Here is a 70240-nt window from a genome sequence, read left to right as displayed (position 1 = left end):
TGGTCCAGGTCAGATCAGTGTGTTATATAGTAGTTGGTCCAGGTCAGATCAGTGTGTTATATAGTAGTTGGTCCAGGTCAGATCAGTGTGTTATATAGTAGTTGGTCCAGGTCAGATCAGTGTGTTATATAGTAGTTGGTCCAGGTCAGATCAGTGTGTTATATAGTAGTTGGTCCAGGTCAGTGTGTTATATAGCAAGTTGTCCAGGTCAGTGTGTTATATAGTAGTTGTTCCAGGTCAGATCAGTCTGTTATATAGTAGTTGGTCCAGGTCAGGTAAGTGTGTTATATAGTAGTTGGTCCAGGTCAGTGTGTTATATAGTAGTTGGTCCAGGTCAGATCAGTGTGTTATATAGTAGTTGGTCCAGGTCAGTGTGTTATATAGTAGTTGGTCCAGGTCAGATCAGTGTGTTATATAGTAGTTGGTCCAGGTCAGATCAGTGTGTTATATAGTAGTTTGTTCAGGTCAGTGTGTTATATAGTAGTTGTTCCAGGTCAGGTCAGTGTGTTATATAGTAGTTGGTCCAGGTCAGTGTGTTATATAGTAGTTGGTCCAGGTCAGTGTGTTATATAGTAGTTGGTCCATGTCAGGTCAGTGTGTTATATAGTAGTTGGTCCAGGTCAGGTCAGTGTGTTATATAGTAGTTGGTCCAGGTCAGTGTGTTATATAGTAGTTGGTCCAGATCAGTGTGTTATATAGTAGTTGGTCCAGGTAAGGTCAGTGTGTTATATAGTAGTTGGTCCAGGTCAGTGTGTTATATAGTATTTGGTCCAGGTCATATCAGTGTGTTATATAGTAGTTGGTCCAGGTCAGGTCAGTGTGTTATATAGTAGTTGGTCCAGGTCAGTGTGTTATATAGTAGTTGGTCCAGGTCAGATCAGTGTGTTATATAGTAGTTGGTCCAGGTCAGATCAGTGTGTTATATAGTAGTTGGTCCAGGTCAGATCAGTGTGTTATATAGTAGTTGGTCCAGGTCAGTGTGTTATATAGCAAGTTGTCCAGGTCAGTGTGTTATATAGTAGTTGTTCCAGGTCAGATCAGTCTGTTATATAGTAGTTGGTCCAGGTCAGGTAAGTGTGTTATATAGTAGTTGGTCCAGGTCAGTGTGTTATATAGTAGTTGGTCCAGGTCAGATCAGTGTGTTATATAGTAGTTGGTCCAGGTCAGGTCAGTGTGTTATATAGTAGTTGGTCCAGGTCAGATCAGTGTGTTATATAGTAGTTGGTCCAGGTCAGATCAGTGTGTTATATAGTAGTTGGTCCAGGTCAGTGTGTTATATAGTAGTTGGTCAAGATCAGTGTGTTATATAGTAGTTGGTCCAGGTCAGATCAGTGTGTTATATAGTAGTTGGTCCAGGTCAGGTCAGTGTGTTATATAGTAGTTGGTCCAGATCAGTGTGTTATATAGTAGTTGGTCCAGGTCAGGTCAGTGTGTTATATAGTAGTTTGTCCAGGTCAGATCAGGGTGTCATATAGTAGTTGGTCCAGGTCAGTGTGTTATATAGTAGTTGGTCCAGGTCAGTGTGTTATATAGTAGTTGGTCCAGGTCAGATCAGTGTGTTATATAGTAGTTGGTCCAGGTCAGATCAGTGTGTTATATAGTAGTTGGTCCAGGTCAGATCAGTGTGTTATATAGTAGTTGGTTCAGGTCAGATCAGTATGTTATATAGTAGTTGGTCCAGGTCAGGTCAGTGTGTTATATAGTAGTTGGACCAGATCAGTGTGTTGTATAGTAGTTGGTCCAGGTCAGATCAGTGTGTTATATAGTAGTTGGTCCAGATCAGATCAGTGTGTTATATAGTAGTTGGTCCAGGTCAGTGTGTTATATAGTACTTGGTCCAGATCAGTGTGTTATATAGTAGTTGGTCCAGGTCAGATCAGTGTGTTATATAGTAGTTGGTCCAGGTCAGATCAGTGTGTTATATAGTAGTTGGTCCAGGTCAGATCAGTGTGTTATATAGTAGTTGGTCCAGGTCAGATCAGTGTGTTATATAGTAGTTGGTCCAGGTCAGATCAGTGTGTTATATAGTAGTTGGTCCAGGTCAGATCAGTGTGTTATATAGTAGTTGGTCCAGGTCAGTGTGTTATATAGCAAGTTGTCCAGGTCAGTGTGTTATATAGTAGTTGTTCCAGGTCAGATCAGTCTGTTATATAGTAGTTGGTCCAGGTCAGGTAAGTGTGTTATATAGTAGTTGGTCCAGGTCAGTGTGTTATATAGTAGTTGGTCCAGGTCAGATCAGTGTGTTATATAGTAGTTGGTCCAGGTCAGGTCAGTGTGTTATATAGTAGTTGGTCCAGGTCAGATCAGTGTGTTATATAGTAGTTGGTCCAGGTCAGGTCAGTGTGTTATATAGTAGTTGTTCCAGGTCAGATCAGTCTGTTATATAGTAGTTGGTCCAGGTCAGGTAAGTGTGTTATATAGTAGTTGGTCCAGGTCAGTGTGTTATATAGTAGTTGGTCCAGGTCAGATCAGTGTGTTATATAGTAGTTGGTCCAGGTCAGGTCAGTGTGTTATATAGTAGTTGGTCCAGGTCAGATCAGTGTGTTATATAGTAGTTGGTCCAGGTCAGATCAGTGTGTTATATAGTAGTTGGTCCAGGTCAGGTCAGTGTGTTATATAGTAGTTGGTCCAGATCAGTGTGTTATATAGTAGTTGGTCCAGGTCAGGTCAGTGTGTTATATAGTAGTTTGTCCAGGTCAGATCAGGGTGTCATATAGTAGTTGGTCCAGGTCAGTGTGTTATATAGTAGTTGGTCCAGGTCAGTGTGTTATATAGTAGTTGGTCCAGGTCAGATCAGTGTGTTATATAGTAGTTGGTCCAGGTCAGATCAGTGTGTTATATAGTAGTTGGTCCAGGTCAGATCAGTGTGTTATATAGTAGTTGGTTCAGGTCAGATCAGTATGTTATATAGTAGTTGGTCCAGGTCAGGTCAGTGTGTTATATAGTAGTTGGACCAGATCAGTGTGTTGTATAGTAGTTGGTCCATGTCAGATCAGTGTGTTATATAGTAGTTGGTCCAGATCAGATCAGTGTGTTATATAGTAGTTGGTCCAGGTCAGTGTGTTATATAGTACTTGGTCCAGATCAGTGTGTTATATAGTAGTTGGTCCAGGTCAGATCAGTGTGTTATATAGTAGTTGGTCCAGGTCAGATCAGTGTGTTATATAGTAGTTGGTCCAGGTCAGATCAGTGTGTTATATAGTAGTTGGTCCAGGTCAGTGTGTTATATAGTAGTTGGTCCAGGTCAGGTCAGTGTGTTATATAGTAGTTGGTCCAGGTCAGTGTGTTATATAGTAGTTGGTCCAGGTCAGATCAGGGTGTCATATAGTAGTTGGTCCAGGTCAGTGTGTTATATAGTAGTTGGTCCAGGTCAGTGTGTTATATAGTAGTTGGTCCAGGTCAGATCAGTGTGTTATATAGTAGTTGGTCCAGGTCAGATCAGTGTGTTATATAGTAGTTGGTCCAGGTCAGATCAGTGTGTTATATAGTAGTTGGTTCAGGTCAGATCAGTATGTTATATAGTAGTTGGTCCAGGTCAGGTCAGTGTGTTATATAGTAGTTGGACCAGATCAGTGTGTTGTATAGTAGTTGGTCCAGGTCAGATCAGTGTGTTATATAGTAGTTGGTCCAGATCAGATCAGTGTGTTATATAGTAGTTGGTCCAGGTCAGTGTGTTATATAGTACTTGGTCCAGATCAGTGTGTTATATAGTAGTTGGTCCAGTTCAGATCAGTGTGTTATATAGTAGTTGGTCCAGGTCAGATCAGTGTGTTATATAGTAGTTGGTCCAGGTCAGATCAGTGTGTTATATAGTAGTTGGTCCAGGTCAGTGTGTTATATAGTAGTTGGTCCAGGTCAGGTCAGTGTGTTATATAGTAGTTGGTCCAGGTCAGTGTGTTATATAGTAGTTGGTCCAGGTCAGATCAGTGTGTTATATAGTAGTTGGTCCAGGTCAGTGTGTTATATAGTAGTTGGTCCAGGTCAGTGTGTTATATAGTAGTTGGTCCAGGTCAGGTCAGTGTGTTATATAGTAGTGGGTCCAGGTCAGGTCAGTGTGTTATATAGTAGTTGGTCCAGGTCAGATCAGTGTGTTATATAGTAGTTGGTCCAGGTCAGTGTGTTATATAGTAGTTGGTCCAGGTCATGTTATATAGTAGTTGGTCCAGGTCAGATCAGTGTGTTATATAGTAGTTGGTCCAGATCAGTGTGTTATATAGTAGTTGGTCCAGGTCAGGTCAGTGTGTTATATTGTAGTTGGTCCAGGTCAGTGTGTTATATAGTAGTTGGTCCAGGTCAGATCAGTGTGTTATATAGTAGTTGGTCCAGGTCAGGTCAGTGTGTTATATAGTAGTTGGTCCAGGTCAGTGTGTTATGTAGTAGTTGGTCCAGGTCAGATCAGTGTGTTATATAGTAGTTGGTCCAGGTCAGATCAGTGTGTTATATAGTAGTTGGTCCAGGTCAGGTCAGTGTGTTATATAGTAGTTGGTCCAGGTCAGATCAGTGTGTTATATAGTAGTTGGTCCAGGTCAGATCAGTGTGTTATATAGTAGTTGGTCCAGGTCAGTGTGTTATATAGTAGTTGGTCAAGATCAGTGTGTTATATAGTAGTTGGTCCAGGTCAGATCAGTGTGTTATATAGTAGTTGGTCCAGGTCAGGTCAGTGTGTTATATAGTAGTTGGTCCAGATCAGTGTGTTATATAGTAGTTGGTCCAGGTCAGGTCAGTGTGTTATATAGTAGTTTGTCCAGGTCAGATCAGGGTGTCATATAGTAGTTGGTCCAGGTCAGTGTGTTATGTAGTAGTTGGTCCAGGTCAGTGTGTTATATAGTAGTTGGTCCAGGTCAGATCAGTGTGTTATATAGTAGTTGGTCCAGGTCAGATCAGTGTGTTATATAGTAGTTGGTCCAGGTCAGATCAGTGTGTTATATAGTAGTTGGTTCAGGTCAGATCAGTATGTTATATAGTAGTTGGTCCAGGTCAGGTCAGTGTGTTATATAGTAGTTGGACCAGATCAGTGTGTTGTATAGTAGTTGGTCCAGGTCAGATCAGTGTGTTATATAGTAGTTGGTCCAGATCAGATCAGTGTGTTATATAGTAGTTGGTCCAGGTCAGTGTGTTATATAGTACTTGGTCCAGATCAGTGTGTTATATAGTAGTTGGTCCAGGTCAGATCAGTGTGTTATATAGTAGTTGGTCCAGGTCAGATCAGTGTGTTATATAGTAGTTGGTCCAGGTCAGATCAGTGTGTTATATAGTAGTTGGTCCAGGTCAGATCAGTGTGTTATATAGTAGTTGGTCCAGGTCAGATCAGTGTGTTATATAGTAGTTGGTCCAGGTCAGTGTGTTATATAGCAAGTTGTCCAGGTCAGTGTGTTATATAGTAGTTGTTCCAGGTCAGATCAGTCTGTTATATAGTAGTTGGTCCAGGTCAGGTAAGTGTGTTATATAGTAGTTGGTCCAGGTCAGTGTGTTATATAGTAGTTGGTCCAGGTCAGATCAGTGTGTTATATAGTAGTTGGTCCAGGTCAGGTCAGTGTGTTATATAGTAGTTGGTCAAGGTCAGATCAGTGTGTTATATAGTAGTTGGTCCAGGTCAGGTCAGTGTGTTATATAGTAGTTGTTCCAGGTCAGATCAGTCTGTTATATAGTAGTTGGTCCAGGTCAGGTAAGTGTGTTATATAGTAGTTGGTCCAGGTCAGTGTGTTATATAGTAGTTGGTCCAGGTCAGATCAGTGTGTTATATAGTAGTTGGTCCAGGTCAGGTCAGTGTGTTATATAGTAGTTGGTCCAGGTCAGATCAGTGTGTTATATAGTAGTTGGTCCAGGTCAGATCAGTGTGTTATATAGTAGTTGGTCCAGGTCAGGTCAGTGTGTTATATAGTAGTTGGTCCAGATCAGTGTGTTATATAGTAGTTGGTCCAGGTCAGGTCAGTGTGTTATATAGTAGTTTGTCCAGGTCAGATCAGGGTGTCATATAGTAGTTGGTCCAGGTCAGTGTGTTATATAGTAGTTGGTCCAGGTCAGTGTGTTATATAGTAGTTGGTCCAGGTCAGATCAGTGTGTTATATAGTAGTTGGTCCAGGTCAGATCAGTGTGTTATATAGTAGTTGGTCCAGGTCAGATCAGTGTGTTATATAGTAGTTGGTTCAGGTCAGATCAGTATGTTATATAGTAGTTGGTCCAGGTCAGGTCAGTGTGTTATATAGTAGTTGGACCAGATCAGTGTGTTGTATAGTAGTTGGTCCAGGTCAGATCAGTGTGTTATATAGTAGTTGGTCCAGATCAGATCAGTGTGTTATATAGTAGTTGGTCCAGGTCAGTGTGTTATATAGTACTTGGTCCAGATCAGTGTGTTATATAGTAGTTGGTCCAGGTCAGATCAGTGTGTTATATAGTAGTTGGTCCAGGTCAGATCAGTGTGTTATATAGTAGTTGGTCCAGGTCAGATCAGTGTGTTATATAGTAGTTGGTCCAGGTCAGTGTGTTATATAGTAGTTGGTCCAGGTCAGGTCAGTGTGTTATATAGTAGTTGGTCCAGGTCAGTGTGTTATATAGTAGTTGGTCCACGTCAGATCAGTGTGTTATATAGTAGTTGGTCCAGGTCAGTGTGTTATATAGTAGTTGGTCCAGGTCAGTGTGTTATATAGTAGTTGGTCCAGGTCAGGTCAGTGTGTTATATAGTAGTTGGTCCAGGTCAGATCAGTGTGTTATATAGTAGTTGGTCCAGGTCAGATCAGTGTGTTATATAGTAGTTGGTCCAGGTCAGTGTGTTATATAGTAGTTGGTCAAGATCAGTGTGTTATATAGTAGTTGGTCCAGGTCAGATCAGTGTGTTATATAGTAGTTGGTCCAGGTCAGGTCAGTGTGTTATATAGTAGTTGGTCCAGATCAGTGTGTTATATAGTAGTTGGTCCAGGTCAGGTCAGTGTGTTATATAGTAGTTTGTCCAGGTCAGATCAGGGTGTCATATAGTAGTTGGTCCAGGTCAGTGTGTTATATAGTAGTTGGTCCAGGTCAGTGTGTTATATAGTAGTTGGTCCAGGTCAGATCAGTGTGTTATATAGTAGTTGGTCCAGGTCAGATCAGTGTGTTATATAGTAGTTGGTCCAGGTCAGATCAGTGTGTTATATAGTAGTTGGTTCAGGTCAGATCAGTATGTTATATAGTAGTTGGTCCAGGTCAGGTCAGTGTGTTATATAGTAGTTGGACCAGATCAGTGTGTTGTATAGTAGTTGGTCCAGGTCAGATCAGTGTGTTATATAGTAGTTGGTCCAGATCAGATCAGTGTGTTATATAGTAGTTGGTCCAGGTCAGTGTGTTATATAGTACTTGGTCCAGATCAGTGTGTTATATAGTAGTTGGTCCAGGTCAGATCAGTGTGTTATATAGTAGTTGGTCCAGGTCAGATCAGTGTGTTATATAGTAGTTGGTCCAGGTCAGATCAGTGTGTTATATAGTAGTTGGTCCAGGTCAGATCAGTGTGTTATATAGTAGTTGGTCCAGGTCAGATCAGTGTGTTATATAGTAGTTGGTCCAGGTCAGTGTGTTATATAGCAAGTTGTCCAGGTCAGTGTGTTATATAGTAGTTGTTCCAGGTCAGATCAGTCTGTTATATAGTAGTTGGTCCAGGTCAGGTAAGTGTGTTATATAGTAGTTGGTCCAGGTCAGTGTGTTATATAGTAGTTGGTCCAGGTCAGATCAGTGTGTTATATAGTAGTTGGTCCAGGTCAGATCAGTGTGTTATATAGTAGTTGGTCCAGGTCAGATCAGTGTGTTATATAGTAGTTGGTCCAGGTCAGATCAGTGTGTTATATAGTAGTTTGTCCAGGTCAGTGTGTTATATAGTAGTTGTTCCAGGTCAGGTCAGTGTGTTATATAGTAGTTGGTCCAGGTCAGTGTGTTATATAGTAGTTGGTCCAGGTCAGTGTGTTATATAGTAGTTGGTCCATGTCAGGTCAGTGTGTTATATAGTAGTTGGTCCAGGTCAGGTCAGTGTGTTATATAGTAGTTGGTCCAGGTCAGTGTGTTATATAGTAGTTGGTCCAGATCAGTGTGTTATATAGTAGTTGGTCCAGGTAAGGTCAGTGTGTTATATAGTAGTTGGTCCAGGTCAGTGTGTTATATAGTATTTGGTCCAGGTCAGATCAGTGTGTTATATAGTAGTTGGTCCAGGTCAGGTCAGTGTGTTATATAGTAGTTGGTCCAGGTCAGTGTGTTATATAGTAGTTGGTCCAGGTCAGATCAGTGTGTTATATAGTAGTTGGTCCAGGTCAGATCAGTGTGTTATATAGTAGTTGGTCCAGGTCAGATCAGTGTGTTATATAGTAGTTGGTCCAGGTCAGTGTGTTATATAGCAAGTTGTCCAGGTCAGTGTGTTATATAGTAGTTGTTCCAGGTCAGATCAGTCTGTTATATAGTAGTTGGTCCAGGTCAGGTAAGTGTGTTATATAGTAGTTGGTCCAGGTCAGTGTGTTATATAGTAGTTGGTCCAGGTCAGATCAGTGTGTTATATAGTAGTTGGTCCAGGTCAGGTCAGTGTGTTATATAGTAGTTGGTCCAGGTCAGATCAGTGTGTTATATAGTAGTTGGTCCAGGTCAGATCAGTGTGTTATATAGTAGTTGGTCCAGGTCAGTGTGTTATATAGTAGTTGGTCAAGATCAGTGTGTTATATAGTAGTTGGTCCAGGTCAGATCAGTGTGTTATATAGTAGTTGGTCCAGGTCAGGTCAGTGTGTTATATAGTAGTTGGTCCAGATCAGTGTGTTATATAGTAGTTGGTCCAGGTCAGGTCAGTGTGTTATATAGTAGTTTGTCCAGGTCAGATCAGGGTGTCATATAGTAGTTGGTCCAGGTCAGTGTGTTATATAGTAGTTGGTCCAGGTCAGTGTGTTATATAGTAGTTGGTCCAGGTCAGATCAGTGTGTTATATAGTAGTTGGTCCAGGTCAGATCAGTGTGTTATATAGTAGTTGGTCCAGGTCAGATCAGTGTGTTATATAGTAGTTGGTTCAGGTCAGATCAGTATGTTATATAGTAGTTGGTCCAGGTCAGGTCAGTGTGTTATATAGTAGTTGGACCAGATCAGTGTGTTGTATAGTAGTTGGTCCAGGTCAGATCAGTGTGTTATATAGTAGTTGGTCCAGATCAGATCAGTGTGTTATATAGTAGTTGGTCCAGGTCAGTGTGTTATATAGTACTTGGTCCAGATCAGTGTGTTATATAGTAGTTGGTCCAGGTCAGATCAGTGTGTTATATAGTAGTTGGTCCAGGTCAGATCAGTGTGTTATATAGTAGTTGGTCCAGGTCAGATCAGTGTGTTATATAGTAGTTGGTCCAGGTCAGATCAGTGTGTTATATAGTAGTTGGTCCAGGTCAGATCAGTGTGTTATATAGTAGTTGGTCCAGGTCAGATCAGTGTGTTATATAGTAGTTGGTCCAGGTCAGTGTGTTATATAGCAAGTTGTCCAGGTCAGTGTGTTATATAGTAGTTGTTCCAGGTCAGATCAGTCTGTTATATAGTAGTTGGTCCAGGTCAGGTAAGTGTGTTATATAGTAGTTGGTCCAGGTCAGTGTGTTATATAGTAGTTGGTCCAGGTCAGATCAGTGTGTTATATAGTAGTTGGTCCAGGTCAGGTCAGTGTGTTATATAGTAGTTGGTCCAGGTCAGATCAGTGTGTTATATAGTAGTTGGTCCAGGTCAGGTCAGTGTGTTATATAGTAGTTGTTCCAGGTCAGATCAGTCTGTTATATAGTAGTTGGTCCAGGTCAGGTAAGTGTGTTATATAGTAGTTGGTCCAGGTCAGTGTGTTATATAGTAGTTGGTCCAGGTCAGATCAGTGTGTTATATAGTAGTTGGTCCAGGTCAGGTCAGTGTGTTATATAGTAGTTGGTCCAGGTCAGATCAGTGTGTTATATAGTAGTTGGTCCAGGTCAGATCAGTGTGTTATATAGTAGTTGGTCCAGGTCAGGTCAGTGTGTTATATAGTAGTTGGTCCAGATCAGTGTGTTATATAGTAGTTGGTCCAGGTCAGGTCAGTGTGTTATATAGTAGTTTGTCCAGGTCAGATCAGGGTGTCATATAGTAGTTGGTCCAGGTCAGTGTGTTATATAGTAGTTGGTCCAGGTCAGTGTGTTATATAGTAGTTGGTCCAGGTCAGATCAGTGTGTTATATAGTAGTTGGTCCAGGTCAGATCAGTGTGTTATATAGTAGTTGGTCCAGGTCAGATCAGTGTGTTATATAGTAGTTGGTTCAGGTCAGATCAGTATGTTATATAGTAGTTGGTCCAGGTCAGGTCAGTGTGTTATATAGTAGTTGGACCAGATCAGTGTGTTGTATAGTAGTTGGTCCAGGTCAGATCAGTGTGTTATATAGTAGTTGGTCGAGATCAGATCAGTGTGTTATATAGTAGTTGGTCCAGGTCAGTGTGTTATATAGTACTTGGTCCAGATCAGTGTGTTATATAGTAGTTGGTCCAGGTCAGATCAGTGTGTTATATAGTAGTTGGTCCAGGTCAGATCAGTGTGTTATATAGTAGTTGGTCCAGGTCAGATCAGTGTGTTATATAGTAGTTGGTCCAGGTCAGTGTGTTATATAGTAGTTGGTCCAGGTCAGGTCAGTGTGTTATATAGTACTTGGTCCAGGTCAGTGTGTTATATAGTAGTTGGTCCAGGTCAGATCAGTGTGTTATATAGTAGTTGGTCCAGGTCAGTGTGTTATATAGTAGTTGGTCCAGGTCAGTGTGTTATATAGTAGTTGGTCCAGGTCAGGTCAGTGTGTTATATAGTAGTGGGTCCAGGTCAGGTCAGTGTGTTATATAGTAGTTGGTCCAGGTCAGATCAGTGTGTTATATAGTAGTTGGTCCAGATCAGTGTGTTATATAGTAGTTGGTCCAGGTCAGGTCAGTGTGTTATATTGTAGTTGGTCCAGGTCAGTGTGTTATATAGTAGTTGGTCCAGGTCAGATCAGTGTGTTATATAGTAGTTGGTCCAGGTCAGGTCAGTGTGTTATATAGTAGTTGGTCCAGGTCAGTGTGTTATGTAGTAGTTGGTCCAGGTCAGATCAGTGTGTTATATAGTAGTTGGTCCAGGTCAGATCAGTGTGTTATATAGTAGTTGGTCCAGGTCAGGTCAGTGTGTTATATAGTAGTTGGTCCAGGTCAGATCAGTGTGTTATATAGTAGTTGGTCCAGGTCAGATCAGTGTGTTATATAGTAGTTGGTCCAGGTCAGTGTGTTATATAGTAGTTGGTCAAGATCAGTGTGTTATATAGTAGTTGGTCCAGGTCAGATCAGTGTGTTATATAGTAGTTGGTCCAGGTCAGGTCAGTGTGTTATATAGTAGTTGGTCCAGATCAGTGTGTTATATAGTAGTTGGTCCAGGTCAGGTCAGTGTGTTATATAGTAGTTTGTCCAGGTCAGATCAGGGTGTCATATAGTAGTTGGTCCAGGTCAGTGTGTTATATAGTAGTTGGTCCAGGTCAGTGTGTTATATAGTAGTTGGTCCAGGTCAGATCAGTGTGTTATATAGTAGTTGGTCAAGGTCAGATCAGTGTGTTATATAGTAGTTGGTCCAGGTCAGATCAGTGTGTTATATAGTAGTTGGTCCAGGTCAGATCAGTGTGTTATATAGTAGTTGGTTCAGGTCAGATCAGTATGTTATATAGTAGTTGGTCCAGGTCAGGTCAGTGTGTTATATAGTAGTTGGACCAGATCAGTGTGTTGTATAGTAGTTGGTCCAGGTCAGATCAGTGTGTTATATAGTAGTTGGTCCAGATCAGATCAGTGTGTTATATAGTAGTTGGTCCAGGTCAGTGTGTTATATAGTACTTGGTCCAGATCAGTGTGTTATATAGTAGTTGGTCCAGGTCAGATCAGTGTGTTATATAGTAGTTGGTCCAGGTCAGATCAGTGTGTTATATAGTAGTTGGTCCAGGTCAGATCAGTGTGTTATATAGTAGTTGGTCCAGGTCAGATCAGTGTGTTATATAGTAGTTGGTCCAGGTCAGTGTGTTATATAGCAAGTTGTCCAGGTCAGTGTGTTATATAGTAGTTGTTCCAGGTCAGATCAGTCTGTTATATAGTAGTTGGTCCAGGTCAGGTAAGTGTGTTATATAGTAGTTGGTCCAGGTCAGTGTGTTATATAGTAGTTGGTCCAGGTCAGATCAGTGTGTTATATAGTAGTTGGTCCAGGTCAGGTCAGTGTGTTATATAGTAGTTGGTCCAGGTCAGATCAGTGTGTTATATAGTAGTTGGTCCAGGTCAGGTCAGTGTGTTATATAGTAGTTGTTCCAGGTCAGATCAGTCTGTTATATAGTAGTTGGTCCAGGTCAGGTAAGTGTGTTATATAGTAGTTGGTCCAGGTCAGTGTGTTATATAGTAGTTGGTCCAGGTCAGATCAGTGTGTTATATAGTAGTTGGTCCAGGTCAGGTCAGTGTGTTATATAGTAGTTGGTCCAGGTCAGATCAGTGTGTTATATAGTAGTTGGTCCAGGTCAGATCAGTGTGTTATATAGTAGTTGGTCCAGGTCAGGTCAGTGTGTTATATAGTAGTTGGTCCAGATCAGTGTGTTATATAGTAGTTGGTCCAGGTCAGGTCAGTGTGTTATATAGTAGTTTGTCCAGGTCAGATCAGGGTGTCATATAGTAGTTGGTCCAGGTCAGTGTGTTATATAGTAGTTGGTCCAGGTCAGTGTGTTATATAGTAGTTGGTCCAGGTCAGATCAGTGTGTTATATAGTAGTTGGTCCAGGTCAGATCAGTGTGTTATATAGTAGTTGGTCCAGGTCAGATCAGTGTGTTATATAGTAGTTGGTTCAGGTCAGATCAGTATGTTATATAGTAGTTGGTCCAGGTCAGGTCAGTGTGTTATATAGTAGTTGGACCAGATCAGTGTGTTGTATAGTAGTTGGTCCAGGTCAGATCAGTGTGTTATATAGTAGTTGGTCCAGATCAGATCAGTGTGTTATATAGTAGTTGGTCCAGGTCAGTGTGTTATATAGTACTTGGTCCAGATCAGTGTGTTATATAGTAGTTGGTCCAGGTCAGATCAGTGTGTTATATAGTAGTTGGTCCAGGTCAGATCAGTGTGTTATATAGTAGTTGGTCCAGGTCAGATCAGTGTGTTATATAGTAGTTGGTCCAGGTCAGTGTGTTATATAGTAGTTGGTCCAGGTCAGGTCAGTGTGTTATATAGTAGTTGGTCCAGGTCAGTGTGTTATATAGTAGTTGGTCCACGTCAGATCAGTGTGTTATATAGTAGTTGGTCCAGGTCAGTGTGTTATATAGTAGTTGGTCCAGGTCAGTGTGTTATATAGTAGTTGGTCCAGGTCAGGTCAGTGTGTTATATAGTAGTGGGTCCAGGTCAGGTCAGTGTGTTATATAGTAGTTGGTCCAGGTCAGATCAGTGTGTTATATAGTAGTTGGTCCAGGTCAGTGTGTTATATAGTAGTTGGTCCAGGTCATGTTATATAGTAGTTGGTCCAGGTCAGATCAGTGTGTTATATAGTAGTTGGTCCAGATCAGTGTGTTATATAGTAGTTGGTCCAGGTCAGGTCAGTGTGTTATATTGTAGTTGGTCCAGGTCAGATCAGTGTGTTATATAGTAGTTGGTCCAGGTCAGGTCAGTGTGTTATATAGTAGTTGGTCCAGGTCAGATCAGTGTGTTATATAGTAGTTGGTCCAGGTCAGATCAGTGTGTTATATAGTAGTTGGTCCAGGTCAGTGTGTTATATAGTAGTTGGTCAAGATCAGTGTGTTATATAGTAGTTGGTCCAGGTCAGATCAGTGTGTTATATAGTAGTTGGTCCAGGTCAGGTCAGTGTGTTATATAGTAGTTGGTCCAGATCAGTGTGTTATATAGTAGTTGGTCCAGGTCAGGTCAGTGTGTTATATAGTAGTTTGTCCAGGTCAGATCAGGGTGTCATATAGTAGTTGGTCCAGGTCAGTGTGTTATATAGTAGTTGGTCCAGGTCAGTGTGTTATATAGTAGTTGGTCCAGGTCAGATCAGTGTGTTATATAGTAGTTGGTCCAGGTCAGATCAGTGTGTTATATAGTAGTTGGTCCAGGTCAGATCAGTGTGTTATATAGTAGTTGGTTCAGGTCAGATCAGTATGTTATATAGTAGTTGGTCCAGGTCAGGTCAGTGTGTTATATAGTAGTTGGACCAGATCAGTGTGTTGTATAGTAGTTGGTCCAGGTCAGATCAGTGTGTTATATAGTAGTTGGTCCAGATCAGATCAGTGTGTTATATAGTAGTTGGTCCAGGTCAGTGTGTTATATAGTACTTGGTCCAGATCAGTGTGTTATATAGTAGTTGGTCCAGGTCAGATCAGTGTGTTATATAGTAGTTGGTCCAGGTCAGATCAGTGTGTTATATAGTAGTTGGTCCAGGTCAGATCAGTGTGTTATATAGTAGTTGGTCCAGGTCAGATCAGTGTGTTATATAGTAGTTGGTCCAGGTCAGTGTGTTATATAGCAAGTTGTACAGGTCAGTGTGTTATATAGTAGTTGTTCCAGGTCAGATCAGTCTGTTATATAGTAGTTGGTCCAGGTCAGGTAAGTGTGTTATATAGTAGTTGGTCCAGGTCAGTGTGTTATATAGTAGTTGGTCCAGGTCAGATCAGTGTGTTATATAGTAGTTGGTCCAGGTCAGGTCAGTGTGTTATATAGTAGTTGGTCCAGGTCAGATCAGTGTGTTATATAGTAGTTGGTCCAGGTCAGGTCAGTGTGTTATATAGTAGTTGTTCCAGGTCAGATCAGTCTGTTATATAGTAGTTGGTCCAGGTCAGGTAAGTGTGTTATATAGTAGTTGGTCCAGGTCAGTGTGTTATATAGTAGTTGGTCCAGGTCAGATCAGTGTGTTATATAGTAGTTGGTCCAGGTCAGGTCAGTGTGTTATATAGTAGTTGGTCCAGGTCAGATCAGTGTGTTATATAGTAGTTGGTCCAGGTCAGATCAGTGTGTTATATAGTAGTTGGTCCAGGTCAGGTCAGTGTGTTATATAGTAGTTGGTCCAGATCAGTGTGTTATATAGTAGTTGGTCCAGGTCAGGTCAGTGTGTTATATAGTAGTTTGTCCAGGTCAGATCAGGGTGTCATATAGTAGTTGGTCCAGGTCAGTGTGTTATATAGTAGTTGGTCCAGGTCAGTGTGTTATATAGTAGTTGGTCCAGGTCAGATCAGTGTGTTATATAGTAGTTGGTCCAGGTCAGATCAGTGTGTTATATAGTAGTTGGTCCAGGTCAGATCAGTGTGTTATATAGTAGTTGGTCCAGGTCAGGTCAGTGTGTTATATAGTAGTTGGTCCAGGTCAGATCAGTGTGTTATATAGTAGTTGGTCCAGGTCAGGTCAGTGTGTTATATAGTAGTTGTTCCAGGTCAGATCAGTCTGTTATATAGTAGTTGGTCCAGGTCAGGTAAGTGTGTTATATAGTAGTTGGTCCAGGTCAGTGTGTTATATAGTAGTTGGTCCAGGTCAGATCAGTGTGTTATATAGTAGTTGGTCCAGGTCAGGTCAGTGTGTTATATAGTAGTTGGTCCAGGTCAGATCAGTGTGTTATATAGTAGTTGGTCCAGGTCAGATCAGTGTGTTATATAGTAGTTGGTCCAGGTCAGGTCAGTGTGTTATATAGTAGTTGGTCCAGATCAGTGTGTTATATAGTAGTTGGTCCAGGTCAGGTCAGTGTGTTATATAGTAGTTTGTCCAGGTCAGATCAGGGTGTCATATAGTAGTTGGTCCAGGTCAGTGTGTTATATAGTAGTTGGTCCAGGTCAGTGTGTTATATAGTAGTTGGTCCAGGTCAGATCAGTGTGTTATATAGTAGTTGGTCCAGGTCAGATCAGTGTGTTATATAGTAGTTGGTCCAGGTCAGATCAGTGTGTTATATAGTAGTTGGTTCAGGTCAGATCAGTATGTTATATAGTAGTTGGTCCAGGTCAGGTCAGTGTGTTATATAGTAGTTGGACCAGATCAGTGTGTTGTATAGTAGTTGGTCCAGGTCAGATCAGTGTGTTATATAGTAGTTGGTCCAGATCAGATCAGTGTGTTATATAGTAGTTGGTCCAGGTCAGTGTGTTATATAGTACTTGGTCCAGATCAGTGTGTTATATAGTAGTTGGTCCAGGTCAGATCAGTGTGTTATATAGTAGTTGGTCCAGGTCAGATCAGTGTGTTATATAGTAGTTGGTCCAGGTCAGATCAGTGTGTTATATAGTAGTTGGTCCAGGTCAGTGTGTTATATAGTAGTTGGTCCAGGTCAGGTCAGTGTGTTATATAGTAGTTGGTCCAGGTCAGTGTGTTATATAGTAGTTGGTCCACGTCAGATCAGTGTGTTATATAGTAGTTGGTCCAGGTCAGTGTGTTATATAGTAGTTGGTCCAGGTCAGTGTGTTATATAGTAGTTGGTCCAGGTCAGGTCAGTGTGTTATATAGTAGTGGGTCCAGGTCAGGTCAGTGTGTTATATAGTAGTTGGTCCAGGTCAGATCAGTGTGTTATATAGTAGTTGGTCCAGGTCAGTGTGTTATATAGTAGTTGGTCCAGGTCATGTTATATAGTAGTTGGTCCAGGTCAGATCAGTGTGTTATATAGTAGTTGGTCCAGATCAGTGTGTTATATAGTAGTTGGTCCAGGTCAGGTCAGTGTGTTATATTGTAGTTGGTCCAGGTCAGATCAGTGTGTTATATAGTAGTTGGTCCAGGTCAGGTCAGTGTGTTATATAGTAGTTGGTCCAGGTCAGATCAGTGTGTTATATAGTAGTTGGTCCAGGTCAGATCAGTGTGTTATATAGTAGTTGGTCCAGGTCAGTGTGTTATATAGTAGTTGGTCAAGATCAGTGTGTTATATAGTAGTTGGTCCAGGTCAGATCAGTGTGTTATATAGTAGTTGGTCCAGGTCAGGTCAGTGTGTTATATAGTAGTTGGTCCAGATCAGTGTGTTATATAGTAGTTGGTCCAGGTCAGGTCAGTGTGTTATATAGTAGTTTGTCCAGGTCAGATCAGGGTGTCATATAGTAGTTGGTCCAGGTCAGTGTGTTATATAGTAGTTGGTCCAGGTCAGTGTGTTATATAGTAGTTGGTCCAGGTCAGATCAGTGTGTTATATAGTAGTTGGTCCAGGTCAGATCAGTGTGTTATATAGTAGTTGGTCCAGGTCAGATCAGTGTGTTATATAGTAGTTGGTTCAGGTCAGATCAGTATGTTATATAGTAGTTGGTCCAGGTCAGGTCAGTGTGTTATATAGTAGTTGGACCAGATCAGTGTGTTGTATAGTAGTTGGTCCAGGTCAGATCAGTGTGTTATATAGTAGTTGGTCCAGATCAGATCAGTGTGTTATATAGTAGTTGGTCCAGGTCAGTGTGTTATATAGTACTTGGTCCAGATCAGTGTGTTATATAGTAGTTGGTCCAGGTCAGATCAGTGTGTTATATAGTAGTTGGTCCAGGTCAGATCAGTGTGTTATATAGTAGTTGGTCCAGGTCAGATCAGTGTGTTATATAGTAGTTGGTCCAGGTCAGATCAGTGTGTTATATAGTAGTTGGTCCAGGTCAGTGTGTTATATAGCAAGTTGTACAGGTCAGTGTGTTATATAGTAGTTGTTCCAGGTCAGATCAGTCTGTTATATAGTAGTTGGTCCAGGTCAGGTAAGTGTGTTATATAGTAGTTGGTCCAGGTCAGTGTGTTATATAGTAGTTGGTCCAGGTCAGATCAGTGTGTTATATAGTAGTTGGTCCAGGTCAGGTCAGTGTGTTATATAGTAGTTGGTCCAGGTCAGATCAGTGTGTTATATAGTAGTTGGTCCAGGTCAGGTCAGTGTGTTATATAGTAGTTGTTCCAGGTCAGATCAGTCTGTTATATAGTAGTTGGTCCAGGTCAGGTAAGTGTGTTATATAGTAGTTGGTCCAGGTCAGTGTGTTATATAGTAGTTGGTCCAGGTCAGATCAGTGTGTTATATAGTAGTTGGTCCAGGTCAGGTCAGTGTGTTATATAGTAGTTGGTCCAGGTCAGATCAGTGTGTTATATAGTAGTTGGTCCAGGTCAGATCAGTGTGTTATATAGTAGTTGGTCCAGGTCAGGTCAGTGTGTTATATAGTAGTTGGTCCAGATCAGTGTGTTATATAGTAGTTGGTCCAGGTCAGGTCAGTGTGTTATATAGTAGTTTGTCCAGGTCAGATCAGGGTGTCATATAGTAGTTGGTCCAGGTCAGTGTGTTATATAGTAGTTGGTCCAGGTCAGTGTGTTATATAGTAGTTGGTCCAGGTCAGATCAGTGTGTTATATAGTAGTTGGTCCAGGTCAGATCAGTGTGTTATATAGTAGTTGGTCCAGGTCAGATCAGTGTGTTATATAGTAGTTGGTTCAGGTCAGATCAGTATGTTATATAGTAGTTGGTCCAGGTCAGGTCAGTGTGTTATATAGTAGTTGGACCAGATCAGTGTGTTGTATAGTAGTTGGTCCAGGTCAGATCAGTGTGTTATATAGTAGTTGGTCCAGATCAGATCAGTGTGTTATATAGTAGTTGGTCCAGGTCAGTGTGTTATATAGTACTTGGTCCAGATCAGTGTGTTATATAGTAGTTGGTCCAGGTCAGATCAGTGTGTTATATAGTAGTTGGTCCAGGTCAGATCAGTGTGTTATATAGTAGTTGGTCAAGGTCAGATCAGTGTGTTATATAGTAGTTGGTCCAGGTCAGTGTGTTATATAGTAGTTGGTCCAGGTCAGGTCAGTGTGTTATATAGTAGTTGGTCCAGGTCAGTGTGTTATATAGTAGTTGGTCCACGTCAGATCAGTGTGTTATATAGTAGTTGGTCCAGGTCAGTGTGTTATATAGTAGTTGGTCCAGGTCAGTGTGTTATATAGTAGTTGGTCCAGGTCAGGTCAGTGTGTTATATAGTAGTGGGTCCAGGTCAGGTCAGTGTGTTATATAGTAGTTGGTCCACGTCAGATCAGTGTGTTATATAGTAGTTGGTCCAGGTCAGTGTGTTATATAGTAGTTGGTCCAGGTCAGTGTGTTATATAGTAGTTGGTCCAGGTCAGGTCAGTGTGTTATATAGTAGTTGGTCCAGGTCATGTTATATAGTAGTTGGTCCAGGTCAGATCAGTGTGTTATATAGTAGTTGGTCCAGATCAGTGTGTTATATAGTAGTTGGTCCAGGTCAGGTCAGTGTGTTATATTGTAGTTGGTCCAGGTCAGTGTGTTATATAGTAGTTGGTCCAGGTCAGATCAGTGTGTTATATAGTAGTTGGTCCAGGTCAGGTCAGTGTGTTAAATAGTAGTTGGTCCAGGTCAGTGTGTTATGTAGTAGTTGGTCCAGGTCAGATCAGTGTGTTATATAGTAGTTGGTCCAGGTCAGTGTGTCATATAGTACTTGGTCCAGATCAGTGTGTTATATAGTAGTTGGTCCAGGTCAGATCAGTGTGTTATATAGTAGTTGGTCCAGGTCAGGTCAGTGTGTTATATAGTAGTTGGACCAGGTCAGATCAGTGTGTTATATAGTAGTTGGTCCAGGTCAGGTCAGTGTGTTATATAGTAGTTGGTCCAGATCAGTGTGTTATATAGTAGTTGGTCCAGGTCAGTGTGTTATATAGTAGTTGGTCCAGGTCAGATCAGAGTGTTATATAGTAGTTGGTCCAGGTCAGATCAGTGTGTTATATAGTAGTTGGTCCAGGTCAGATAAGAGTGTTATATAGTAGTTGGTCCAGGTCAGATCAGAGTGTTATATAGTAGTTGGTCCAGGTCAGGTCAGTGTGTTATATAGTAGTTGGTCCAGGTCAGTGTGTTATATAGTAGTTGGTCCAGGTCAGATCAGTGGTTTATATAGTAGTTGGTCCAGGTCAGATCAGTGTGTTATATAGTAGTTGGTCCAGGACAGGTCAGTGTGTTATATAGTAGTTGGTCCAGGTCAGGTCAGTGTGTTATATAGTAGTTGGTCCAGGTCAGTGTGTTATAAAGTAGTTGGTCCAGGTCATATCAGTGTGTTATATAGTAGTTGGTCCAGGTCAGATCAGTGTGTTATATAGTAGTTGGTCCAGGTCAGATCAGTGTGTTATATAGTAGTTGGTCCAGGTCAGTGTGTCATATAGTACTTGGTCCAGGTCAGTGTGTTATGTAGTAGTTGGTCCAGGTCAGATCAGTGTGTTATATAGTAGTTGGTCCAGGTCAGTGTGTCATATAGTACTTGGTCCAGATCAGTGTGTTATATAGTAGTTGGTCCAGGTCAGATCAGTGTGTTATATAGTAGTTGGTCCAGGTCAGGTCAGTGTGTTATATAGTAGTTGGTCCAGGTCAGATCAGTGTGTTATATAGTAGTTGGTCCAGGTCAGGTCAGTGTGTTATATAGTAGTTGGTCCAGATCAGTGTGTTATATAGTAGTTGGTCCAGGTCAGTGTGTTATAGAGTAGTTGGTCCAGGTCAGATCAGAGTGTTATATAGTAGTTGGTCCAGGTCAGATCAGTGTGTTATATAGTAGTTGGTCCAGGTCAGATAAGAGTGTTATATAGTAGTTGGTCCAGGTCAGATCAGAGTGTTATATAGTAGTTGGTCCAGGTCAGATCAGTGTGTTATATAGTAGTTGGTCCAGGTCAGATCAGAGTGTTATATAGTAGTTGGTCCAGGTCAGATCATTGTGTTATATAGTAGTTGGTCCAGGTCAGGTCAGTGTGTTATATAGTAGTTGGTCCAGGTCACTGTGTTATATAGTAGTTGGTCCAGGACAGATCAGTGTGTTATATAGTAGTTGGTCCAGGTCAGTGTGTTATATAGTAGTTGGTCCAGGTCAGTGTGTTATATAGTAGTTGGTCCAGGTCAGGTCAGTGAGTTATATAGTAGTTGGTCCAGGTCAGTGTGTTATATAGTAGTTGGTCCAGGTCAGATCAGTGTGTTATATAGTAGTTGGTCCAGGTCAGATCAGTGTGTTATATAGTAGTTGGTCCAGGTCAGATCAGTGTGTTATATAGTAGTTGGTCCAGGTCAGTGTGTTATATAGTAGTTGGTCCAGGTCATGTTATATAGTAGTTGGTCCAGGTCAGATCAGTGTGTTATATAGTAGTTGGCCCAGGTCAGATCAGTGTGTTATATAGTAGTTGGTCCAGGTCAGGTCAGTGTGTTATATAGTAGTTGGTCCAGGTCAGGTCAGTGTGTTATATAGTAGTTGGTCCAGGACAGATCAGTGTGTTATATAGTAGTTGGTCCAGGTCAGGTCAGTGTGTTATATAGTAGTTGGTCCAGGTCAGTGTGTTATGTAGTAGTTGGTCCAGGTCAGATCAGTGTGTTATATAGTAGTTGGTCCAGGTCAGGTCAGTGTGTTATATAGTAGTTGGTCCAGATCAGTGTGTTATATAGTAGTTGGTCCAGGTCAGTGTGTTATATAGTAGTTGGTCCAGGTCAGATCAGAGTGTTATATAGCAGTTGGTCCAGGTCAGATCAGTGTGTTATATAGTAGTTGGTCCAGGTCAGATAAGAGTGTTATATAGTAGTTGGTCCAGGTCAGATCAGAGTGTTATATAGTAGTTGGTCCAGGTCAGGTCAGTGTGTTATATAGTAGTTGGTCCAGGTCAGTGTGTTATATAGTAGTTGGTCCAGGTCAGATCAGTGTGTTATATAGTAGTTGGTCCAGGTCAGGTCAGTGTGTTATATAGTAGTTGGTCCAGGTCAGATCAGAGCGTTATATAGTAGTTGGTCCAGGTCAGATCAGTGTGTTATATAGTAGTTGGTCCAGGTCAGGTCAGTGTGTTATATAGTAGTTGGTCCAGGTCACTGTGTTATATAGTAGTTGGTCCAGGACAGATCAGTGTGTTATATAGTAGTTGGTCCAGGTCAGTGTGTTATATAGTAGTTGGTCCAGGTCAGTGTGTTATATAGTAGTTGGTCCAGGTCAGATCAGTGTGTTATATAGTAGTTGGTCCAGGTCAGATAAGAGTGTTATATAGTAGTTGGTCCAGGTCAGATCAGAGTGTTATATAGTAGTTGGTCCAGGTCAGGTCAGTGTGTTATATAGTAGTTGGTCCAGGTCAGTGTGTTATATAGTAGTTGGTCCAGGTCAGATCAGTGGTTTATATAGTAGTTGGTCCAGGTCAGATCAGTGTGTTATATAGTAGTTGGTCCAGGACAGGTCAGTGTGTTATATAGTAGTTGGTCCAGGTCAGGTCAGTGTGTTATATAGTAGTTGGTCCAGGTCAGTGTGTTATAAAGTAGTTGGTCCAGGTCATATCAGTGTGTTATATAGTAGTTGGTCCAGGTCAGATCAGTGTGTTATATAGTAGTTGGTCCAGGTCAGATCAGTGTGTTATATAGTAGTTGGTCCAGGTCAGTGTGTCATATAGTACTTGGTCCAGGTCAGTGTGTTATGTAGTAGTTGGTCCAGGTCAGATCAGTGTGTTATATAGTAGTTGGTCCAGGTCAGTGTGTCATATAGTACTTGGTCCAGATCAGTGTGTTATATAGTAGTTGGTCCAGGTCAGATCAGTGTGTTATATAGTAGTTGGTCCAGGTCAGGTCAGTGTGTTATATAGTAGTTGGTCCAGGTCAGATCAGTGTGTTATATAGTAGTTGGTCCAGGTCAGGTCAGTGTGTTATATAGTAGTTGGTCCAGATCAGTGTGTTATATAGTAGTTGGTCCAGGTCAGTGTGTTATAGAGTAGTTGGTCCAGGTCAGATCAGAGTGTTATATAGTAGTTGGTCCAGGTCAGATCAGTGTGTTATATAGTAGTTGGTCCAGGTCAGATAAGAGTGTTATATAGTAGTTGGTCCAGGTCAGATCAGAGTGTTATATAGTAGTTGGTCCAGGTCAGATCAGTGTGTTATATAGTAGTTGGTCCAGGTCAGATCAGAGTGTTATATAGTAGTTGGTCCAGGTCAGATCATTGTGTTATATAGTAGTTGGTCCAGGTCAGGTCAGTGTGTTATATAGTAGTTGGTCCAGGTCACTGTGTTATATAGTAGTTGGTCCAGGACAGATCAGTGTGTTATATAGTAGTTGGTCCAGGTCAGTGTGTTATATAGTAGTTGGTCCAGGTCAGTGTGTTATATAGTAGTTGGTCCAGGTCAGGTCAGTGAGTTATATAGTAGTTGGTCCAGGTCAGTGTGTTATATAGTAGTTGGTCCAGGTCAGATCAGTGTGTTATATAGTAGTTGGTCCAGGTCAGATCAGTGTGTTATATAGTAGTTGGTCCAGGTCAGATCAGTGTGTTATATAGTAGTTGGTCCAGGTCAGTGTGTTATATAGTAGTTGGTCCAGGTCATGTTATATAGTAGTTGGTCCAGGTCAGATCAGTGTGTTATATAGTAGTTGGCCCAGGTCAGATCAGTGTGTTATATAGTAGTTGGTCCAGGTCAGGTCAGTGTGTTATATAGTAGTTGGTCCAGGTCAGGTCAGTGTGTTATATAGTAGTTGGTCCAGGACAGATCAGTGTGTTATATAGTAGTTGGTCCAGGTCAGGTCAGTGTGTTATATAGTAGTTGGTCCAGGTCAGTGTGTTATGTAGTAGTTGGTCCAGGTCAGATCAGTGTGTTATATAGTAGTTGGTCCAGGTCAGGTCAGTGTGTTATATAGTAGTTGGTCCAGATCAGTGTGTTATATAGTAGTTGGTCCAGGTCAGTGTGTTATATAGTAGTTGGTCCAGGTCAGATCAGAGTGTTATATAGCAGTTGGTCCAGGTCAGATCAGTGTGTTATATAGTAGTTGGTCCAGGTCAGATAAGAGTGTTATATAGTAGTTGGTCCAGGTCAGATCAGAGTGTTATATAGTAGTTGGTCCAGGTCAGGTCAGTGTGTTATATAGTAGTTGGTCCAGGTCAGTGTGTTATATAGTAGTTGGTCCAGGTCAGATCAGTGTGTTATATAGTAGTTGGTCCAGGTCAGGTCAGTGTGTTATATAGTAGTTGGTCCAGGTCAGATCAGAGCGTTATATAGTAGTTGGTCCAGGTCAGATCAGTGTGTTATATAGTAGTTGGTCCAGGTCAGGTCAGTGTGTTATATAGTAGTTGGTCCAGGTCACTGTGTTATATAGTAGTTGGTCCAGGACAGATCAGTGTGTTATATAGTAGTTGGTCCAGGTCAGTGTGTTATATAGTAGTTGGTCCAGGTCAGTGTGTTATATAGTAGTTGGTCCAGGTCAGGTCAGTGAGTTATATAGTAGTTGGTCCAGGTCAGTGTGTTATATAGTAGTTGGTCCAGGTCAGATCAGTGTGTTATATAGTAGTTGGTCCAGGTCAGATCAGTGTGTTATATAGTAGTTGGTCCAGGTCAGATCAGTGTGTTATATAGTAGTTGGTCCAGGTCAGATCAGTGTGTTATATAGTAGTTGGTCCAGGTCAGATCAGTGTGTTATATAGTAGTTGGTCCAGGTCAGTGTGTTATATAGTAGTTGGTCCAGGTCAGTGTGTTATATAGTAGTTGGTCCAGGTCAGATCAGTGTGTTATATAGTAGTTGGTCCAGGTCAGATCAGTGTGTTATATAGTAGTTGGTCCAGGTCAGTGTGTTATATAGTAGTTGGTCCAGGTCAGTGTGTTATATAGTAGTTGGTCCAGGTCAGGTCAGTGTGTTATATAGTAGTTGGTCCAGGTCAGGTCAGTGTGTTATATAGTAGTTGGTCCAGGTCAGATCAGTGTGTTATATAGTAGTTGGTCCAGGTCAGTGTGTTATATAGTAGTTGGTCCAGGTCATGTTATATAGTAGTTGGTCCAGGTCAGATCAGTGTGTTATATAGTAGTTGGCCCAGGTCAGATCAGTGTGTTATATAGTAGTTGGTCCAGGTCAGGTCAGTGTGTTATATAGTAGTTGGTCCAGGTCAGGTCAGTGTGTTATATAGTAGTTGGTCCAGGACAGATCAGTGTGTTATATAGTAGTTGGTCCAGGTCAGGTCAGTGTGTTATATAGTAGTTGGTCCAGGTCAGTGTGTTATGTAGTAGTTGGTCCAGGTCAGATCAGTGTGTTATATACTAGTTGGTCCAGGTCAGTGTGTCATATAGTACTTGGTCCAGATCAGTGTGTTATATAGTAGTTGGTCCAGGTCAGATCAGTGTGTTATATAGTAGTTGGTCCAGGTCAGGTCAGTGTGTTATATAGTAGTTGGTCCAGGTCAGATCAGTGTGTTATATAGTAGTTGGTCCAGGTCAGGTCAGTGTGTTATATAGTAGTTGGTCCAGATCAGTGTGTTATATAGTAGTTGGTCCAGGTCAGTGTGTTATATAGTAGTTGGTCCAGGTCAGATCAGAGTGTTATATAGCAGTTGGTCCAGGTCAGATCAGTGTGTTATATAGTAGTTGGTCCAGGTCAGATAAGAGTGTTATATAGTAGTTGGTCCAGGTCAGATCAGAGTGTTATATAGTAGTTGGTCCAGGTCAGGTCAGTGTGTTATATAGTAGTTGGTCCAGGTCAGTGTGTTATATAGTAGTTGGTCCAGGTCAGATCAGTGTGTTATATAGTAGTTGGTCCAGGTCAGGTCAGTGTGTTATATAGTAGTTGGTCCAGGTCAGTGTGTTATGTAGTAGTTGGTCCAGGTCACATCAGTGTGTTATATAGTAGTTGGTCCAGGTCAGTGTGTCATATAGTACTTGGTCCAGATCAGTGTGTTATATAGTAGTTGGTCCAGGTCAGATCAGTGTGTTATATAGTAGTTGGTCCAGGTCAGGTCAGTGTGTTATATAGTAGTTGGTCCAGGTCAGATCAGTGTGTTATATAGTAGTTGGTCCAGGTCAGGTCAGTGTGTTATATAGTAGTTGGTCCAGATCAGTGTGTTATATAGTAGTTGGTCCAGGTCAGTGTGTTATATAGTAGTTGGTCCAGGTCAGATCAGAGTGTTATATAGTAGTTGGTCCAGGTCAGATCAGTGTGTTATATAGTAGTTGGTCCAGGTCAGATAAGAGTGTTATATAGTAGTTGGTCCAGGTCAGATCAGAGTGTTATATAGTAGTTGGTCCAGGTCAGATCAGTGTGTTATATAGTAGTTGGTCCAGGTCAGATCAGAGTGTTATATAGTAGTTGGTCCAGGTCAGATCAGTGTGTTATATAGTAGTTGGTCCAGGTCAGGTCAGTGTGTTATATAGTAGTTGGTCCAGGTCAGTGTGTTATATAGTAGTTGGTCCAGGACAGATCAGTGTGTTATATAGTAGTTGGTCCAGGTCAGATCATTGTGTTATATAGTAGTTGGTCCAGGTCAGGTCAGTGTGTTATATAGTAGTTGGTCCAGGTCACTGTGTTATATAGTAGTTGGTCCAGGACAGATCAGTGTGTTATATAGTAGTTGGTCCAGGTCAGTGTGTTATATAGTAGTTGGTCCAGGTCAGTGTGTTATATAGTAGTTGGTCCAGGTCAGGTCAGTGAGTTATATAGTAGTTGGTCCAGGTCAGTGTGTTATATAGTAGTTGGTCCAGGTCAGATCAGTGTGTTATATAGTAGTTGGTCCAGGTCAGATCAGTGTGTTATATAGTAGTTGGTCCAGGTCAGATCAGTGTGTTATATAGTAGTTGGTCCAGGTCAGTGTGTTATATAGTAGTTGGTCCAGGTCATGTTATATAGTAGTTGGTCCAGGTCAGATCAGTGTGTTATATAGTAGTTGGCCCAGGTCAGATCAGTGTGTTATATAGTAGTTGGTCCAGGTCAGGTCAGTGTGTTATATAGTAGTTGGTCCAGGTCAGGTCAGTGTGTTATATAGTAGTTGGTCCAGGACAGATCAGTGTGTTATATAGTAGTTGGTCCAGGTCAGGTCAGTGTGTTATATAGTAGTTGGTCCAGGTCAGTGTGTTATGTAGTAGTTGGTCCAGGTCAGATCAGTGTGTTATATACTAGTTGGTCCAGGTCAGTGTGTCATATAGTACTTGGTCCAGATCAGTGTGTTATATAGTAGTTGGTCCAGGTCAGATCAGTGTGTTATATAGTAGTTGGTCCAGGTCAGGTCAGTGTGTTATATAGTAGTTGGTCCAGTTCAGATCAGTGTGTTATATAGTAGTTGGTCCAGGTCAGGTCAGTGTGTTATATAGTAGTTGGTCCAGATCAGTGTGTTATATAGTAGTTGGTCCAGGTCAGTGTGTTATATAGTAGTTGGTCCAGGTCAGATCAGAGTGTTATATAGCAGTTGGTCCAGGTCAGATCAGTGTGTTATATAGTAGTTGGTCCAGGTCAGATAAGAGTGTTATATAGTAGTTGGTCCAGGTCAGATCAGAGTGTTATATAGTAGTTGGTCCAGGTCAGGTCAGTGTGTTATATAGTAGTTGGTCCAGGTCAGTGTGTTATATAGTAGTTGGTCCAGGTCAGATCAGTGTGTTATATAGTAGTTGGTCCAGGTCAGGTCAGTGTGTTATATAGTAGTTGGTCCAGGTCAGATCAGAGCGTTATATAGTAGTTGGTCCAGGTCAGATCAGTGTGTTATATAGTAGTTGGTCCAGGTCAGGTCAGTGTGTTATATAGTAGTTGGTCCAGGTCACTGTGTTATATAGTAGTTGGTCCAGGACAGATCAGTGTGTTATATAGTAGTTGGTCCAGGTCAGTGTGTTATATAGTAGTTGGTCCAGGTCAGTGTGTTATATAGTAGTTGGTCCAGGTCAGGTCAGTGAGTTATATAGTAGTTGGTCCAGGTCAGTGTGTTATATAGTAGTTGGTCCAGGTCAGATCAGTGTGTTATATAGTAGTTGGTCCAGGTCAGATCAGTGTGTTATATAGTAGTTGGTCCAGGTCAGATCAGTGTGTTATATAGTAGTTGGTCCAGGTCAGATCAGTGTGTTATATAGTAGTTGGTCCAGGTCAGGTCAGTGTGTTATATAGTAGTTGGTCCAGGTCAGATCAGAGCGTTATATAGTAGTTGGTCCAGGTCAGATCAGTGTGTTATATAGTAGTTGGTCCAGGTCAGGTCAGTGTGTTATATAGTAGTTGGTCCAGGTCACTGTGTTATATAGTAGTTGGTCCAGGACAGATCAGTGTGTTATATAGTAGTTGGTCCAGGTCAGTGTGTTATATAGTAGTTGGTCCAGGTCAGAACAGAGTGTTATATAGCAGTTGGTCCAGGTCAGATCAGTGTGTTATATAGTAGTTGGTCCAGGTCAGATAAGAGTGTTATATAGTAGTTGGTCCAGGTCAGATCAGAGTGTTATATAGTAGTTGGTCCAGGTCAGGTCAGTGTGTTATATAGTAGTTGGTCCAGGTCAGTGTGTTATATAGTAGTTGGTCCAGGTCAGATCAGTGTGTTATATAGTAGTTGGTCCAGGTCAGGTCAGTGTGTTATATAGTAGTTGGTCCAGGTCAGTGTGTTATGTAGTAGTTGGTCCAGGTCACATCAGTGTGTTATATAGTAGTTGGTCCAGGTCAGTGTGTCATATAGTACTTGGTCCAGATCAGTGTGTTATATAGTAGTTGGTCCAGGTCAGATCAGTGTGTTATATAGTAGTTGGTCCAGGTCAGGTCAGTGTGTTATATAGTAGTTGGTCCAGGTCAGATCAGTGTGTTATATAGTAGTTGGTCCAGGTCAGGTCAGTGTGTTATATAGTAGTTGGTCCAGATCAGTGTGTTATATAGTAGTTGGTCCAGGTCAGTGTGTTATATAGTAGTTGGTCCAGGTCAGATCAGAGTGTTATATAGTAGTTGGTCCAGGTCAGATCAGTGTGTTATATAGTAGTTGGTCCAGGTCAGATAAGAGTGTTATATAGTAGTTGGTCCAGGTCAGATCAGAGTGTTATATAGTAGTTGGTCCAGGTCAGATCAGTGTGTTATATAGTAGTTGGTCCAGGTCAGATCAGAGTGTTATATAGTAGTTGGTCCAGGTCAGATCAGTGTGTTATATAGTAGTTGGTCCAGGTCAGGTCAGTGTGTTATATAGTAGTTGGTCCAGGTCAGTGTGTTATATAGTAGTTGGTCCAGGACAGATCAGTGTGTTATATAGTAGTTGGTCCAGGTCAGATCATTGTGTTATATAGTAGTTGGTCCAGGTCAGGTCAGTGTGTTATATAGTAGTTGGTCCAGGTCACTGTGTTATATAGTAGTTGGTCCAGGACAGATCAGTGTGTTATATAGTAGTTGGTCCAGGTCAGTGTGTTATATAGTAGTTGGTCCAGGTCAGTGTGTTATATAGTAGTTGGTCCAGGTCAGGTCAGTGAGTTATATAGTAGTTGGTCCAGGTCAGTGTGTTATATAGTAGTTGGTCCAGGTCAGATCAGTGTGTTATATAGTAGTTGGTCCAGGTCAGATCAGTGTGTTATATAGTAGTTGGTCCAGGTCAGATCAGTGTGTTATATAGTAGTTGGTCCAGGTCAGTGTGTTATATAGTAGTTGGTCCAGGTCATGTTATATAGTAGTTGGTCCAGGTCAGATCAGTGTGTTATATAGTAGTTGGCCCAGGTCAGATCAGTGTGTTATATAGTAGTTGGTCCAGGTCAGGTCAGTGTGTTATATAGTAGTTGGTCCAGGTCAGGTCAGTGTGTTATATAGTAGTTGGTCCAGGACAGATCAGTGTGTTATATAGTAGTTGGTCCAGGTCAGGTCAGTGTGTTATATAGTAGTTGGTCCAGGTCAGTGTGTTATGTAGTAGTTGGTCCAGGTCAGATCAGTGTGTTATATACTAGTTGGTCCAGGTCAGTGTGTCATATAGTACTTGGTCCAGATCAGTGTGTTATATAGTAGTTGGTCCAGGTCAGATCAGTGTGTTATATAGTAGTTGGTCCAGGTCAGGTCAGTGTGTTATATAGTAGTTGGTCCAGTTCAGATCAGTGTGTTATATAGTAGTTGGTCCAGGTCAGGTCAGTGTGTTATATAGTAGTTGGTCCAGATCAGTGTGTTATATAGTAGTTGGTCCAGGTCAGTGTGTTATATAGTAGTTGGTCCAGGTCAGATCAGAGTGTTATATAGCAGTTGGTCCAGGTCAGATCAGTGTGTTATATAGTAGTTGGTCCAGGTCAGATAAGAGTGTTATATAGTAGTTGGTCCAGGTCAGATCAGAGTGTTATATAGTAGTTGGTCCAGGTCAGGTCAGTGTGTTATATAGTAGTTGGTCCAGGTCAGTGTGTTATATAGTAGTTGGTCCAGGTCAGATCAGTGTGTTATATAGTAGTTGGTCCAGGTCAGGTCAGTGTGTTATATAGTAGTTGGTCCAGGTCAGATCAGAGCGTTATATAGTAGTTGGTCCAGGTCAGATCAGTGTGTTATATAGTAGTTGGTCCAGGTCAGGTCAGTGTGTTATATAGTAGTTGGTCCAGGTCACTGTGTTATATAGTAGTTGGTCCAGGACAGATCAGTGTGTTATATAGTAGTTGGTCCAGGTCAGTGTGTTATATAGTAGTTGGTCCAGGTCAGTGTGTTATATAGTAGTTGGTCCAGGTCAGGTCAGTGAGTTATATAGTAGTTGGTCCAGGTCAGTGTGTTATATAGTAGTTGGTCCAGGTCAGATCAGTGTGTTATATAGTAGTTGGTCCAGGTCAGATCAGTGTGTTATATAGTAGTTGGTCCAGGTCAGATCAGTGTGTTATATAGTAGTTGGTCCAGGTCAGATCAGTGTGTTATATAGTAGTTGGTCCAGGTCAGGTCAGTGTGTTATATAGTAGTTGGTCCAGGTCAGATCAGAGCGTTATATAGTAGTTGGTCCAGGTCAGATCAGTGTGTTATATAGTAGTTGGTCCAGGTCAGGTCAGTGTGTTATATAGTAGTTGGTCCAGGTCACTGTGTTATATAGTAGTTGGTCCAGGACAGATCAGTGTGTTATATAGTAGTTGGTCCAGGTCAGTGTGTTATATAGTAGTTGGTCCAGGTCAGTGTGTTATATAGTAGTTGGTCCAGGTCAGGTCAGTGAGTTATATAGTAGTTGGTCCAGGTCAGTGTGTTATATAGTAGTTGGTCCAGGTCAGATCAGTGTGTTATATAGTAGTTGGTCCAGGTCAGATCAGTGTGTTATATAGTAGTTGGTCCAGGTCAGATCAGTGTGTTATATAGTAGTTGGTCCAGGTCAGATCAGTGTGTTATATAGTAGTTGGTCCAGGTCAGATCAGTGTGTTATATAGTAGTTGGTCCAGGTCAGTGTGTTATATAGTAGTTGGTCCAGGTCAGTGTGTTATATAGTAGTTGGTCCAGGTCAGATCAGTGTGTTATATAGTAGTTGGTCCAGGTCAGATCAGTGTGTTATATAGTAGTTGGTCCAGGTCAGTGTGTTATATAGTAGTTGGTCCAGGTCAGTGTGTTATATAGTAGTTGGTCCAGGTCAGGTCAGTGTGTTATATAGTAGTTGGTCCAGGTCAGGTCAGTGTGTTATATAGTAGTTGGTCCAGGTCAGATCAGTGTGTTATATAGTAGTTGGTCCAGGTCAGTGTGTTATATAGTAGTTGGTCCAGGTCATGTTATATAGTAGTTGGTCCAGGTCAGATCAGTGTGTTATATAGTAGTTGGCCCAGGTCAGATCAGTGTGTTATATAGTAGTTGGTCCAGGTCAGGTCAGTGTGTTATATAGTAGTTGGTCCAGGTCAGGTCAGTGTGTTATATAGTAGTTGGTCCAGGACAGATCAGTGTGTTATATAGTAGTTGGTCCAGGTCAGGTCAGTGTGTTATATAGTAGTTGGTCCAGGTCAGTGTGTTATGTAGTAGTTGGTCCAGGTCAGATCAGTGTGTTATATACTAGTTGGTCCAGGTCAGTGTGTCATATAGTACTTGGTCCAGATCAGTGTGTTATATAGTAGTTGGTCCAGGTCAGATCAGTGTGTTATATAGTAGTTGGTCCAGGTCAGGTCAGTGTGTTATATAGTAGTTGGTCCAGGTCAGATCAGTGTGTTATATAGTAGTTGGTCCAGGTCAGGTCAGTGTGTTATATAGTAGTTGGTCCAGATCAGTGTGTTATATAGTAGTTGGTCCAGGTCAGTGTGTTATATAGTAGTTGGTCCAGGTCAGATCAGAGTGTTATATAGCAGTTGGTCCAGGTCAGATCAGTGTGTTATATAGTAGTTGGTCCAGGTCAGATAAGAGTGTTATATAGTAGTTGGTCCAGGTCAGATCAGAGTGTTATATAGTAGTTGGTCCAGGTCAGGTCAGTGTGTTATATAGTAGTTGGTCCAGGTCAGTGTGTTATATAGTAGTTGGTCCAGGTCAGATCAGTGTGTTATATAGTAGTTGGTCCAGGTCAGGTCAGTGTGTTATATAGTAGTTGGTCCAGGTCAGTGTGTTATGTAGTAGTTGGTCCAGGTCACATCAGTGTGTTATATAGTAGTTGGTCCAGGTCAGTGTGTCATATAGTACTTGGTCCAGATCAGTGTGTTATATAGTAGTTTGTCCAGGTCAGATCAGTGTGTTATATAGTAGTTGGTCCAGGTCAGGTCAGTGTGTTATATAGTAGTTGGTCCAGGTCAGATCAGTGTGTTATATAGTAGTTGGTCCAGGTCAGGTCAGTGTGTTATATAGTAGTTGGTCCAGATCAGTGTGTTATATAGTAGTTGGTCCAGGTCAGTGTGTTATATAGTAGTTGGTCCAGGTCAGATCAGAGTGTTATATAGTAGTTGGTCCAGGTCAGATCAGTGTGTTATATAGTAGTTGGTCCAGGTCAGATAAGAGTGTTATATAGTAGTTGGTCCAGGTCAGATCAGAGTGTTATATAGTAGTTGGTCCAGGTCAGATCAGTGTGTTATATAGTAGTTGGTCCAGGTCAGATCAGAGTGTTATATAGTAGTTGGTCCAGGTCAGATCAGTGTGTTATATAGTAGTTGGTCCAGGTCAGGTCAGTGTGTTATATAGTAGTTGGTCCAGGTCAGTGTGTTATATAGTAGTTGGTCCAGGACAGATCAGTGTGTTATATAGTAGTTGGTCCAGGTCAGATCATTGTGTTATATAGTAGTTGGTCCAGGTCAGGTCAGTGTGTTATATAGTAGTTGGTCCAGGTCACTGTGTTATATAGTAGTTGGTCCAGGACAGATCAGTGTGTTATATAGTAGTTGGTCCAGGTCAGTGTGTTATATAGTAGTTGGTCCAGGTCAGTGTGTTATATAGTAGTTGGTCCAGGTCAGGTCAGTGAGTTATATAGTAGTTGGTCCAGGTCAGTGTGTTATATAGTAGTTGGTCCAGGTCAGATCAGTGTGTTATATAGTAGTTGGTCCAGGTCAGATCAGTGTGTTATATAGTAGTTGGTCCAGGTCAGATCAGTGTGTTATATAGTAGTTGGTCCAGGTCAGTGTGTTATATAGTAGTTGGTCCAGGTCATGTTATATAGTAGTTGGTCCAGGTCAGATCAGTGTGTTATATAGTAGTTGGCCCAGGTCAGATCAGTGTGTTATATAGTAGTTGGTCCAGGTCAGGTCAGTGTGTTATATAGTAGTTGGTCCAGGTCAGGTCAGTGTGTTATATAGTAGTTGGTCCAGGACAGATCAGTGTGTTATATAGTAGTTGGTCGAGGTCAGGTCAGTGTGTTATATAGTAGTTGGTCCAGGTCAGTGTGTTATGTAGTAGTTGGTCCAGGTCAGATCAGTGTGTTATATACTAGTTGGTCCAGGTCAGTGTGTCATATAGTACTTGGTCCAGATCAGTGTGTTATATAGTAGTTGGTCCAGGTCAGATCAGTGTGTTATATAGTAGTTGGTCCAGGTCAGGTCAGTGTGTTATATAGTAGTTGGTCCAGTTCAGATCAGTGTGTTATATAGTAGTTGGTCCAGGTCAGGTCAGTGTGTTATATAGTAGTTGGTCCAGATCAGTGTGTTATATAGTAGTTGGTCCAGGTCAGTGTGTTATATAGTAGTTGGTCCAGGTCAGATCAGAGTGTTATATAGCAGTTGGTCCAGGTCAGATCAGTGTGTTATATAGTAGTTGGTCCAGGTCAGATAAGAGTGTTATATAGTAGTTGGTCCAGGTCAGATCAGAGTGTTATATAGTAGTTGGTCCAGGTCAGGTCAGTGTGTTATATAGTAGTTGGTCCAGGTCAGTGTGTTATATAGTAGTTGGTCCAGGTCAGATCAGTGTGTTATATAGTAGTTGGTCCAGGTCAGGTCAGTGTGTTATATAGTAGTTGGTCCAGGTCAGATCAGAGCGTTATATAGTAGTTGGTCCAGGTCAGATCAGTGTGTTATATAGTAGTTGGTCCAGGTCAGGTCAGTGTGTTATATAGTAGTTGGTCCAGGTCACTGTGTTATATAGTAGTTGGTCCAGGACAGATCAGTGTGTTATATAGTAGTTGGTCCAGGTCAGTGTGTTATATAGTAGTTGGTCCAGGTCAGTGTGTTATATAGTAGTTGGTCCAGGTCAGGTCAGTGAGTTATATAGTAGTTGGTCCAGGTCAGTGTGTTATATAGTAGTTGGTCCAGGTCAGATCAGTGTGTTATATAGTAGTTGGTCCAGGTCAGATCAGTGTGTTATATAGTAGTTGGTCCAGGTCAGATCAGTGTGTTATATAGTAGTTGGTCCAGGTCAGATCAGTGTGTTATATAGTAGTTGGTCCAGGTCAGATCAGTGTGTTATATAGTAGTTGGTCCAGGTCAGTGTGTTATATAGTAGTTGGTCCAGGTCAGTGTGTTATATAGTAGTTGGTCCAGGTCAGATCAGTGTGTTATATAGTAGTTGGTCCAGGTCAGATCAGTGTGTTATATAGTAGTTGGTCCAGGTCAGTGTGTTATATAGTAGTTGGTCCAGGTCAGTGTGTTATATAGTAGTTGGTCCAGGTCAGGTCAGTGTGTTATATAGTAGTTGGTCCAGGTCAGGTCAGTGTGTTATATAGTAGTTGGTCCAGGTCAGATCAGTGTGTTATATAGTAGTTGGTCCAGGTCAGTGTGTTATATAGTAGTTGGTCCAGGTCATGTTATATAGTAGTTGGTCCAGGTCAGATCAGTGTGTTATATAGTAGTTGGCCCAGGTCAGATCAGTGTGTTATATAGTAGTTGGTCCAGGTCAGGTCAGTGTGTTATATAGTAGTTGGTCCAGGTCAGGTCAGTGTGTTATATAGTAGTTGGTCCAGGACAGATCAGTGTGTTATATAGTAGTTGGTCCAGGTCAGGTCAGTGTGTTATATAGTAGTTGGTCCAGGTCAGTGTGTTATGTAGTAGTTGGTCCAGGTCAGATCAGTGTGTTATATACTAGTTGGTCCAGGTCAGTGTGTCATATAGTACTTGGTCCAGATCAGTGTGTTATATAGTAGTTGGTCCAGGTCAGATCAGTGTGTTATATAGTAGTTGGTCCAGGTCAGGTCAGTGTGTTATATAGTAGTTGGTCCAGGTCAGATCAGTGTGTTATATAGTAGTTGGTCCAGGTCAGGTCAGTGTGTTATATAGTAGTTGGTCCAGATCAGTGTGTTATATAGTAGTTGGTCCAGGTCAGTGTGTTATATAGTAGTTGGTCCAGGTCAGATCAGAGTGTTATATAGCAGTTGGTCCAGGTCAGATCAGTGTGTTATATAGTAGTTGGTCCAGGTCAGATAAGAGTGTTATATAGTAGTTGGTCCAGGTCAGATCAGAGTGTTATATAGTAGTTGGTCCAGGTCAGGTCAGTGTGTTATATAGTAGTTGGTACAGGTCAGTGTGTTATATAGTAGTTGGTCCAGGTCAGATCAGTGTGTTATATAGTAGTTGGTCCAGGTCAGGTCAGTGTGTTATATAGTAGTTGGTCCAGGTCAGTGTGTTATGTAGTAGTTGGTCCAGGTCACATCAGTGTGTTATATAGTAGTTGGTCCAGGTCAGTGTGTCATATAGTACTTGGTCCAGATCAGTGTGTTATATAGTAGTTGGTCCAGGTCAGATCAGTGTGTTATATAGTAGTTGGTCCAGGTCAGGTCAGTGTGTTATATAGTAGTTGGTCCAGGTCAGATCAGTGTGTTATATAGTAGTTGGTCCAGGTCAGGTCAGTGTGTTATATAGTAGTTGGTCCAGATCAGTGTGTTATATAGTAGTTGGTCCAGGTCAGTGTGTTATATAGTAGTTGGTCCAGGTCAGATCAGAGTGTTATATAGTAGTTGGTCCAGGTCAGATCAGTGTGTTATATAGTAGTTGGTCCAGGTCAGATAAGAGTGTTATATAGTAGTTGGTCCAGGTCAGATCAGAGTGTTATATAGTAGTTGGTCCAGGTCAGATCAGTGTGTTATATAGTAGTTGGTCCAGGTCAGATCAGAGTGTTATATAGTAGTTGGTCCAGGTCAGATCAGTGTGTTATATAGTAGTTGGTCCAGGTCAGGTCAGTGTGTTATATAGTAGTTGGTCCAGGTCAGTGTGTTATATAGTAGTTGGTCCAGGACAGATCAGTGTGTTATATAGTAGTTGGTCCAGGTCAGTGTGTTATATAGTAGTTGGTCCAGGTCAGTGTGTTATATAGTAGTTGGTCCAGGTCAGGTCAGTGAGTTATATAGTAGTTGGTCCAGGTCAGTGTGTTATATAGTAGTTGGTCCAGGTCAGATCAGTGTGTTATATAGTAGTTGGTCCAGGTCAGATCAGTGTGTTATATAGTAGTTGGTCCAGGTCAGATCAGTGTGTTATATAGTAGTTTGTCCAGGTCAGATCAGTGTGTTATATAGTAGTTGGTCCAGGTCAGTGTGTTATATAGTAGTTGGTCCAGGTCAGTGTGTTATATAGTAGTTGGTCCAGGTCAGTGTGTTATATAGTAGTTGGTCCAGGTCAGATCAGTGTGTTATATAGTAGTTGGTCCAGGTCAGATCAGTGTGTTATATAGTAGTTGGTCCAGGTCAGTGTGTTATATAGTAGTTGGTCCAGGTCAGTGTGTTATATAGTAGTTGGTCCAGGTCAGGTCAGTGTGTTATATAGTAGTTGGTCCAGGTCAGGTCAGTGTGTTATATAGTAGTTGGTCCAGGTCAGATCAGTGTGTTATATAGTAGTTGGTCCAGGTCAGTGTGTTATATAGTAGTTGGTCCAGGTCATGTTATATAGTAGTTGGTCCAGGTCAGATCAGTGTGTTATATAGTAGTTGGTCCAGGTCAGGTCAGTGTGTTATATAGTAGTTGGTCCAGGTCAGTGTGTTATATAGTAGCTGGTCCAGGACAGATCAGTGTGTTATATAGTAGTTGGTCCAGGTCAGTGTGTTATATAGTAGTTGGTCCAGGTCAGGTCAGTGTGTTATATAGTAGTTGGTCCAGGTCAGATCAGTGTGTTATATAGTAGTTGGTCCAGGACAGGTCAGTGTGTTATATAGTAGTTGGTCCAGGTCAGGTCAGTGTGTTATATAGTAGTTGGTCCAGGTCAGTGTGTTATAAAGTAGTTGGTCCAGGTCATATCAGTGTGTTATATAGTAGTTGGTCCAGGTCAGATCAGTGTGTTATATAGTAGTTGGTCCAGGTCAGATCAGTGTGTTATATAGTAGTTGGTCCAGGTCAGATCAGTGTGTTATATAGTAGTTGGTCCAGGTCAGATCAGTGTGTTATATAGTAGTTGGTCCAGGTCAGATCAGTGTGTTATATAGTACTTGGTCCAGGTCAGATCAGTGTGTTATATAGTAGTTGGTCCAGGTCAGATCAGTGTGTTATATAGTAGTTGGTCCAGGTCAGATCAGTGTGTTATATAGTAGTTGGTCCAGATCAGTGTGTTATATAGTAGTTGGTCCAGGTCAGATCAGTGTGTTATATAGTAGTTGGTCCAGGTCAGTGTGTTATATAGTAGTTGGTCCAGATCAGTGTGTTATATAGTAGTTGGTCCAGGTCAGATCAGTGTGTTATATAGTAGTTGGTCCAGGTCGGATCAGTGTGTTATATAGTAGTTGGTCCAGGTCAGTGTGTTATATAGTAGTTGGTCCAGGTCAGTGTGTTATATAGTAGTTGGTCCAGGTCAGATCAGTGTGTTATATAGTAGTTGGTCCAGGTCAGATCAGTGTGTTATATAGTAGTTTGTCCAGGTCAGTGTGTTATATAGTAGTTGTTCCAGGTCAGGTCAGTGTGTTATATAGTAGTTGGTCCAGGTCAGTGTGTTATATAGTAGTTGGTCCAGGTCAGTGTGTTATATAGTAGTTGGTCCAGGTCAGGTCAGTGTGTTATATAGTAGTTGGTCCAGGTCAGGTCAGTGTGTTATATAGTAGTTGGTCCAGGTCAGTGTGTTATATAGTAGTTGGTCCAGGTCAGTGTGTTATATAGTAGTTGGTCCAGGTAAGGTCAGTGTGTTATATAGTAGTTGGTCCAGGTCAGGTCCGTGTGTTATATAGTAGTTGGTCCAGGTCAGTGTGTTATATAGTAGTTGGTCCAGGTCAGATCAGTGTGTTATATAGTAGTTGGTCCAGGTCAGATCAGTGTGTTATATAGTAGTTGGTCCAGGTCAGATCAGTGTGTTATATAGTAGTTGGTCCAGGTCAGATCAGTGTGTTATATAGTAGTTGGTCCAGGTCAGTGTGTTATATAGCAGTTGGTCCAGGTCAGTGTGTTATATAGTAGTTGTTCCAGGTCAGATCAGTCTGTTATATAGTAGTTGGTCCAGGTCAGGTCAGTGTGTTATATAGTAGTTGGTCCAGATCAGTGTGTTATATAGTAGTTGGTCCAGGTCAGGTCAGTGTGTTATATAGTAGTTGGTCCAGGTCAGATCAGGGTGTCATATAGTAGTTGGTCCAGGTCAGTGTGTTATATAGTAGTTGGTCCAGGTCAGTGTGTTATATAGTAGTTGGTCCAGGTCAGATCAGTGTGTTATATAGTAGTTGGTCCAGGTCAGATCAGTGTGTTATATAGTCGTTGGTCCAGGTCAGATCAGTGTGTTATATAGTAGTTGGTTCAGGTCAGATCAGTATGTTATATAGTAGTTGGTCCAGGTCAGGTCAGTGTGTTATATAGTAGTTGGACCAGATCAGTGTGTTGTATAGTAGTTGGTCCAGGTCAGATCAGTGTGTTATATAGTAGTTGGTCCAGGTCAGATCAGTGTGTTATATAGTAGTTGGTCCAGGTCAGTGTGTTATATAGTACTTGGTCCAGATCAGTGTGTTATATAGTAGTTGGTCCAGGTCAGATCAGTGTGTTATATAGTAGTTGGTCCAGGTCAGTGTGTTATATAGTAGTTGGTCCAGATCAGTGTGTTATATAGTAGTTGGTCCAGGTCAGATCAGTGTGTTATATAGTAGTTGGTCCAGGTCAGTGTGTTATATAGTAGTTGGTCCAGATCAGTGTGTTATATAGTAGTTGGTCCAGGTCAGATCAGTGTGATATATAGTAGTTGGTCCAGGTCGGATCAGTGTGTTATATAGTAGTTGGTCCAGGTCAGTGTGTTATATAGTAGTTGGTCCAGGTCAGTGTGTTATATAGTAGTTGGTCCAGGTCAGATCAGTGTGTTATATAGTAGTTGGTCCAGGTCAGATCAGTGTGTTATATAGTAGTTTGTCCAGGTCAGTGTGTTATATAGTAGTTGTTCCAGGTCAGGTCAGTGTGTTATATAGTAGTTGGTCCAGGTCAGTGTGTTATATAGTAGTTGGTCCAGGTCAGTGTGTTATATAGTAGTTGGTCCAGGTCAGGTCAGTGTGTTATATAGTAGTTGGTCCAGGTCAGGTCAGTGTGTTATATAGTAGTTGGTCCAGGTCAGTGTGTTATATAGTAGTTGGTCCAGGTCAGTGTGTTATATAGTAGTTGGTCCAGGTAAGGTCAGTGTGTTATATAGTAGTTGGTCCAGGTCAGGTCAGTGTGTTATATAGTAGTTGGTCCAGGTCAGTGTGTTATATAGTAGTTGGTCCAGGTCAGATCAGTGTGTTATATAGTAGTTGGTCCAGGTCAGATCAGTGTGTTATATAGTAGTTGGTCCAGGTCAGATCAGTGTGTTATATAGTAGTTGGTCCAGGTCAGATCAGTGTGTTATATAGTAGTTGGTCCAGGTCAGTGTGTTATATAGCAGTTGGTCTATGTCAGTGTGTTATATAGTAGTTGTTCCAGGTCAGATCAGTCTGTTATATAGTAGTTGGTCCAGGTCAGGTCAGTGTGTTATATAGTAGTTGGTCCAGATCAGTGTGTTATATAGTAGTTGGTCCAGGTCAGGTCAGTGTGTTATATAGTAGTTGGTCCAGGTCAGATCAGTGTGTTATATAGTAGTTGGTCCAGGTCAGATCAGTGTGTTATATAGTAGTTGGTCCAGGTCAGATCAGTGTGTTATATAGTAGTTGGTCCAGGTCAGTGTGTTATATAGTAGTTGGTCCAGGTCAGTGTGTTATATAGTAGTTGGTCCAGGTCAGATCAGTGTGTTATATAGTAGTTGGTCCAGGTCAGATCAGTGTGTTATATAGTAGTTGGTCCAGGTCAGTGTGTTATATAGTAGTTGGTCCAGGTCAGTGTGTTATATAGTAGTTGGTCCAGGTCAGGTCAGTGTGTTATATAGTAGTTGGTCCAGGTCAGGTCAGTGTGTTATATAGTAGTTGGTCCAGGTCAGATCAGTGTGTTATATAGTAGTTGGTCCAGGTCAGTGTGTTATATAGTAGTTGGTCCAGGTCATGTTATATAGTAGTTGGTCCAGGTCAGATCAGTGTGTTATATAGTAGTTGGCCCAGGTCAGATCAGTGTGTTATATAGTAGTTGGTCCAGGTCAGGTCAGTGTGTTATATAGTAGTTGGTCCAGGTCAGGTCAGTGTGTTATATAGTAGTTGGTCCAGGACAGATCAGTGTGTTATATAGTAGTTGGTCCAGGTCAGGTCAGTGTGTTATATAGTAGTTGGTCCAGGTCAGTGTGTTATGTAGTAGTTGGTCCAGGTCAGATCAGTGTGTTATATACTAGTTGGTCCAGGTCAGTGTGTCATATAGTACTTGGTCCAGATCAGTGTGTTATATAGTAGTTGGTCCAGGTCAGATCAGTGTGTTATATAGTAGTTGGTCCAGGTCAGGTCAGTGTGTTATATAGTAGTTGGTCCAGGTCAGATCAGTGTGTTATATAGTAGTTGGTCCAGGTCAGGTCAGTGTGTTATATAGTAGTTGGTCCAGATCAGTGTGTTATATAGTAGTTGGTCCAGGTCAGTGTGTTATATAGTAGTTGGTCCAGGTCAGATCAGAGTGTTATATAGCAGTTGGTCCAGGTCAGATCAGTGTGTTATATAGTAGTTGGTCCAGGTCAGATAAGAGTGTTATATAGTAGTTGGTCCAGGTCAGATCAGAGTGTTATATAGTAGTTGGTCCAGGTCAGGTCAGTGTGTTATATAGTAGTTGGTACAGGTCAGTGTGTTATATAGTAGTTGGTCCAGGTCAGATCAGTGTGTTATATAGTAGTTGGTCCAGGTCAGGTCAGTGTGTTATATAGTAGTTGGTCCAGGTCAGTGTGTTATGTAGTAGTTGGTCCAGGTCACATCAGTGTGTTATATAGTAGTTGGTCCAGGTCAGTGTGTCATATAGTACTTGGTCCAGATCAGTGTGTTATATAGTAGTTGGTCCAGGTCAGATCAGTGTGTTATATAGTAGTTGGTCCAGGTCAGGTCAGTGTGTTATATAGTAGTTGGTCCAGGTCAGATCAGTGTGTTATATAGTAGTTGGTCCAGGTCAGGTCAGTGTGTTATATAGTAGTTGGTCCAGATCAGTGTGTTATATAGTAGTTGGTCCAGGTCAGTGTGTTATATAGTAGTTGGTCCAGGTCAGATCAGAGTGTTATATAGTAGTTGGTCCAGGTCAGATCAGTGTGTTATATAGTAGTTGGTCCAGGTCAGATAAGAGTGTTATATAGTAGTTGGTCCAGGTCAGATCAGAGTGTTATATAGTAGTTGGTCCAGGTCAGATCAGTGTGTTATATAGTAGTTGGTCCAGGTCAGATCAGAGTGTTATATAGTAGTTGGTCCAGGTCAGATCAGTGTGTTATATAGTAGTTGGTCCAGGTCAGGTCAGTGTGTTATATAGTAGTTGGTCCAGGTCAGTGTGTTATATAGTAGTTGGTCCAGGACAGATCAGTGTGTTATATAGTAGTTGGTCCAGGTCAGTGTGTTATATAGTAGTTGGTCCAGGTCAGTGTGTTATATAGTAGTTGGTCCAGGTCAGGTCAGTGAGTTATATAGTAGTTGGTCCAGGTCAGTGTGTTATATAGTAGTTGGTCCAGGTCAGATCAGTGTGTTATATAGTAGTTGGTCCAGGTCAGATCAGTGTGTTATATAGTAGTTGGTCCAGGTCAGATCAGTGTGTTATATAGTAGTTTGTCCAGGTCAGATCAGTGTGTTATATAGTAGTTGGTCCAGGTCAGTGTGTTATATAGTAGTTGGTCCAGGTCAGTGTGTTATATAGTAGTTGGTCCAGGTCAGTGTGTTATATAGTAGTTGGTCCAGGTCAGATCAGTGTGTTATATAGTAGTTGGTCCAGGTCAGATCAGTGTGTTATATAGTAGTTGGTCCAGGTCAGTGTGTTATATAGTAGTTGGTCCAGGTCAGTGTGTTATATAGTAGTTGGTCCAGGTCAGGTCAGTGTGTTATATAGTAGTTGGTCCAGGTCAGGTCAGTGTGTTATATAGTAGTTGGTCCAGGTCAGATCAGTGTGTTATATAGTAGTTGGTCCAGGTCAGTGTGTTATATAGTAGTTGGTCCAGGTCATGTTATATAGTAGTTGGTCCAGGTCAGATCAGTGTGTTATATAGTAGTTGGTCCAGGTCAGGTCAGTGTGTTATATAGTAGTTGGTCCAGGTCAGTGTGTTATATAGTAGCTGGTCCAGGACAGATCAGTGTGTTATATAGTAGTTGGTCCAGGTCAGTGTGTTATATAGTAGTTGGTCCAGGTCAGGTCAGTGTGTTATATAGTAGTTGGTCCAGGTCAGATCAGTGTGTTATATAGTAGTTGGTCCAGGACAGGTCAGTGTGTTATATAGTAGTTGGTCCAGGTCAGGTCAGTGTGTTATATAGTAGTTGGTCCAGGTCAGTGTGTTATAAAGTAGTTGGTCCAGGTCATATCAGTGTGTTATATAGTAGTTGGTCCAGGTCAGATCAGTGTGTTATATAGTAGTTGGTCCAGGTCAGATCAGTGTGTTATATAGTAGTTGGTCCAGGTCAGATCAGTGTGTTATATAGTAGTTGGTCCAGGTCAGATCAGTGTGTTATATAGTAGTTGGTCCAGGTCAGATCAGTGTGTTATATAGTACTTGGTCCAGGTCAGATCAGTGTGTTATATAGTAGTTGGTCCAGGTCAGATCAGTGTGTTATATAGTAGTTGGTCCAGGTCAGATCAGTGTGTTATATAGTAGTTGGTCCAGATCAGTGTGTTATATAGTAGTTGGTCCAGGTCAGATCAGTGTGTTATATAGTAGTTGGTCCAGGTCAGTGTGTTATATAGTAGTTGGTCCAGATCAGTGTGTTATATAGTAGTTGGTCCAGGTCAGATCAGTGTGTTATATAGTAGTTGGTCCAGGTCGGATCAGTGTGTTATATAGTAGTTGGTCCAGGTCAGTGTGTTATATAGTAGTTGGTCCAGGTCAGTGTGTTATATAGTAGTTGGTCCAGGTCAGATCAGTGTGTTATATAGTAGTTGGTCCAGGTCAGATCAGTGTGTTATATAGTAGTTTGTCCAGGTCAGTGTGTTATATAGTAGTTGTTCCAGGTCAGGTCAGTGTGTTATATAGTAGTTGGTCCAGGTCAGTGTGTTATATAGTAGTTGGTCCAGGTCAGTGTGTTATATAGTAGTTGGTCCAGGTCAGGTCAGTGTGTTATATAGTAGTTGGTCCAGGTCAGGTCAGTGTGTTATATAGTAGTTGGTCCAGGTCAGTGTGTTATATAGTAGTTGGTCCAGGTCAGTGTGTTATATAGTAGTTGGTCCAGGTAAGGTCAGTGTGTTATATAGTAGTTGGTCCAGGTCAGGTCAGTGTGTTATATAGTAGTTGGTCCAGGTCAGTGTGTTATATAGTAGTTGGTCCAGGTCAGATCAGTGTGTTATATAGTAGTTGGTCCAGGTCAGATCAGTGTGTTATATAGTAGTTGGTCCAGGTCAGTGTGTTATATAGCAGTTGGTCCAGGTCAGTGTGTTATATAGTAGTTGTTCCAGGTCAGATCAGTCTGTTATATAGTAGTTGGTCCAGGTCAGGTCAGTGTGTTATATAGTAGTTGGTCCAGATCAGTGTGTTATATAGTAGTTGGTCCAGGTCAGGTCAGTGTGTTATATAGTAGTTGGTCCAGGTCAGATCAGGGTGTCATATAGTAGTTGGTCCAGGTCAGTGTGTTATATAGTAGTTGGTCCAGGTCAGTGTGTTATATAGTAGTTGGTCCAGGTCAGATCAGTGTGTTATATAGTAGTTGGTCCAGGTCAGATCAGTGTGTTATATAGTCGTTGGTCCAGGTCAGATCAGTGTGTTATATAGTAGTTGGTTCAGGTCAGATCAGTATGTTATATAGTAGTTGGTCCAGGTCAGGTCAGTGTGTTATATAGTAGTTGGACCAGATCAGTGTGTTGTATAGTAGTTGGTCCAGGTCAGATCAGTGTGTTATATAGTAGTTGGTCCAGGTCAGATCAGTGTGTTATATAGTAGTTGGTCCAGGTCAGTGTGTTATATAGTACTTGGTCCAGATCAGTGTGTTATATAGTAGTTGGTCCAGGTCAGATCAGTGTGTTATATAGTAGTTGGTCCAGGTCAGTGTGTTATATAGTAGTTGGTCCAGATCAGTGTGTTATATAGTAGTTGGTCCAGGTCAGATCAGTGTGTTATATAGTAGTTGGTCCAGGTCAGTGTGTTATATAGTAGTTGGTCCAGATCAGTGTGTTATATAGTAGTTGGTCCAGGTCAGATCAGTGTGATATATAGTAGTTGGTCCAGGTCGGATCAGTGTGTTATATAGTAGTTGGTCCAGGTCAGTGTGTTATATAGTAGTTGGTCCAGGTCAGTGTGTTATATAGTAGTTGGTCCAGGTCAGATCAGTGTGTTATATAGTAGTTGGTCCAGGTCAGATCAGTGTGTTATATAGTAGTTTGTCCAGGTCAGTGTGTTATATAGTAGTTGTTCCAGGTCAGGTCAGTGTGTTATATAGTAGTTGGTCCAGGTCAGTGTGTTATATAGTAGTTGGTCCAGGTCAGTGTGTTATATAGTAGTTGGTCCAGGTCAGGTCAGTGTGTTATATAGTAGTTGGTCCAGGTCAGGTCAGTGTGTTATATAGTAGTTGGTCCAGGTCAGTGTGTTATATAGTAGTTGGTCCAGGTCAGTGTGTTATATAGTAGTTGGTCCAGGTAAGGTCAGTGTGTTATATAGTAGTTGGTCCAGGTCAGGTCAGTGTGTTATATAGTAGTTGGTCCAGGTCAGTGTGTTATATAGTAGTTGGTCCAGGTCAGATCAGTGTGTTATATAGTAGTTGGTCCAGGTCAGATCAGTGTGTTATATAGTAGTTGGTCCAGGTCAGATCAGTGTGTTATATAGTAGTTGGTCCAGGTCAGATCAGTGTGTTATATAGTAGTTGGTCCAGGTCAGTGTGTTATATAGCAGTTGGTCTATGTCAGTGTGTTATATAGTAGTTGTTCCAGGTCAGATCAGTCTGTTATATAGTAGTTGGTCCAGGTCAGGTCAGTGTGTTATATAGTAGTTGGTCCAGATCAGTGTGTTATATAGTAGTTGGTCCAGGTCAGGTCAGTGTGTTATATAGTAGTTGGTCCAGGTCAGATCAGGGTGTCATATAGTAGTTGGTCCAGGTCAGTGTGTTATATAGTAGTTGGTCCAGGTCAGTGTGTTATATAGTAGTTGGTCCAGGTCAGATCAGTGTGTTATATAGTAGTTGGTCCAGGTCAGATCAGTGTGTTATATAGTAGTTGGTCCAGGTCAGATCAGTGTGTTATATAGTAGTTGGTTCAGGTCAGATCAGTATGTTATATAGTAGTTGGTCCAGGTCAGGTCAGTGTGTTATATAGTAGTTGGACCAGATCAGTGTGTTGTATAGTAGTTGGTCCAGGTCAGATCAGTGTGTTATATAGTTGTTGGTCCAGGTCAGATCAGTGTGTTATATAGTAGTTGGTCCAGGTCAGTGTGTTATATAGTACTTGGTCCAGATCAGTGTGTTATATAGTAGTTGGTCCAGGTCAGATCAGTGTGTTATATAGTAGTTGGTCCAGGTCAGTGTGTTATATAGTACTTGGTCCAGATCAGTGTGTTATATAGTAGTTGGTCCAGGTCAGATCAGTGTGTTATATAGTAGTTGGTCCAGGTCAGATCAGTGTGTTATATAGTAGTTGGTCCAGGTCAGATCAGTGTGTTATATAGTAGTTGGTCCAGGTCAGTGTGTTATATAGTAGTTGGTCTAGGTCAGGTCAGTGTGTTATATAGTAGTTTGTTCAGGTCAGAAAAGTGTGTTGGTCCAGGTCAGTGTGTTATATAGTAGTTGGTCCAGGTCAGATCAGTGTGTTATATAGTAGTTGGTCCAGGTCAGTGTGTTATATATTAGTTGGTCCAGGTCAGTGTGTTATATAGTAGTTGGTCCAGGTCAGATCAGTGTGTTATATAGTAGTTGGTCCAGGTCAGTGTGTTATATAGTAGTTGGTCCAGGTCAGTGTGTTATATAGTAGTTGGTCCAGGTCAGGTCAGTGTGTTATATAGTAGTGGGTCCAGGTCAGGTCAGTGTGTTATATAGTAGTTGGTCCAGGTCAGATCAGTGTGTTATATAGTAGTTGGTCCAGGTCAGTGTGTTATATAGTAGTTGGTCCAGGTCATGTTATATAGTAGTTGGTCCAGGTCAGATCAGTGTGTTATATAGTAGTTGGTCCAGATCAGTGTGTTATATAGTAGTTGGTCCAGGTCAGGTCAGTGTGTTATATAGTAGTTGGTCCAGGTCAGTGTGTTATATAGTAGTTGGTCCAGGACAGATCAGTGTGTTATATAGTAGTTGGTCCAGGTCAGGTCAGTGTGTTATATAGTAGTTGGTCCAGGTCAGTGTGTTATGTAGTAGTTGGTCCAGGTCAGATCAGTGTGTTATATAGTAGTTGGTCCAGGTCAGTGTGTTATATAGTACTTGGTCCAGATCAGTGTGTTATATAGTAGTTGGTCCAGGTCAGATCAGTGTGTTATATAGTAGTTGGTCCAGGTCAGGTCAGTGTGTTATATAGTAGTTGGTCCAGGTCAGATCAGTGTGTTATATAGTATTTGGTCCAGGTCCAGGTCAGTGTGTTATATAGTAGTTGGTCCAGATCAGTGTGTTATATAGTAGTTGGTCCAGGTCAGTGTGTTATATAGTAGTTGGTCCAGGTCAGATCAGAGTGTTATATAGTAGTTGGTCCAGGTCAGATCAGTGTGTTATATAGTAGTTGGTACAGGTCAGATAAGAGTGTTATATAGTAGTTGGTCCAGGTCAGATCAGAGTGTTATATAGTAGTTGGTCCAGGTCAGATCAGTGTGTTATATAGTAGTTGGTCCAGGTCAGATCAGAGTGTTATATAGTAGTTGGTCAAGGTCAGATCAGTGTGTTATATAGTAGTTGGTCCTGGTCAGGTCAGTGTGTTATATAGTAGTTGGTCCAGGTCAGTGTGTTATATAGTAGTTGGTCCAGGACAGATCAGTGTGTTATATAGTAGTTGGTCCAGGTCAGTGTGTTATATAGTAGTTGGTCCAGGTCAGTGTGTTATATAGTAGTTGGTCCAGGTCAGGTCAGTGAGTTATATAGTAGTTGGTCCAGGTCAGATCAGTGTGTTATATAGTAGTTGGTCCAGGTCAGATCAGTGTGTTATATAGTAGTTGGTCCAGGTCAGTGTGTTATATAGTAGTTGGTCCAGGTCAGTGTGTTATATAGTAGTTGGTCCAGGTCAGTGTGTTATATAGTAGTTGGTCCAGGTCAGATCAGTGTGTTATATAGTAGTTGGTCCAGGTCAGATCAGTGTGTTATATAGTAGTTGGTCCATGTCAGTGTGTTATATAGTAGTTGGTCCAGGTCAGTGTGTTATATAGTAGTTGGTCCAGGTCAGTGTGTTATATAGTAGTTGGTCCAGGTCAGATCAGTGTGTTATATAGTAGTTGGTCCAGGTCAGATCAGTGTGTTATATAGTAGTTGGTCCAGGTCAGTGTGTTATATAGTAGTTGGTCCAGGTCAGTGTGTTATATAGTAGTTGGTCCAGGTCAGGTCAGTGTGTTATATAGTAGTGGGTCCAGGTCAGGTCAGTGTGTTATATAGTAGTTGGTCCAGGTCAGATCAGTGTGTTATATAGTAGTTGGTCCAGGTCAGTGTGTTATATAGTAGTTGGTCCAGGTCATGTTATATAGTAGTTGGTCCAGGTCAGATCAGTGTGTTATATAGTAGTTGGTCCAGATCAGTGTGTTATATAGTAGTTGGTCCAGGTCAGGTCAGTGTGTTATATAGTAGTTGGTCCAGGTCAGTGTGTTATATAGTAGTTGGTCCAGGACAGATCAGTGTGTTATATAGTAGTTGGTCCAGGTCAGGTCAGTGTGTTATATAGTAGTTGGTCCAGGTCAGTGTGTTATGTAGTAGTTGGTCCAGGTCAGATCAGTGTGTTATATAGTAGTTGGTCCAGGTCAGTGTGTTATATAGTACTTGGTCCAGATCAGTGTGTTATATAGTAGTTGGTCCAGGTCAGATCAGTGTGTTATATAGTAGTTGGTCCAGGTCAGGTCAGTGTGTTATATAGTAGTTGGTCCAGGTCAGATCAGTGTGTTATATAGTAGTTGGTCCAGGTCAGGTCAGTGTGTTATATAGTAGTTGGTCCAGATCAGTGTGTTATATAGTAGTTGGTCCAGGTCAGTGTGTTATATAGTAGTTGGTCCAGGTCAGATCAGAGTGTTATATAGTAGTTGGTCCAGGTCAGATCAGTGTGTTATATAGTAGTTGGTACAGGTCAGATAAGAGTGTTATATAGTAGTTGGTCCAGGTCAGATCAGAGTGTTATATAGTAGTTGGTCCAGGTCAGATCAGTGTGTTATATAGTAGTTGGTCCAGGTCAGATCAGAGTGTTATATAGTAGTTGGTCAAGGTCAGATCAGTGTGTTATATAGTAGTTGGTCCAGGTCAGGTCAGTGTGTTATATAGTAGTTGGTCCAGGTCAGTGTGTTATATAGTAGTTGGTCCAGGACAGATCAGTGTGTTATATAGTAGTTGGTCCAGGTCAGTGTGTTATATAGTAGTTGGTCCAGGTCAGTGTGTTATATAGTAGTTGGTCCAGGTCAGGTCAGTGAGATATAGTAGTTGGTCCAGGTCAGTGTGTTATATAGTAGTTGGTCCAGGTCAGATCAGTGTGTTATATACTAGTTGGTCCAGGTCAGTGTGTCATATAGTACTTGGTCCAGATCAGTGTGTTATATAGTAGTTGGTCCAGGTCAGGTCAGTGTGTTATATAGTAGTTGGACCAGATCAGTGTGTTGTATAGTAGTTGGTCCAGGTCAGATCAGTGTGTTATATAGTTGTTGGTCCAGGTCAGATCAGTGTGTTATATAGTAGTTGGTCCAGGTCAGTGTGTTATATAGTACTTGGTCCAGATCAGTGTGTTATATAGTAGTTGGTCCAGGTCAGATCAGTGTGTTATATAGTAGTTGGTCCAGGTCAGTGTGTTATATAGTACTTGGTCCAGATCAGTGTGTTATATAGTAGTTGGTCCAGGTCAGATCAGTGTGTTATATAGTAGTTGGTCCAGGTCAGATCAGTGTGTTATATAGTAGTTGGTCCAGGTCAGATCAGTGTGTTATATAGTAGTTGGTCCAGGTCAGTGTGTTATATAGTAGTTGGTCTAGGTCAGGTCAGTGTGTTATATAGTAGTTTGTTCAGGTCAGAAAAGTGTGTTGGTCCAGGTCAGTGTGTTATATAGTAGTTGGTCCAGGTCAGATCAGTGTGTTATATAGTAGTTGGTCCAGGTCAGTGTGTTATATATTAGTTGGTCCAGGTCAGTGTGTTATATAGTAGTTGGTCCAGGTCAGATCAGTGTGTTATATAGTAGTTGGTCCAGGTCAGTGTGTTATATAGTAGTTGGTCCAGGTCAGTGTGTTATATAGTAGTTGGTCCAGGTCAGGTCAGTGTGTTATATAGTAGTGGGTCCAGGTCAGGTCAGTGTGTTATATAGTAGTTGGTCCAGGTCAGATCAGTGTGTTATATAGTAGTTGGTCCAGGTCAGTGTGTTATATAGTAGTTGGTCCAGGTCATGTTATATAGTAGTTGGTCCAGGTCAGATCAGTGTGTTATATAGTAGTTGGTCCAGATCAGTGTGTTATATAGTAGTTGGTCCAGGTCAGGTCAGTGTGTTATATAGTAGTTGGTCCAGGTCAGTGTGTTATATAGTAGTTGGTCCAGCACAGATCAGTGTGTTATATAGTAGTTGGTCCAGGTCAGGTCAGTGTGTTATATAGTAGTTGGTCCAGGTCAGTGTGTTATGTAGTAGTTGGTCCAGGTCAGATCAGTGTGTTATATAGTAGTTGGTCCAGGTCAGTGTGTTATATAGTACTTGGTCCAGATCAGTGTGTTATATAGTAGTTGGTCCAGGTCAGATCAGTGTGTTATATAGTAGTTGGTCCAGGTCAGGTCAGTGTGTTATATAGTAGTTGGTCCAGGTCAGATCAGTGTGTTATATAGTATTTGGTCCAGGTCCAGGTCAGTGTGTTATATAGTAGTTGGTCCAGATCAGTGTGTTATATAGTAGTTGGTCCAGGTCAGTGTGTTATATAGTAGTTGGTCCAGGTCAGATCAGAGTGTTATATAGTAGTTGGTCCAGGTCAGATCAGTGTGTTATATAGTAGTTGGTACAGGTCAGATAAGAGTGTTATATAGTAGTTGGTCCAGGTCAGATCAGAGTGTTATATAGTAGTTGGTCCAGGTCAGATCAGTGTGTTATATAGTAGTTGGTCCAGGTCAGATCAGAGTGTTATATAGTAGTTGGTCAAGGTCAGATCAGTGTGTTATATAGTAGTTGGTCCTGGTCAGGTCAGTGTGTTATATAGTAGTTGGTCCAGGTCAGTGTGTTATATAGTAGTTGGTCCAGGACAGATCAGTGTGTTATATAGTAGTTGGTCCAGGTCAGTGTGTTATATAGTAGTTGGTCCAGGTCAGTGTGTTATATAGTAGTTGGTCCAGGTCAGGTCAGTGAGTTATATAGTAGTTGGTCCAGGTCAGATCAGTGTGTTATATAGTAGTTGGTCCAGGTCAGATCAGTGTGTTATATAGTAGTTGGTCCAGGTCAGTGTGTTATATAGTAGTTGGTCCAGGTCAGTGTGTTATATAGTAGTTGGTCCAGGTCAGTGTGTTATATAGTAGTTGGTCCAGGTCAGATCAGTGTGTTATATAGTAGTTGGTCCAGGTCAGATCAGTGTGTTATATAGTAGTTGGTCCATGTCAGTGTGTTATATAGTAGTTGGTCCAGGTCAGTGTGTTATATAGTAGTTGGTCCAGGTCAGTGTGTTATATAGTAGTTGGTCCAGGTCAGATCAGTGTGTTATATAGTAGTTGGTCCAGGTCAGATCAGTGTGTTATATAGTAGTTGGTCCAGGTCAGTGTGTTATATAGTAGTTGGTCCAGGTCAGTGTGTTATATAGTAGTTGGTCCAGGTCAGGTCAGTGTGTTATATAGTAGTGGGTCCAGGTCAGGTCAGTGTGTTATATAGTAGTTGGTCCAGGTCAGATCAGTGTGTTATATAGTAGTTGGTCCAGGTCAGTGTGTTATATAGTAGTTGGTCCAGGTCATGTTATATAGTAGTTGGTCCAGGTCAGATCAGTGTGTTATATAGTAGTTGGTCCAGATCAGTGTGTTATATAGTAGTTGGTCCAGGTCAGGTCAGTGTGTTATATAGTAGTTGGTCCAGGTCAGTGTGTTATATAGTAGTTGGTCCAGGACAGATCAGTGTGTTATATAGTAGTTGGTCCAGGTCAGGTCAGTGTGTTATATAGTAGTTGGTCCAGGTCAGTGTGTTATGTAGTAGTTGGTCCAGGTCAGATCAGTGTGTTATATAGTAGTTGGTCCAGGTCAGTGTGTTATATAGTACTTGGTCCAGATCAGTGTGTTATATAGTAGTTGGTCCAGGTCAGATCAGTGTGTTATATAGTAGTTGGTCCAGGTCAGGTCAGTGTGTTATATAGTAGTTGGTCCAGGTCAGATCAGTGTGTTATATAGTAGTTGGTCCAGGTCAGGTCAGTGTGTTATATAGTAGTTGGTCCAGATCAGTGTGTTATATAGTAGTTGGTCCAGGTCAGTGTGTTATATAGTAGTTGGTCCAGGTCAGATCAGAGTGTTATATAGTAGTTGGTCCAGGTCAGATCAGTGTGTTATATAGTAGTTGGTACAGGTCAGATAAGAGTGTTATATAGTAGTTGGTCCAGGTCAGATCAGAGTGTTATATAGTAGTTGGTCCAGGTCAGATCAGTGTGTTATATAGTAGTTGGTCCAGGTCAGATCAGAGTGTTATATAGTAGTTGGTCAAGGTCAGATCAGTGTGTTATATAGTAGTTGGTCCAGGTCAGGTCAGTGTGTTATATAGTAGTTGGTCCAGGTCAGTGTGTTATATAGTAGTTGGTCCAGGACAGATCAGTGTGTTATATAGTAGTTGGTCCAGGTCAGTGTGTTATATAGTAGTTGGTCCAGGTCAGTGTGTTATATAGTAGTTGGTCCAGGTCAGGTCAGTGAGATATAGTAGTTGGTCCAGGTCAGTGTGTTATATAGTAGTTGGTCCAGGTCAGATCAGTGTGTTATATACTAGTTGGTCCAGGTCAGTGTGTCATATAGTACTTGGTCCAGATCAGTGTGTTATATAGTAGTTGGTCCAGGTCAGATCAGTGTGTTATATAGTAGTTGGTCCAGGTCAGGTCAGTGTGTTATATAGTAGTTGGTCCAGGTCAGATCAGTGTGTTATATAGTAGTTGGTCCAGGTCAGGTCAGTGTGTTATATAGTAGTTGGTCCAGATCAGTGTGTTATATAGTAGTTGGTCCAGGTCAGTGTGTTATATAGTAGTTGGTCCAGGTCAGATCAGAGTGTTATATAGCAGTTGGTCCAGGTCAGATCAGTGTGTTATATAGTAGTTGGTCCAGGTCAGATAAGAGTGTTATATAGTAGTTGGTCCAGGTCAGATCAGAGTGTTATATAGTAGTTGGTCCAGGTCAGGTCAGTGTGTTATATAGTAGTTGGTCCAGGTCAGTGTGTTATATAGTAGTTGGTCCAGGTCAGATCAGTGTGTTATATAGTAGTTGGTCCAGGTCAGGTCAGTGTGTTATATAGTAGTTGGTCCAGGTCAGTGTGTTATGTAGTAGTTGGTCCAGGTCACATCAGTGTGTTATATAGTAGTTGGTCCAGGTCAGTGTGTCATATAGTACTTGGTCCAGATCAGTGTGTTATATAGTAGTTGGTCCAGGTCAGATCAGTGTGTTATATAGTAGTTGGTCCAGGTCAGGTCAGTGTGTTATATAGTAGTTGGTCCAGGTCAGATCAGTGTGTTATATAGTAGTTGGTCCAGGTCAGGTCAGTGTGTTATATAGTAGTTGGTCCAGATCAGTGTGTTATATAGTAGTTGGTCCAGGTCAGTGTGTTATATAGTAGTTGGTCCAGGTCAGATCAGAGTGTTATATAGTAGTTGGTCCAGGTCAGATCAGTGTGTTATATAGTAGTTGGTCCAGGTCAGATAAGAGTGTTATATAGTAGTTGGTCCAGGTCAGATCAGAGTGTTATATAGTAGTTGGTCCAGGTCAGATCAGTGTGTTATATAGTAGTTGGTCCAGGTCAGATCAGAGTGTTATATAGTAGTTGGTCCAGGTCAGATCAGTGTGTTATATAGTAGTTGGTCCAGGTCAGGTCAGTGTGTTATATAGTAGTTGGTCCAGGTCAGTGTGTTATATAGTAGTTGGTCCAGGACAGATCAGTGTGTTATATAGTAGTTGGTCCAGGTCAGTGTGTTATATAGTAGTTGGTCCAGGTCAGATCAGTGTGTTATATAGTAGTTGGTCCAGGTCAGATCAGTGTGTTATATAGTAGTTGGTCCAGGTCAGATCAGTGTGTTATATAGTAGTTTGTCCAGGTCAGATCAGTGTGTTATATAGTAGTTGGTCCAGGTCAGTGTGTTATATAGTAGTTGGTCCAGGTCAGTGTGTTATATAGTAGTTGGTCCAGGTCAGTGTGTTATATAGTAGTTGGTCCAGGTCAGATCAGTGTGTTATATAGTAGTTGGTCCAGGTCAGATCAGTGTGTTATATAGTAGTTGGTCCAGGTCAGTGTGTTATATAGTAGTTGGTCCAGGTCAGTGTGTTATATAGTAGTTGGTCCAGGTCAGGTCAGTGTGTTATATAGTAGTTGGTCCAGGTCAGGTCAGTGTGTTATATAGTAGTTGGTCCAGGTCAGATCAGTGTGTTATATAGTAGTTGGTCCAGGTCAGTGTGTTATATAGTAGTTGGTCCAGGTCATGTTATATAGTAGTTGGTCCAGGTCAGATCAGTGTGTTATATAGTAGTTGGTCCAGGTCAGGTCAGTGTGTTATATAGTAGTTGGTCCAGGTCAGTGTGTTATATAGTAGCTGGTCCAGGACAGATCAGTGTGTTATATAGTAGTTGGTCCAGGTCAGTGTGTTATATAGTAGTTGGTCCAGGTCAGGTCAGTGTGTTATATAGTAGTTGGTCCAGGTCAGATCAGTGTGTTATATAGTAGTTGGTCCAGGACAGGTCAGTGTGTTATATAGTAGTTGGTCCAGGTCAGGTCAGTGTGTTATATAGTAGTTGGTCCAGGTCAGTGTGTTATAAAGTAGTTGGTCCAGGTCATATCAGTGTGTTATATAGTAGTTGGTCCAGGTCAGATCAGTGTGTTATATAGTAGTTGGTCCAGGTCAGATCAGTGTGTTATATAGTAGTTGGTCCAGGTCAGATCAGTGTGTTATATAGTAGTTGGTCCAGGTCAGATCAGTGTGTTATATAGTAGTTGGTCCAGGTCAGATCAGTGTGTTATATAGTAGTTGGTCCAGATCAGTGTGTTATATAGTAGTTGGTCCAGGTCAGATCAGTGTGTTATATAGTAGTTGGTCCAGGTCAGTGTGTTATATAGTAGTTGGTCCAGGTCAGGTCAGTGTGTTATATAGTAGTTGGTCCAGATCAGTGTGTTATATAGTAGTTGGTCCAGGTCAGTGTGTTATATAGTAGTTGGTCCAGGTCAGATCAGAGTGTTATATAGTAGTTGGTCCAGGTCAGATCAGTGTGTTATATAGTAGTTGGTACAGGTCAGATAAGAGTGTTATATAGTAGTTGGTCCAGGTCAGATCAGAGTGTTATATAGTAGTTGGTCCAGGTCAGATCAGTGTGTTATATAGTAGTTGGTCCAGGTCAGATCAGAGTGTTATATAGTAGTTGGTCAAGGTCAGATCAGTGTGTTATATAGTAGTTGGTCCAGGTCAGGTCAGTGTGTTATATAGTAGTTGGTCCAGGTCAGTGTGTTATATAGTAGTTGGTCCAGGACAGATCAGTGTGTTATATAGTAGTTGGTCCAGGTCAGTGTGTTATATAGTAGTTGGTCCAGGTCAGTGTGTTATATAGTAGTTGGTCCAGGTCAGGTCAGTGAGATATAGTAGTTGGTCCAGGTCAGTGTGTTATATAGTAGTTGGTCCAGGTCAGATCAGTGTGTTATATACTAGTTGGTCCAGGTCAGTGTGTCATATAGTACTTGGTCCAGATCAGTGTGTTATATAGTAGTTGGTCCAGGTCAGATCAGTGTGTTATATAGTAGTTGGTCCAGGTCAGGTCAGTGTGTTATATAGTAGTTGGTCCAGGTCAGATCAGTGTGTTATATAGTAGTTGGTCCAGGTCAGGTCAGTGTGTTATATAGTAGTTGGTCCAGATCAGTGTGTTATATAGTAGTTGGTCCAGGTCAGTGTGTTATATAGTAGTTGGTCCAGGTCAGATCAGAGTGTTATATAGCAGTTGGTCCAGGTCAGATCAGTGTGTTATATAGTAGTTGGTCCAGGTCAGATAAGAGTGTTATATAGTAGTTGGTCCAGGTCAGATCAGAGTGTTATATAGTAGTTGGTCCAGGTCAGGTCAGTGTGTTATATAGTAGTTGGTCCAGGTCAGTGTGTTATATAGTAGTTGGTCCAGGTCAGATCAGTGTGTTATATAGTAGTTGGTCCAGGTCAGGTCAGTGTGTTATATAGTAGTTGGTCCAGGTCAGTGTGTTATGTAGTAGTTGGTCCAGGTCACATCAGTGTGTTATATAGTAGTTGGTCCAGGTCAGTGTGTCATATAGTACTTGGTCCAGATCAGTGTGTTATATAGTAGTTGGTCCAGGTCAGATCAGTGTGTTATATAGTAGTTGGTCCAGGTCAGGTCAGTGTGTTATATAGTAGTTGGTCCAGGTCAGATCAGTGTGTTATATAGTAGTTGGTCCAGGTCAGGTCAGTGTGTTATATAGTAGTTGGTCCAGATCAGTGTGTTATATAGTAGTTGGTCCAGGTCAGTGTGTTATATAGTAGTTGGTCCAGGTCAGATCAGAGTGTTATATAGTAGTTGGTCCAGGTCAGATCAGTGTGTTATATAGTAGTTGGTCCAGGTCAGATAAGAGTGTTATATAGTAGTTGGTCCAGGTCAGATCAGAGTGTTATATAGTAGTTGGTCCAGGTCAGATCAGTGTGTTATATAGTAGTTGGTCCAGGTCAGATCAGAGTGTTATATAGTAGTTGGTCCAGGTCAGATCAGTGTGTTATATAGTAGTTGGTCCAGGTCAGGTCAGTGTGTTATATAGTAGTTGGTCCAGGTCAGTGTGTTATATAGTAGTTGGTCCAGGACAGATCAGTGTGTTATATAGTAGTTGGTCCAGGTCAGTGTGTTATATAGTAGTTGGTCCAGGTCAGATCAGTGTGTTATATAGTAGTTGGTCCAGGTCAGATCAGTGTGTTATATAGTAGTTGGTCCAGGTCAGATCAGTGTGTTATATAGTAGTTTGTCCAGGTCAGATCAGTGTGTTATATAGTAGTTGGTCCAGGTCAGTGTGTTATATAGTAGTTGGTCCAGGTCAGTGTGTTATATAGTAGTTGGTCCAGGTCAGTGTGTTATATAGTAGTTGGTCCAGGTCAGATCAGTGTGTTATATAGTAGTTGGTCCAGGTCAGATCAGTGTGTTATATAGTAGTTGGTCCAGGTCAGTGTGTTATATAGTAGTTGGTCCAGGTCAGTGTGTTATATAGTAGTTGGTCCAGGTCAGGTCAGTGTGTTATATAGTAGTTGGTCCAGGTCAGGTCAGTGTGTTATATAGTAGTTGGTCCAGGTCAGATCAGTGTGTTATATAGTAGTTGGTCCAGGTCAGTGTGTTATATAGTAGTTGGTCCAGGTCATGTTATATAGTAGTTGGTCCAGGTCAGATCAGTGTGTTATATAGTAGTTGGTCCAGGTCAGGTCAGTGTGTTATATAGTAGTTGGTCCAGGTCAGTGTGTTATATAGTAGCTGGTCCAGGACAGATCAGTGTGTTATATAGTAGTTGGTCCAGGTCAGTGTGTTATATAGTAGTTGGTCCAGGTCAGGTCAGTGTGTTATATAGTAGTTGGTCCAGGTCAGATCAGTGTGTTATATAGTAGTTGGTCCAGGACAGGTCAGTGTGTTATATAGTAGTTGGTCCAGGTCAGGTCAGTGTGTTATATAGTAGTTGGTCCAGGTCAGTGTGTTATAAAGTAGTTGGTCCAGGTCATATCAGTGTGTTATATAGTAGTTGGTCCAGGTCAGATCAGTGTGTTATATAGTAGTTGGTCCAGGTCAGATCAGTGTGTTATATAGTAGTTGGTCCAGGTCAGATCAGTGTGTTATATAGTAGTTGGTCCAGGTCAGATCAGTGTGTTATATAGTAGTTGGTCCAGGTCAGATCAGTGTGTTATATAGTACTTGGTCCAGGTCAGATCAGTGTGTTATATAGTAGTTGGTCCAGGTCAGATCAGTGTGTTATATAGTAGTTGGTCCAGGTCAGATCAGTGTGTTATATAGTAGTTGGTCCAGATCAGTGTGTTATATAGTAGTTGGTCCAGGTCAGATCAGTGTGTTATATAGTAGTTGGTCCAGGTCAGTGTGTTATATAGTAGTTGGTCCAGATCAGTGTGTTATATAGTAGTTGGTCCAGGTCAGATCAGTGTGTTATATAGTAGTTGGTCCAGGTCGGATCAGTGTGTTATATAGTAGTTGGTCCAGGTCAGTGTGTTATATAGTAGTTGGTCCAGGTCAGTGTGTTATATAGTAGTTGGTCCAGGTCAGATCAGTGTGTTATATAGTAGTTGGTCCAGGTCAGATCAGTGTGTTATATAGTAGTTTGTCCAGGTCAGTGTGTTATATAGTAGTTGTTCCAGGTCAGGTCAGTGTGTTATATAGTAGTTGGTCCAGGTCAGTGTGTTATATAGTAGTTGGTCCAGGTCAGTGTGTTATATAGTAGTTGGTCCAGGTCAGGTCAGTGTGTTATATAGTAGTTGGTCCAGGTCAGGTCAGTGTGTTATATAGTAGTTGGTCCAGGTCAGTGTGTTATATAGTAGTTGGTCCAGGTCAGTGTGTTATATAGTAGTTGGTCCAGGTAAGGTCAGTGTGTTATATAGTAGTTGGTCCAGGTCAGGTCAGTGTGTTATATAGTAGTTGGTCCAGGTCAGTGTGTTATATAGTAGTTGGTCCAGGTCAGATCAGTGTGTTATATAGTAGTTGGTCCAGGTCAGATCAGTGTGTTATATAGTAGTTGGTCCAGGTCAGATCAGTGTGTTATATAGTAGTTGGTCCAGGTCAGATCAGTGTGTTATATAGTAGTTGGTCCAGGTCAGTGTGTTATATAGCAGTTGGTCCAGGTCAGTGTGTTATATAGTAGTTGTTCCAGGTCAGATCAGTCTGTTATATAGTAGTTGGTCCAGGTCAGGTCAGTGTGTTATATAGTAGTTGGTCCAGATCAGTGTGTTATATAGTAGTTGGTCCAGGTCAGGTCAGTGTGTTATATAGTAGTTGGTCCAGGTCAGATCAGGGTGTCATATAGTAGTTGGTCCAGGTCAGTGTGTTATATAGTAGTTGGTCCAGGTCAGTGTGTTATACAGTAGTTGGTCCAGGTCAGATCAGTATGTTATATAGTAGTTGGTCCATGTCAGGTCAGTGTGTTATATAGTAGTTGGACCAGATCAGTGTGTTGTATAGTAGTTGGTCCAGGTCAGATCAGTGTGTTATATAGTAGTTGGTCCAGGTCAGATCAGTGTGTTATATAGTAGTTGGTCCAGGTCAGTGTGTTATATAGTACTTGGTCCAGATCAGTGTGTTATATAGTAGTTGGTCCAGGTCAGATCAGTGTGTTATATAGTAGTTGGTCCAGGTCAGTGTGTTATATAGTAGTTGGTCCAGATCAGTGTGTTATATAGTAGTTGGTCCAGGTCAGATCAGTGTGTTATATAGTAGTTGGTCCAGGTCAGTGTGTTATATAGTAGTTGGTCCAGATCAGTGTGTTATATAGTAGTTGGTCCAGGTCAGATCAGTGTGATATATAGTAGTTGGTCCAGGTCGGATCAGTGTGTTATATAGTAGTTGGTCCAGGTCAGTGTGTTATATAGTAGTTGGTCCAGGTCAGTGTGTTATATAGTAGTTGGTCCAGGTCAGATCAGTGTGTTATATAGTAGTTGGTCCAGGTCAGATCAGTGTGTTATATAGTAGTTTGTCCAGGTCAGTGTGTTATATAGTAGTTGTTCCAGGTCAGGTCAGTGTGTTATATAGTAGTTGGTCCAGGTCAGTGTGTTATATAGTAGTTGGTCCAGGTCAGTGTGTTATATAGTAGTTGGTCCAGGTCAGGTCAGTGTGTTATATAGTAGTTGGTCCAGGTCAGGTCAGTGTGTTATATAGTAGTTGGTCCAGGTCAGTGTGTTATATAGTAGTTGGTCCAGGTCAGTGTGTTATATAGTAGTTGGTCCAGGTAAGGTCAGTGTGTTATATAGTAGTTGGTCCAGGTCAGGTCAGTGTGTTATATAGTAGTTGGTCCAGGTCAGTGTGTTATATAGTAGTTGGTCCAGGTCAGATCAGTGTGTTATATAGTAGTTGGTCCAGGTCAGATCAGTGTGTTATATAGTAGTTGGTCCAGGTCAGATCAGTGTGTTATATAGTAGTTGGTCCAGGTCAGATCAGTGTGTTATATAGTAGTTGGTCCAGGTCAGTGTGTTATATAGCAGTTGGTCCAGGTCAGTGTGTTATATAGTAGTTGTTCCAGGTCAGATCAGTCTGTTATATAGTAGTTGGTCCAGGTCAGGTCAGTGTGTTATATAGTAGTTGGTCCAGATCAGTGTGTTATATAGTAGTTGGTCCAGGTCAGGTCAGTGTGTTATATAGTAGTTGGTCCAGGTCAGATCAGGGTGTCATATAGTAGTTGGTCCAGGTCAGTGTGTTATATAGTAGTTGGTCCAGGTCAGTGTGTTATATAGTAGTTGGTCCAGGTCAGATCAGTGTGTTATATAGTAGTTGGTCCAGGTCAGATCAGTGTGTTATATAGTAGTTGGTCCAGGTCAGATCAGTGTGTTATATAGTAGTTGGTTCAGGTCAGATCAGTATGTTATATAGTAGTTGGTCCAGGTCAGGTCAGTGTGTTATATAGTAGTTGGACCAGATCAGTGTGTTGTATAGTAGTTGGTCCAGGTCAGATCAGTGTGTTATATAGTTGTTGGTCCAGGTCAGATCAGTGTGTTATATAGTAGTTGGTCCAGGTCAGTGTGTTATATAGTACTTGGTCCAGATCAGTGTGTTATATAGTAGTTGGTCCAGGTCAGATCAGTGTGTTATATAGTAGTTGGTCCAGGTCAGTGTGTTATATAGTACTTGGTCCAGATCAGTGTGTTATATAGTAGTTGGTCCAGGTCAGATCAGTGTGTTATATAGTAGTTGGTCCAGGTCAGATCAGTGTGTTATATAGTAGTTGGTCCAGGTCAGATCAGTGTGTTATATAGTAGTTGGTCCAGGTCAGTGTGTTATATAGTAGTTGGTCTAGGTCAGGTCAGTGTGTTATATAGTAGTTTGTTCAGGTCAGATCAGTGTGTTGGTCCAGGTCAGTGTGTTATATAGTAGTTGGTCCAGGTCAGATCAGTGTGTTATATAGTAGTTGGTCCAGGTCAGTGTGTTATATATTAGTTGGTCCAGGTCAGTGTGTTATATAGTAGTTGGTCCAGGTCAGATCAGTGTGTTATATAGTAGTTGGTCCAGGTCAGTGTGTTATATAGTAGTTGGTCCAGGTCAGTGTGTTATATAGTAGTTGGTCCAGGTCAGGTCAGTGTGTTATATAGTAGTGGGTCCAGGTCAGGTCAGTGTGTTATATAGTAGTTGGTCCAGGTCAGATCAGTGTGTTATATAGTAGTTGGTCCAGGTCAGTGTGTTATATAGTAGTTGGTCCAGGTCATGTTATATAGTAGTTGGTCCAGGTCAGATCAGTGTGTTATATAGTAGTTGGTCCAGATCAGTGTGTTATATAGTAGTTGGTCCAGGTCAGGTCAGTGTGTTATATAGTAGTTGGTCCAGGTCAGTGTGTTATATAGTAGTTGGTCCAGGACAGATCAGTGTGTTATATAGTAGTTGGTCCAGGTCAGGTCAGTGTGTTATATAGTAGTTGGTCCAGGTCAGTGTGTTATGTAGTAGTTGGTCCAGGTCAGATCAGTGTGTTATATAGTAGTTGGTCCAGGTCAGTGTGTTATATAGTACTTGGTCCAGATCAGTGTGTTATATAGTAGTTGGTCCAGGTCAGATCAGTGTGTTATATAGTAGTTGGTCCAGGTCAGGTCAGTGTGTTATATAGTAGTTGGTCCAGGTCAGATCAGTGTGTTATATAGTAGTTGGTCCAGGTCCAGGTCAGTGTGTTATATAGTAGTTGGTCCAGATCAGTGTGTTATATAGTAGTTGGTCCAGGTCAGTGTGTTATATAGTAGTTGGTACAGGTCAGATCAGAGTGTTATATAGTAGTTGGTCCAGGTCAGATCAGTGTGTTATATAGTAGTTGGCACAGGTCAGATAAGAGTGTTATATAGTAGTTGGTCCAGGTCAGATCAGAGTGTTATATAGTAGTTGGTCCAGGTCAGATCAGTGTGTTATATAGTAGTTGGTCCAGGTCAGATCAGAGTGTTATATAGTAGTTGGTCAAGGTCAGATCAGTGTGTTATATAGTAGTTGGTCCTGGTCAGGTCAGTGTGTTATATAGTAGTTGGTCCAGGTCAGTGTGTTATATAGTAGTTGGTCCAGGACAGATCAGTGTGTTATATAGTAGTTGGTCCAGGTCAGTGTGTTATATAGTAGTTGGTCCAGGTCAGTGTGTTATATAGTAGTTGGTCCAGGTAAGGTCAGTGAGTTATATAGTAGTTGGTCCAGGTCAGATCAGTGTGTTATATAGTAGTTGGTCCAGGTCAGATCAGTGTGTTATATAGTAGTTGGTCCAGGTCCAGGTCAGTGTGTTATATAGTAGTTGGTCCAGATCAGTGTGTTATATAGTAGTTGGTCCAGGTCAGTGTGTTATATAGTAGTTGGTCCAGGTCAGATCAGAGTGTTATATAGTAGTTGGTCCAGGTCAGATCAGTGTGTTATATAGTAGTTGGCACAGGTCAGATAAGAGTGTTATATAGTAGTTGGTCCAGGTCAGATCAGAGTGTTATATAGTAGTTGGTCCAGGTCAGATCAGTGTGTTATATAGTAGTTGGTCCAGGTCAGATCAGAGTGTTATATAGTAGTTGGTCAAGGTCAGATCAGTGTGTTATATAGTAGTTGGTCCTGGTCAGGTCAGTGTGTTATATAGTAGTTGGTCCAGGTCAGTGTGTTATATAGTAGTTGGTCCAGGACAGATCAGTGTGTTATATAGTAGTTGGTCCAGGTCAGTGTGTTATATAGTAGTTGGTCCAGGTCAGTGTGTTATATAGTAGTTGGTCCAGGTCAGGTCAGTGTGTTATATAGTAGTGGGTCCAGGTCAGGTCAGTGTGTTATATAGTAGTTGGTCCAGGTCAGATCAGTGTGTTATATAGTAGTTGGTCCAGGTCAGTGTGTTATATAGTAGTTGGTCCAGGTCATGTTATATAGTAGTTGGTCCAGGTCAGATCAGTGTGTTATATAGTAGTTGGTCCAGATCAGTGTGTTATATAGTAGTTGGTCCAGGTCAGGTCAGTGTGTTATATAGTAGTTGGTCCAGGTCAGTGTGTTATATAGTAGTTGGTCCAGGACAGATCAGTGTGTTATATAGTAGTTGGTCCAGGTCAGGTCAGTGTGTTATATAGTAGTTGGTCCAGGTCAGTGTGTTATGTAGTAGTTGGTCCAGGTCAGATCAGTGTGTTATATAGTAGTTGGTCCAGGTCAGTGTGTTATATAGTACTTGGTCCAGATCAGTGTGTTATATAGTAGTTGGTCCAGGTCAGATCAGTGTGTTATATAGTAGTTGGTCCAGGTCAGGTCAGTGTGTTATATAGTAGTTGGTCCAGGTCAGATCAGTGTGTTATATAGTAGTTGGTCCAGGTCCAGGTCAGTGTGTTATATAGTAGTTGGTCCAGATCAGTGTGTTATATAGTAGTTGGTCCAGGTCAGTGTGTTATATAGTAGTTGGTCCAGGTCAGATCAGAGTGTTATATAGTAGTTGGTCCAGGTCAGATCAGTGTGTTATATAGTAGTTGGCACAGGTCAGATAAGAGTGTTATATAGTAGTTGGTCCAGGTCAGATCAGAGTGTTATATAGTAGTTGGTCCAGGTCAGATCAGTGTGTTATATAGTAGTTGGTCCAGGTCAGATCAGAGTGTTATATAGTAGTTGGTCAAGGTCAGATCAGTGTGTTATATAGTAGTTGGTCCTGGTCAGGTCAGTGTGTTATATAGTAGTTGGTCCAGGTCAGTGTGTTATATAGTAGTTGGTCCAGGACAGATCAGTGTGTTATATAGTAGTTGGTCCAGGTCAGTGTGTTATATAGTAGTTGGTCCAGGTCAGTGTGTTATATAGTAGTTGGTCCAGGTAAGGTCAGTGAGTTATATAGTAGTTGGTCCAGGTCAGATCAGTGTGTTATATAGTAGTTGGTCCAGGTCAGATCAGTGTGTTATATAGTAGTTGGTCCAGGTCCAGGTCAGTGTGTTATATAGTAGTTGGTCCAGATCAGTGTGTTATATAGTAGTTGGTCCAGGTCAGTGTGTTATATAGTAGTTGGTCCAGGTCAGATCAGAGTGTTATATAGTAGTTGGTCCAGGTCAGATCAGTGTGTTATATAGTAGTTGGCACAGGTCAGATAAGAGTGTTATATAGTAGTTGGTCCAGGTCAGATCAGAGTGTTATATAGTAGTTGGTCCAGGTCAGATCAGTGTGTTATATAGTAGTTGGTCCAGGTCAGATCAGAGTGTTATATAGTAGTTGGTCAAGGTCAGATCAGTGTGTTATATAGTAGTTGGTCCTGGTCAGGTCAGTGTGTTATATAGTAGTTGGTCCAGGTCAGTGTGTTATATAGTAGTTGGTCCAGGACAGATCAGTGTGTTATATAGTAGTTGGTCCAGGTCAGTGTGTTATATAGTAGTTGGTCCAGGTCAGTGTGTTATATAGTAGTTGGTCCAGGTAAGGTCAGTGAGTTATATAGTAGTTGGTCCAGGTCAGATCAGTGTGTTATATAGTAGTTGGTCCAGGTCAGATCAGTGTGTTATATAGTAGTTGGTCCAGGTCAGTGTGTTATATAGTAGTTGGTCCAGGTCAGTGTGTTATATAGTAGTTGGTCCAGGTCAGTGTGTTATATAGTAGTTGGTCCAGGTCAGATCAGTGTGTTATATAGTAGTTGGTCCAGGTCAGATCAGTGTGTTATATAGTAGTTGGTCCAGGTCAGTGTGTTATATAGTAGTTGGTCCAGGTCAGTGTGTTATATAGTAGTTGGTCCAGGTCAGTGTGTTATATAGTAGTTGGTCCAGGTCAGATCAGTGTGTTATATAGTAGTTGGTCCAGGTCAGATCAGTGTGTTATATAGTAGTTGGTCCAGGTCAGTGTGTTATATAGTAGTTGGTCCAGGTCAGTGTGTTATATAGTAGTTGGTCCAGGTCAGGTCAGTGTGTTATATAGTAGTGGGTCCAGGTCAGGTCAGTGTGTTATATAGTAGTTGGTCCAGGTCAGATCAGTGTGTTATATAGTAGTTGGTCCAGGTCAGTGTGTTATATAGTAGTTGGTCCAGGTCATGTTATATAGTAGTTGGTCCAGGTCAGATCAGTGTGTTATATAGTAGTTGGTCCAGATCAGTGTGTTATATAGTAGTTGGTCCAGGTCAGGTCAGTGTGTTATATAGTAGTTGGTCCAGGTCAGTGTGTTATATAGTAGTTGGTCCAGGACAGATCAGTGTGTTATATAGTAGTTGGTCCAGGTCAGGTCAGTGTGTTATATAGTAGTTGGTCCAGGTCAGTGTGTTATGTAGTAGTTGGTCCAGGTCAGATCAGTGTGTTATATAGTAGTTGGTCCAGGTCAGTGTGTTATATAGTACTTGGTCCAGATCAGTGTGTTATATAGTAGTTGGTCCAGGTCAGATCAGTGTGTTATATAGTAGTTGGTCCAGGTCAGGTCAGTGTGTTATATAGTAGTTGGTCCAGGTCAGATCAGTGTGTTATATAGTAGTTGGTCCAGGTCAGGTCAGTGTGTTATATAGTAGTTGGTCCAGATCAGTGTGTTATATAGTAGTTGGTCCAGGTCAGTGTGTTATATAGTAGTTGGTCCAGGTCAGATCAGAGTGTTATATAGTAGTTGGTCCAGGTCAGATCAGTGTGTTATATAGTAGTTGGTACAGGTCAGATAAGAGTGTTATATAGTAGTTGGTCCAGGTCAGATCAGAGTGTTATATAGTAGTTGGTCCAGGTCAGATCAGTGTGTTATATAGTAGTTGGTCCAGGTCAGATCAGAGTGTTATATAGTAGTTGGTCAAGGTCAGATCAGTGTGTTATATAGTAGTTGGTCCAGGTCAGGTCAGTGTGTTATATAGTAGTTGGTCCAGGTCAGTGTGTTATATAGTAGTTGGTCCAGGACAGATCAGTGTGTTATATAGTAGTTGGTCCAGGTCAGTGTGTTATATAGTAGTTGGTCCAGGTCAGTGTGTTATATAGTAGTTGGTCCAGGTCAGGTCAGTGAGATATAGTAGTTGGTCCAGGTCAGTGTGTTATATAGTAGTTGGTCCAGGTCAGATCAGTGTGTTATATAGTAGTTGGTCCAGGTCAGATCAGTGTGTTATATAGTAGTTGGTCCAGGTCAGATCAGTGTGTTATATAGTAGTTGGTCCAGGTCAGATCAGTGTGTTATATAGTAGTTGGCCCAGGTCAGTGTGTTATATAGTAGTTGGTCCAGGTCAGTGTGTTATATAGTAGTTGGTCCAGGTCAGTGTGTTATATAGTAGTTGGTCCAGGTCAGATCAGTGTGTTATATAGTAGTTGGTCCAGGTCAGATCAGTGTGTTATATAGTAGTTGGTCCAGGTCAGTGTGTTATATAGTAGTTGGTCCAGGTCAGTGTGTTATATAGTAGTTGGTCCAGGTCAGGTCAGTGTGTTATATAGTAGTTGGTCCAGGTCAGGTCAGTGTGTTATATAGTAGTTGGTCCAGGTCAGATTAGTGTGTTATATAGTAGTTGGTCCAGCTCAGTGTGTTATATAGTAGTTGGTCCAGGTCATGTTATATAGTAGTTGGTCCAGGTCAGATCAGTGTGTTATATAGTAGTTGGTCCAGGTCAGATCAGTGTGTTATATAGTAGTTGGTCCAGGTCAGGTCAGTGTGTTATATAGTAGTTGGTCCAGGTCAGTGTGTTATATAGTAGTTGGTCCAGGACAGATCAGTGTGTTATATAGTAGTTGGTCCAGGTCAGTGTGTTATATAGTAGTTGGTCCAGGTCAGTGTGTTATATAGTAGTTGGTCCAGGTCAGGTCAGTGTGTTATATAGTAGTTGGTCCAGGTCAGGTCAGTGTGTTATATAGTAGTTGGTCCAGGTCAGTGTGTTATATAGTAGTTGGTCCAGGTCAGATCAGTGTGTTATATAGTAGTTGGTCCAGGTCAGTGTGTTATATAGTAGTTGGTCCAGGTCAGTGTGTTATATAGTAGTTGGTCCAGGTCAGTGTGTTATATAGTAGTTGGTCCAGGTCAGATCAGTGTGTTATATAGTAGTTGGTCCAGGTCAGATCAGTGTGTTATATAGTAGTTGGTCCAGGTCAGTGTGTTATATAGTAGTTGGTCCAGGTCAGTGTGTTATATAGTAGGTGGTCCAGGTCAGTGTGTTATATAGTAGTTGGTCCAGATCAGTGTGTTATATAGTAGTTGGTCCAGGTCAGATCAGTGTGTTATATAGTAGTTGGTCCAGGTCAGTGTGTTATATAGTAGTTGGTCCAGATCAGTGTGTTATATAGTAGTTGGTCCAGGTCAGATCAGTGTGTTATATAGTAGTTGGTCCAGATCAGTGTGTTATATAGTAGTTGGTCCAGGTCAGTGTGTTATATAGTAGTTGGTCCAGGTCAGATCAGTGTGTTATATAGTAGTTGGTTCAGGTCAGATCAGTGTGTTATATAGTAGTTGGTCCAGGTCAGGTCAGTGTGTTATATAGTAGTTGGTCCAGGTCAGGTCAGTGTGTTATATAGTAGTTGGTCCAGGTCAGGTCAGTGTGTTATATAGTAGTTGGTCCAGGTCAGGTCAGTGTGTTATATAGTAGTTGGTCCAGGTCAGTGTGTTATATAGTAGTTGGTCCAGATCAGATCAGTGTGTTATATAGTAGTTGGTCCAGGTCAGATCAGTGTGTTATATAGTAGTTGGTCCAGGTCAGATCAGTGTGTTATATAGTAGTTGGTCCAGGTCAGATCAGGGTGTTATATAGTAGTTGGTCCAGGTCAGATCAGTGTGTTATATAGTAGTTGGTCCAGGTCAGTGTGTTATATAGTAGTTGGTCCAGGTCAGTGTGTTATATAGTAGTTGGTCCAGGTCAGTGTGTTATATAGTGGTTGGTCCAGGTCAGATCAGTGTGTTATATAGTAGTTGGTCCAGATCAGTGTGTTATATAGTAGTTGGTCCAGGTCAGGTCAGTGTGTTATATAGTAGTTGGTCCAGGTCAGTGTGTTATATAGTAGTTGGTCCAGGTCAGGTCAGTGTGTTATATAGTAGTTGGTCCAGGTCAGTGTGTTATATAGTAGTTGGTCCAGATCAGTGTGTTATATAGTAGTTGGTCCAGGTCAGGTCAGTGTGTTATATAGTAGTTGGTCCAGGTCAGTGTGTTATATAGTAGTTGGTCCAGGTCAGATCAGTGTGTTATATAGTAGTTGGTCCAGGTCAGTGTGTTATATAGTAGTTGGTCCAGGTCAGTGTGTTATATAGTAGTTGGTCCAGGTCAGATCAGTGTGTTATATAGTAGTTGGTCCAGGTCAGATCAGTGTGTTATATAGGAGTTGGTCCAGGTCAGTGTGTTATATAGTAGTTGGTCCAGATCAGATCAGTGTGTTATATAGTAGTTGGTCCAGATCAGATCAGTGTGTTATATAGTAGTTGGTCCAGATCAGTGTGTTATATAGTAGTTGGTCCAGGTCAGATCAGTGTGTTATATAGGAGTTGGTCCAGGTCAGTGTGTTATATAGTAGTTGGTCCAGATCAGATCAGTGTGTTATATAGTAGTTGGTCCAGATCAGATCAGTGTGTTATATAGTAGTTGGTCCAGATCAGTGTGTTATATAGTAGTTGGTCCAGGTCAGGTCAGTGTGTTATATAGTAGTTGGTCCAGGTCAGGTCAGTGTGTTATATAGTAGTTGGTCCAGATCAGATCAGTGTGTTATATAGTAGTTGGTCCAGGTCAGATCAGTGTGTTATATAGTAGTTGGTCCATGTCAGTGTGTTATATAGTAGTTGGTCCAGGTCAGATCAGTGTGTTATATAGTAGTTGGTCCAGGTCAGATCAGTGTGTTATATAGTAGTTGGTCCAGGTCAGGTCAGTGTGTTATATAGTAGTTGGTCCAGGTCAGATCAGTGTGTTATATAGTAGTTGGTCCATGTCAGTGTGTTATATAGTAGTTGGTCCAGGTCAGTGTGTTATATAGTAGTTGGTCCAGGTCAGATCAGTGTGTTATATAGTAGTTGGTCCAAGTCAGATCAGTGTGTTATATAGTAGTTGGTCCAGGTCAGTGTTATATAGTAGTTGGTCCAGGTCAGGTCAGTGTGTTATATAGTAGTTGGTCCAGGTCAGAACAGTGTGTTATATAGTAGTTGGTCCAGGTCAGATCAGTGTGTTATATAGTAGTTGGTCCAGGTCAGATCAGTGTGTTATATAGTAGTTGGTCCAGGTCAGATCAGTGTGTTATATAGTAGTTGGTCCAGATCAGTGTGTTATATAGTAGTTGGTCCAGGTCAGGTCAGTGTGTTATATAGTAGTTGGTCCAGGTCAGTGTGTTATATAGTAGTTGGTCCAGGTCAGATCAGGGTGTTATATAGTAGTTGGTCCAGGTCAGTGTGTTATATAGTAGTTGGTCCAGGTCAGATCAGTGTGTTATATAGTAGTTGGTCCAGATCAGTGTGTTATATAGTAGTTGGTCCAGGTCAGATCAGTGTGTTATATAGTAGTTGGTCCAGGTCAGGTCAGTGTGTTATATAGTAGTTGGTCCAGATCAGATCAGTGTGTTTTATTTTGTAGTTTGTCCAGATCAGTGTGTTATATAGTAGTTGGTCCAGGTCAGGTCAGTGTGTTATATAGTAGTTGGTCCAGGTCAGGTCAGTGTGTTATATAGTAGTTGGTCCAGATCAGATCAGTGTGTTATATAGTAGTTGGTCCAGGTCAGATCAGTGTGTTATATAGTAGTTGGTCCAGGTCACTGTGTTATATAGTAGTTGGTCCAGGTCAGATCAGTGTGTTATATAGTAGTTGGTCCAGGTCAGGTCAGTGTGTTATATAGTAGTTGGTCCAGGTCAGATCAGTGTGTTATATAGTAGTTGGTCCAGGTCAGTGTGTTATATAGTAGTTGGTCCAGGTCAGTGTGTTATATAGTAGTTGGTCCAGGTCAGTGTGTTATATAGTAGTTGGTCCAGGTCAGATCAGTGTGTTATATAGTAGTTGGTCCAGGTCAGTGTGTTATATAGTAGTTGGTCCAGGTCAGTGTGTTATATAGTAGTTGGTCCAGGTCAGTGTGTTATATAGTAGTTGGTCCAGGTCAGTGTGTTATATAGTAGTTGGTCCAGGTCAGTGTGTTATATAGTAGTTGGTCCAGGTCAGGTCAGTGTGTTATATAGTAGTTGGTCCAGGTCAGATCAGTGTGTTATATAGTAGTTGGTCCAGGTCAGTGTGTTATATAGTAGTTGGTCCAGGTCAGATCAGTGTGTTATATAGTAGTTGGTCCAGGTCAGGTCAGTGTGTTATATAGTAGTTGGTCCAGGTCAGATCAGTGTGTTATATAGTAGTTGGTCCAGGTCAGGTCAGTGTGTTATATAGTAGTTGGTCCAGATCAGTGTGTTATATAGTAGTTGGTCCAGGTCAGTGTGTTATATAGTAGTTGGTCCAGGTCAGATCAGAGTGTTATATAGTAGTTGGTCCAGGTCAGATCAGTGTGTTATATAGTAGTTGGTCCAGGTCAGATAAGAGTGTTATATAGTAGTTGGTCCAG

This window comes from Salmo salar, chromosome 03 (genome assembly GCF_965601325.2).
Source record: "Salmo salar chromosome 03, fSalSal1, whole genome shotgun sequence".
Classification (NCBI taxonomy): Eukaryota; Metazoa; Chordata; class Actinopteri; order Salmoniformes; family Salmonidae; genus Salmo; species Salmo salar.
The sequence above is the reverse complement of the archived record's forward strand: the minus strand, read 5'-3'. Positions refer to the sequence as shown.